Source organism: Cynara cardunculus, unplaced genomic scaffold (assembly GCF_001531365.2).
Source record: "Cynara cardunculus var. scolymus isolate 2C unplaced genomic scaffold, CcrdV1 Un_Scaffold_1524, whole genome shotgun sequence".
Lineage (NCBI taxonomy): Eukaryota > Viridiplantae > Streptophyta > Magnoliopsida > Asterales > Asteraceae > Cynara > Cynara cardunculus.
Genome location: NW_020200790.1, coordinates 11,583 through 83,671, shown reverse-complemented (window position 1 = coordinate 83,671; position 72,089 = coordinate 11,583). Strand labels below are relative to the sequence as shown.

Here is a 72,089-nt window from a genome sequence, read left to right as displayed (position 1 = left end):
AGTTTTACGTATCCATTTGACGTGATATTTTTCAAATCCTCTAATATATTCTTAAGAAATAAAATTCTAAAACTTCAGACCTAAACTCCCACTAAATCATAAATTCTCTTTAAACTAATAATTAAATATACTAAGCAAATAATTGGGCATATTAGAAATTGGATGTTATAATATGGTAGGGAACACATGTTGCATCACTTACCTCACTAGAAAGATCTTAAACCAATGTTTATTTTACTAATTTGATTTCGTACATACGCCCTTAGGCATATACTAGTCTTACCGAATCTCGGAGCTTTCTTTGACTTATTATCACTTAATTGACATCTTAGCGTCCCCTTTTTTGACACTCTAAAATAATTTTTCAAATTTTTTGTATATCTTATCCCTATCGGTATGTTCTAGGCACAAGGATTTACATAATTCTTATTACATTACTTTTCAGACCTACCATGATAGAGTCCATATTGTGCTCTAAAAGTTACATCTGAATTTACTAATAGCAACTCAAGGTGGTAAATCATTATTTATTTCTTAGCATTCTCTGATCAAAGTTTTGAACTCAATATGATGTCTATCCTTACAACTCGTAATTTGACCAATTCTTATCTTTCTTTTCTTGGACGATAATGAATCTCACCGTCATAATTATTTAATAAAGCTAAACAAGATCTCTAGCCAAAGTTTCCCTTTTCTAATTAAACATGGGTTTGTAACTATTGTGATATGTGTACAAAATAAAATTTGAGCCATGGTGGTAATATTTATGAAACTTAGGTGCAATTAGCCAATTACTATGCTACTAACTCCCAATCTGTCGGATTAACATTCTCATGTTCATATAGTTGACTTAACGTGTAAGCAACAAACTTGCCTCGTTGCATCAATACTAAGTCTAATTCTATAAAAGTGTAACACCCCCAGATCCATACATTGCATATAACACATATTTCATATATATAGAATACATGTTTTCCCCACTTATGTCCATAATACAAGAGTCTATAATGTGAAATACACAATTCAGAAATTCCAAAAGTACATGTTCTTGAATCCTAGCATCTATACTCCAAAACATGGCTAATCAAGATCTTCACACAGCTAAGCACATAGGGAAGTAATTCATGTAATGCTCTTTCCCTTATTATCATTACCTTCACACATATTTTTGAAAACACAAAAAATGAGGTTTAGACATGAATGTCTAGTGAGGTTCCCTTTTATGTAATGCAAGGTGAATATCACCAAAATATTTATTTCAAACAATTCATTTCATGTAGCAAAGGCTAAAAAAATCATATTCTATTTCAGTCCATCGGGCCTCTGGTTCCAACACCATACTTGGAATATATTTCAATAAGCAGGACCATAGCCCCTCTGGTCTCTCGACCAAAGCTTCTAGTTCCTCGACCAGAGCCTCTGGTTGTACTAACCAGAGCTTCTGGCTCATATAATTTCTTATAATGTTCTTTAGTTAAGCTTCCAACCAATAAAATAACATTTTTCATAAAAAGAACAGTTAATAATCCTTGTACTAGTGGGACCTATGTGGTGTAATTTATATTTCTTTTATATGAAATATATGTTATATGCAAAGTTGGAGTATAGGGTGTTACAGAAGGTGGTATCAGAGCCTGAGTTTAAAAGATTTAGGTATTCAAAACATGATGCCTAGACTTAAATTGTTATTTGCATATTAAGGGGTCCCAGACATAAATAGTATCACTGGGAATGAATATAAAGGGTTAAAGAGGGCAGTATGTAAGGTAAATTCGAATTACAAATGGCCAATGTAATTATGAATTTACAGGTATATATCTATACTCAGACACCTTATTATATTTGGGAATGTGAATACGTGATATTTAATATTAAAATATCTGCAGATAGCTAGTCGATCAAGAAGGTCTGAAAGGATCGCCCGCTCCAATCCAAAAGAAAGAGAATAATCTATTGTTAATGCTCCAACTAATATTTATGGGAGTCGAGGCAGGGAAAGAACCCGGGGTAGAGGCCGAGGGAAGTCAGGCTCAAGGAAGAAGTCAAACGGAGGTTTGTCCCGATCAAGGGGAATCCATTTCGGGAAATATTAATCAAGAGCATGGGCCTCAACTAGAACATATAACCAGGGATGTTCTAGCTGAAGTAATGGGCAAACTATGAGAAACTCCGGTATCTATTATTGGGATTATTAGCCAGAGTGGAAACTGAACGAGTTGGAATTAATTCTCCAGCTCCATCAATAAGTAGTAATAGAGGGGGGATATAAAAATGTTTCTAACATGTAAACCCCCAACATTTTCAGGAGAGAGAGATCTGGTGAAGGCAATGTGCTGGATAAAGGAAATCGAATCGGTGTTTAACACCAGTAGATGTTCTGAGGAGGATAAGGTTAGATTTGCAGTATCTATGTTAAAACATAATGCCTTATATTAGTGGGATGTGGAATCAACAGCTCAGCCAAATATTCTGCAAACTATGTCTTGGGAGAAATTTGTACTCAGATTTAAAAACCAATTCTGTCTTAAAACTGCGGTGAGGCAAATGGAGAAAGATTTCTTAAAGCTGGAGCAAGGCAACAGGTCGGTGCGGGATTACACTGAAAAGTTTATCGAATATTCCCGGTTTGTAGAACATTATGTTTCTTCTAAATCCAGAAAGGTAGAAAGATAAATCTGGGGCTTGAAACCTTCTATCAGGGAATTTGTAATTGCTATGGATCCTACTACTTTTTCTCTAGTTGTGAATGCCACCGAGGTAACGGAGAGAAACAAGAACCGGCAGGGTGAAGAAAAAATAGTAGAGAAACGAAGGTGGGAGAGGTCTTCAACCAGTTCCCGAAGACCCAAATTCATAAAAACAGATAACCGACCTCCTCAACAATCATCTCATGTCTGCGATGTTAACAAGTGCATCATGGAAATTGCCAACCTGACCTGAAGAAGTGTTATTGATGTGGCGAGTCAGGTCATCTATCGAGGGATTGTGCAATAACTAAAAGATGTTTTTAGTGCAATTCACCCGATTATATACTAACAAACTGTCCTCAGTTGAGAGGTCCTCGATTAACCATGGGAGGAAATACCCCAAGTAACCATAGGAAGCCTAGGCACTAAGGGGAGGATAGAGTGGGGTGCGGGGCCGATCATTTCAGATGACGAATAGTGAGGCCGAAACGATGCCGGATGTGGTAACATGTACTTTTCTTGTTAATTCTATATATGCTAAACTGCTATTTGATTCTGGTGCGAATTATTCATTCGTATCACCATCATTTTCTAATTGTGCATATATGAATTATGTGCCCTTAATGATTAGTGGTTGATACCGGTAATAGTTGTGTATTTGTTACCTATGTGTTTATTGATTGTATAATTGAAATTGATGGTGTGGGCTGCCGATCCTTTTATTTCCTATGCCGATGAAAGAATTCGACGTTGTAGTGGGAATGGATTAGTTAGCAGAAAATCGGGCCAGTATTTTGTATAACAAGAAAATGACCAGTAATGATTTGCCGGAAAAGGGACCAATTTTTATGCCGATCACCATACCAACTTGTTATCGGTTCTGAAGCCCGAAAATGTATTCAGAAAAGATGTTAGGGTTATTTGGCTTATGTGATAGATTCAAATAAAGAAAAAGGTAAGCAAGAGTCAATTCCGGTTGTCTATGACTATCCAGAAGTCTTTCCGAAATATTTGACTGGTCTACCGCCTGATAGATCTATTGAGTTCAAAATTAATCAGGTACCCAAAGCAGCACTAGTGGCATGTGCGTCGTATCGGTTAGCGACTTCATAATTGAAAGAGTTGGTTACTCAGTTGAAGAATCTTCCTGACAAGGATTTCATCAGACCGAGTACTTCACCTTGGGGTGCTCCAGTTTTGTTTGTCAAGAAGAAAGACGGATCAATGCAGATGTGTATTGATTATCGAGAATTGAGCAAGCTAATAATTAAGAATAATTATCCTCTACCAAGAATCGATGATTTATTTAATCAACTGGTGGGAGCCAGTGAGTTACTTTTCAAAAATCGATTTGCGGTCAGGATATCATCAGTTAAAAATCAGACAAAAAGATGTTGCTAAGACTGCTTTTCGAACTCGGTATGGGCATCATGAATTTTTGGTTATGCCTTTTGGTCTAACCAATGCTCCTGCAGCTTTTATGGATCTGAAGAACCAAGTATGTAGTGAATATCTCGATAAATTTGTTATTGTGTTTATCGATGATATTCTTATATACTCGAAATATGAAGAAGAGCATGTTGAACACCTTCGTCTGATTCTTGAACTTTTAAAGTAAAAGTTGTATGGAAAATTGTACACATGTAAGTTCAAGACAAGAGAAGTTCAATTTTTGGGTCATGTCATATCTGAAGCAGGAATGAAAGTTGATCTACTAAGATTGAAGCGGTAGAAAAATGGGATGCACCGAGAACTCCTTATGAAGTCCGTAGTTTTCTGGGGTTAGCAGGTTACTACCGGAAGTTTATTCAGGATTTCCCTAGAATTGTAGTACCATTGACAAGGTTAACTCGGAAAAATATTAAGTTTCAGTGGGAAGAAGATCAACAAAAAGCTTTCCAATTGTTAAAAGATCGTCTATGCAGTACTCAGGTTTTGTCTTTGCCAGAGGGATCAGAAGATTTCGTGGTTTAAAGTGATGCTTCAAAATTGGGTTTGGGTTGTGTATTGATGTAGAGAGGAAAAATTATTTTTTACGCGTCCAAACAATTGAAGGATCATGAAAAACAATATCCAACGCACGATATGGAGCTTGCAGCCGTAGTTTTTGCTCTGAAGATTTGGAGGCATTATTTGCTGGGAATAAAATGTCAAATCTTTACAGATCACAAAAGCCTTCAACATTTGTTTTGTCAAAAAGAGTTAAACATGCAGCAGTAACGATAGATTGAACTGGTAAATGATTATGACTGTGAAATTCTCTACCACCCTGGGAAACCCAATGTGGTAGCAGACGCTTTAAGCAGAAAGGAGAAGAGTGGTACGATCAGGGCTCTAGCACTGAGAATGAATCTATTGCCAGATCTCCACCGTGATATTGCAAAGTGTCAGGGGGAAGCTGTTAAAGAAGATAATTTCAAATTTGAAAGATTGGGTAAATTGATTTCCACCCTATAAAAGAATGACAAAGAAATTTTGTGTTTTCAGGGATGGATGTGGATACCGCGCTATGGGAATACCTGGGAAATTCTAAATGAAAGCCACAAATCCCGATAATCTATTCATCTTGACACCAATAAAATGTATAAAGATTTAAAACTATTTTATTGGTGGCCTGGATTGAAGAAAGACATAACGAAGTATATGGATCGATGTCTAACATGTCTGCAAGTGAAATTTGAACATCAAAGACCATATGGGAGTCTGCAGTCCATAGAGATTCCTATATGAAAATAGGACCATATTACGATGGATTTCATTATCAAAATTACCTCGAACTCCAAAAGGATATCATGTCATATGGGTAATTGTGGACCGTTTATCGAAATCTGTGCATTTTCTTCCGATAAAAGAGAATTACCCGTTGGAAAGATTAGCAAAGATTTACATTAAAGAAATTGTGATCAGACATGGGGTACCGTTATCTATCATCTCAGACAGGGATAGTCGATTTACATCAAAATTTTGGGGAAGTTTTCAAAAAAATTTGGGTTCTCAGAGTCGGCTGAGTATGGCATATCATCCACAAACTGATAGGCAGAGTGAAAGAATAATTCAAACTCTCGAAGATATGTTAAGGGCTTGTGTTATAGACTTTGGAGGATCGTGGGAAGATCATCAACCACTAATTGAATTTGCCTACAACAATAGCTATCACTCCAACATCCAAGCGGCACCGTATGAAGTTTTGTATGGTCGTAAGTGTAGAACGCCTTTATGTTGGAATGAAGTGTGTGAAAGACGATTAACAGGGCCAAAAATTATTCAAGTCACTTCTGAGAAAATTGAGCAGATTAGAGAGAAAATTAAATCAGCTCAGGACCGTTAGAAGAGCTATGTTGATAGACGTCGTAAACCAACAGAATTCTTTGTGGGAGATTATGTGATGCTGAAAGTCTCTCCATGGAAAGGGGTAGTCAGATTCAGTAAGAGAGGTAAGCTCAGTCCAAAATATATTGGGCCATTCAGAATCTGTAAGCGAGTCAGAATGGTTGCATATCAGTTAGAGCTACCAGAAGAGATTAGTTCGATCCATAACACTTTCCATGTGTATAATCTTTGGAAGTGTTTTGTGGATCCGAGTCTGGCAGTGCCGCTACCATAAGTAAGACTAAACAGTAGGCTGAACTTTGTGGAAACACCAGAAGCAATAACTGATCGGAAAACCAAGGTACTGCGAAATAAGGAAATCAGTCTGGTAAAAGTTCAGTGGATTTTTCACAAAGGTTTTGGGCAACCTGGGTATTGGAATCTGAAATGAGAACCTAATATTTGTGGTTATTTGTTGAATGAATTCGGGGACGGAATCCTTTTGAAAGACCAACCGATGCCCACCCGACTAGAGGGACTGAAAGCTTACATGAGATCAAAATGTGAGTATGTGTATGTCCACGTACATGAAGATGTATGAAGTTTTATATGAATACATGTGTGGGTGCATGTGTTTATGTAGGTATGCATGTTTTATGTGCATGCATGTCTATGCATGAAAGTATATGAAATTTATGTGGTATGTGTGTGCATGAATTTATATGCATGCATGAAGGTTTATGCATGTGGCTATATGTATGTATCCGGTTAAGTAATTTCGCGAATTAGTGATCGTATGCCTGACCGATTAAGCTTGTGTCCAGACACGATGTTGTCCGGAGAGGGTGTATCCGGATAAGCTGTTTGCTTAATTAGTCATGTATCGTCCGCATAAGAGTGTCCAGCTGAGAATGTTCGGATCTGTCTTGTCCGGACAAGTATTGTCCGGATGAGAGTTGGCTAATGAAGTTGTTGATAAACTTGGGTTTTTGATAATGGGATTTTCACAATTAACATTTAATCGGTTTTAAAATTGTTATATTGTGGAAAGGGTATGTTTTATATCTTTTAATATATTGGAGAAGATATTAAATGTTTCTTCCAAACGTGGTGACGTAAGTCTGTTCTGGTTTGAAACTATATTTAGGAAAATGTGTCTTCCAGACGTGGTGACGTAAGTCTGTTGTGATGTTTGGTTTTATTAATTATTTGGTCAAATACTAAAATATGGTTATATAGTCTTGTGTGGGTATATGTATATATGGATTATTTTATTAATGGAAAGGGGCGGCGATGTACTTTCTATTTATAGCAAGTATAAGTGAAGGGGGGAAGGTTTTTGATTGTTTTGAGGAGCACATCTTTACTTTCTTTGGAAGATCAAAAAAAAGAAATAGAAGCTAGTCTTCAAATCAAAGGTGAGTGTTTCAAACATCTTATACATAAGTTTTATCTTTGGTTTATAGTTGCTATATTGCTACATGATTCCTTGGATACGTTCCTAGTCCGGTTATAGCGTCGTCCGGATACATTCCTAGTCCGGTTATAGCGCCGTCCGGAAACGTTCAAGTCCAGCTATAGTGTCGTCCGGATACGTCTTAGTCCGGTTATAATGCCGTCCGGATACGTCTTAGTTCAGTTATAATGTCGTCCGGATATGTACCCATCCGGTTATAATGCCGTCCGGATACGTCTTAGTCTGGCTATTGTGCCGTCCGGAAACGTTTCCATCCGGCTACAAGGTCGTCCGGATTCCTTATCCGGCTAAAAAGAGTTGACCAGATTCTTAATTATCCGGATAAAGTGTTGGCAATTTTTATATCTTATCTGACTAAAGAGTTGTTCAGAGAAAATCTTTTTTTGTAAGGGTGTCCGGGCCAAAGCCCGACTAATCCCCAGTAAATTTGGAGGCTAAACATGGCCTCACTTAAATGTCGCCAACACTCCCTTCCCAGGGCTCGAACTCGGGTTCATGACTATGCCATGCCCAAGCCTTTACCACTAGGCTGGAAGGTCTTTGACTCAGAGAAAATCTTTAATGTTTGGAAAACTTTATATATGAACTGGCAGTGTAACCGCGATAGATGAGTGATGAAATGATATATTAAGATCCAAGTTTGTTATAATCTTGCATTTTGAAATATATATACTATTTGTATGAGAAAGATACACTCACTAGACCTTCTGGTCTAACGCTCAATTATTGGACTAATCTATTTTGCAGGTCATCTATCATCACAAGACAAAGACAAGGGGAAAATGTAATGAAGTGTTATTTAGATGTTTGTGCTGTAACTGACAAATTTTTTGTTAATCCATATTTTCTCTTGTTATGTAAACACATAATTTTGGGTTATACTACGACAACTATATTTTCATATGAGTGATTGTTGTGATGTATATCATAAATAGCATAGTGGGTTGATATAGTTGGTATCAGAGCCTTAGTTTAAGGGATTTGGGTACTTTCTTAATACTTAGACTTAAATTAGAGGTGTGAAATATGTGATAATAAGTTTCACTGGGACTATGAACATGTGAATATGTTATAGTTGAACTTATTATGGGGACAAGTATGATAAAGTTAGATTACATGTGATTGATGTAATCGTGAGTTACAAATGGTAGACCCATGGGTAAACATGTTATCATACCTTGATATGCGAATAATATGTATGTTTATTGTTACAGAAAGGACGTTTAAGTAATACGAATACTAAGAAAAGATGGCAGATAATCTTAATTGATCGGGAAGGACTTCTACTAGCCATGGAAGAGATTGGGGAAGAGGAATGATAAACAGAGAAGAGGACCCATAAAATGTTATGACTATCGAAACACGAAGTCGAGGTCGGGGTCAAGGAAGGGGAAGAAATACTCAACAAGAAATTCATATGGAACAAGAGTTATCAGCACAGGAGAGTTCTATGTCAGGTCGTGAAAGAGGTAGAGCAAGAGGTATAAGTAATGCTCCTGATCCTGGTTTTATTACTCAGGAAATGTTGGCTGCTGAATTGGGAAAATTTCAAGAAAGTTTGGTAAATTTGTTGGGACGTTCGGCACAAAATAATCCGGAAGAAGTAAGGGATCCAGATTATCAGGAAGAAGTCGGAGCTATTACACCGGCAATAGATACGTCCGTACCCCTTACTTCATCCTTAGTTCAAAAAGGAGGGGATACCAAGATGTTTCTTGCTTGTAAACCTCCTAAATTTTTCGGAGAACGTGATCCTGTTAAAGCCATGTGCTGGCTTAAAGAAGTTGAATTAAGTCTGCAAATCAGTAAAAGTGCAGCGGAAGATAAAGTCATGTTTGTTGTGTATCGACTGAGGTCAAGTGCTTTAGGAGATTTTGTCAAGTTCAGATCCAAATATTTTAAAGACTATGTTATGGGAGGAATTTGTGGTGAAATTTAAGATGCAATATTGTCCTGAAGCGACTGTTCGAAAGTTAGAAGATGATTTCTTTCGCTTGGAACAAGGAAACATGTCAGTTCGTCACTATACGAAAGTTTTCATGGAACATTCTCGGTTTGCTGAAGCATATATTGTATCTGAAAGCAGTAAAGTTAGAAAGTACATTTGGGGTTTTGAGTCTAAGTTCTGAAAATATGTGATATCTAAAAATCCAATAACATTTCAAGCAACAGTTAACGCTACAGAAATTCTGGAACAGGATATTAATCGCCAACCACAAGAAAGGGTTGGGGATAAAAGAAAAGGGGAAGTCGTAATGACTGATTTTCGTAGACCAAGGTTTACTGAAAATCTGAATCGACCAGTCCCAAGGTTTACTGATAAGGCATGTGCACGATGTCATAAAGTACATCAAGGAAACTGTAATACAAAGTCACAAGTATGTTTTAAATGTCAGGAATCAGGTCATATAGCTCGAGACTGTCGAATGGTGCGAAGATATTTTACCTGCAATTCCTCTCAACATGTGAATGTTGATTGTCCGCAAGCTAAAGGACGAGGATCTAGTTTTGTTGGGGGCCGAGGATCTAGGTATTTTGGGGGCCGAGGATCTGGTTATATTCCACCTAACCATGGGCCAGCAGTTAATCGTAATGTTCCGAGTGGTCGTGGGGAAATGAGATGTGGTGAGACGATTGCTAGAGGACGAGCCTTTCAGATGACGAAAGGCGAGGCAGAAGAACACCCTGAAGTGGTGACAGATACATTCTTTGTTAATTCAGTATGTGCCTAAGTTTTATTTGATTCTGGTGCAAATTGTTCTTTCGTATCGCCATCATTTGTTAATTGTGCGCACTTAGAATCTAAAACATTAAATGAGGTATTGATAGTGGAGACAACAAACGATAGTGAAGTGTCGGTTTAGGAGATGATTGATGATTATTCCATAAGTATAGAATGGTGTGAGATACCTATTCAGTTTTTTCCCATACCTTTGAGAGAATTTGATATAATCGTGGGCATGGTCTAGTTAGCTAAAAATCAAGCTAATATAGTCTGCAATGAAAAGATGATTCATATAGATTTACCGGAAAAAGGACCGGTTATAATCTATGGTGACAGGCGGGATCATTATTCCAGCCTTATCACTGTTTTAAAGGCTCGGAAGTGCGTACAAAAAGGATGTGTCAGTTTTTTTGCCTATGTCATTGACACAAAGAAAGAAAAGAAAAAGATGGAGGATATTCCAGTTGTAAGGGAATTTCCGAAAGTATTTCCGGAAGACTTAACAAGTTTACCTTTGGATCGATCGATAGAGTTTCAGAGCGCCAGTTGCACGTACACTGTATAGATTAGCTTCATCTGAACTAAAGGAGTTAATGTCACAATTGAGGGAATTGCTGGATAAAGGTTTTGTTCGACCAAGTACTTCTCCATGGGGTGCGCCAGTGTTATTCATAAAGAAGGATGGATCAATGAGAATGTGCTTTGATTACCAGGAATTGAATAAATTAACAATAAAAAATAAGTATCATCTTCCAAGAATTGATGATTTGTTTGATCAATTGGTTGGGGCTATTTATTTTTCAAATTTGATTTACGATCCGGTTATCATCAATTAAAGATTCGAGACGAAAATGTGTCGAAAACAGCATTTCGTACACGTTATGGTCACTATGAATTCTTGGTTATGCCGTTTGGACTCACAAACGCATCTGCAGCCTTTATGGATATGATGAATAGGGTGTGTCGCCCATATCTTGAAAAATTTGTGATTGTTTTCATTGATGATATTTTGATATACTCTCGGTTGAAAGAAGAGCATGCTCACCATTTAAGATTACTTTTGGAATTACTGAAACGAGAAAAATTGTATGCTAAGATGTCAAAATGTGAGTTTTGGTTGCGAGAGGTTCAGTTTTTTGGTCATGTTATTTCAGAAGTGGGCATCAAAGTAAATCCTCTTAAGATTGAAGCTATTGAAAGATGGGAAGCGCCAAAGACCCCAACCGAAATTAGAAATTTTCTTGGATTGACTGGATATTATCGCAAGTTTATACAAGACTTATCTCGTATAGCTACTCCATTAACTAAATTGACAAAGAAGAATGTAAAGTATGAGTGGGAAGAAGCGCAAGCTCAGGCTTTTCAAATGTTAAAGATAAGTTATTCAGTGCACAAATTCTATCTTTGCCAGACGGAATGGAAGATTTTGTAGTTTATAGTGACACATCGAAGATGGGCTTGGGTTGTGTATTAATGCAACGTGGGAAAGTAATCGCTTATGCTTCAAGACAGCTAAAAATCATGAAAACAGTATTCTACTCATGATATGGAGTTAGCAGCAGTAGTGTTCGCTTTAAAAATATGGAGACACTACTTATATGGGGCGAAATGTCAAATTTTCACAGATTATAAGAGTCTACAACATTTGTTCCATCAGAAAGATTTGAATATGCGCCAAATATGATGGTTAAAATTAGTTAGTGATTATGACTGTGAAATACTGTACCATCCGGGAAAAGCAAACATGGTGGCTGATACTTTAAGCCGTCAAGAGAAAAGTGGTACCATTAAAGCAATAGCTTTAAGAGTTGAGTTACTACCGAGTATCCAGGAAGAATTGCAGGAATTCCAATGTGAAGCTATGAAGGACAATAAAATTAAACAAGAAAGACTAGGTGGAATGGTATCTGAATTTGAAAAGAATGAAAGAGATTTTGGAGTTTTCAAAACAGAATTTAGGTACCGTGTATGGCAATCTTAAAGAACGTATCTTAAGTGAAGCTCACAAATCACATTTTGCTATTCACCCAGATACAAACAAAATGTATCGGGATTTGAAGTAATATTGTTGGTGGCCAGACATGAAGAAAGATATAACAAAACATGTGAAAAATGCATAACATGTCTACAGGTGAAGATATAACACCAACGTCCGTATGGTAAGTTGCAGTCTTTGAAAATTCCAGTCTAAAAATGGGATCACATCACTATGGATTTCATAACCAAATTGCCAAGAACATCGAAAGGTTATGATGCCATATGGGTGATTGTAGATCGGTTATCCACGTCTGCACATTTCTTACCGATGAAAGAATCATATTCAATGGAGAGATTGGAAAAATTATATATTGATGAGGTAGTGACACGTCATGGTGTTCCCCTATCAATAATTTCCGACAGAGACAGTCGATTCACTTCTATGTTCTGGAAAAGTTTCCAAAAAGATATGGGTTCACATATTAAATTAAGTACAACTTATCATCCCCAAACGGATGGACAAAGTGAACGAACTATCCAAACTCTAAAAGATATGCTTAGAGCTTGTGCTATTGATTTTGGAGGATCATGGGATAATCATTTGACTTTGGTGGAATTCGCTTACAATAACATCTATCATTCGAGTATTCAAGCTGCACCTTTTGAGGTTCTGTATGGACGAAAATTCGAACTCCTTTGGGTTGGAATGAGATAGGTGAGAAACAGTTAGCTGGGCCTGAGTTAATACAACAAACAACGGATAAAATTTGCCAAATCCGGGAACGAATGAAAATGACTCAAGATCGGCAAAGAAGTTATGCAGATAAACGTTGAAATTGAATTCCAAATTAGAGATAGAGTAATGTTAAAAGTATCACCTTGGAATGGGGTAGTATGCTTTGGAAATTAAGGAAAGTTGAGCCCAAGGTATATTAGACCCTTTCCTATCATTGAAAGAATTGGGGAAGTGGCTTACAAACTAGAACTTCCATTAAAGTTAAGTGGTATTCATAACACTTTTCATATATCAAATCTGAGGAAGTGTTTAGCAAATCTAGATATAGTTGTGCCCCTACCATACATTAAAATTGATGAAAAGTTATGTTCTGAAGAAACCGCTGAAGCTATTACTGACTTTAAGGTGAAGAAATTGCGGAATAAATAGATAGGATTAGTAAAAGTATAGTGGTGTTATCATAAAAGAGCAGACGCCACATGGGAATCAAAGGCAGAGATGCGAATGAAATATCCTTATTTATTAACCTAGTGGAATTCCGGGACGGAATTCTTCTGAGGGGATATTGTGATGTTTGGTTTTATTAGTATAGATTTGGTCAAATACTAAAATATGGTTATATAGTCTTGTGTAGGTATATGTATATATGGATTATTTTATTAATGGAAAGGGGCGGCGATGTACTTGCTATTTATAGCAAGTACAAGTGAAGGGGGAAGGTTTTTGACTGTTTTGAGGAGCACATCTTTACTTCTTTGGAAGATCAGGAAAAAAATTAGAAGCTAGTCTTCAAATCAAAGGTGAGTGTTTCAAACATCTTATACATATGTTTTATCTTTGGTTTATAGTTGCTATATTGCTACATGATTCCTTGGATACATTCCTAGTCCGGTTATAGCGTCATCCGGATACGTTCCTAGTCCGGTTATAGCACCGTCCAGATACGTCCTAGTCCCGTTATAGGCGCCGTCCGGAAACATCCTAGTCCGGCTATAATGTCGTCCGGGAACGTCCTAGTCCGGCTATAACGCCGTCCGGAAACATCCTAGTCCGGCTATAGTGCCATCTGGATACGTCTTATTCCGGTTATAATACCGTCTGGATACGTCTTAGTTCGGTTATAATGCCGTTCGGATACGTACCCATCCGATTATAATGTCGTCCGCATACGTCTTAGTCTGGGTATTGTGCCATCCGGATACGTTTCCATCCGGCTACAAGGTCGTCCGGATTCCTTATCCGGCTAAACAGAGTTGACCAAATTCTTAATTATCCGGATAAAGTGTTGGCAATTTTTATATCTTATTTGACTAAAGAGTTGTTCAGAGAAAATTTTTAATGTTTGGAAAACTTTATAGATGAACTGGCGGTGTAACCGCGATAGATGAAATGACGGTGTAACCACGATAGATGAGTGATGAAATGATATATTAAGATCCAAGTTTGTTATAATCTTGGATTTTGAAATATATATTGTTTATATGAGAAAGATACACTCACTAGATATTTTGGTCTAACGCTCAATATTGGACTAATTTGTTTGCAGGTCATCTATCATCACAAGACAAATGCAAGGGAAAAATGTAATGAAATGTTATTTAGATGTTTGTGCTGTAACTGACAAAGTTTTTGTTAATCCATATTTTCTCTTGTTATGTAAACACAGAATTTTGGGTTATACTACGACAATTATATTTTAATATGAGTGTTTATTGTGATTTATATCATAAATAGCATAGTGGGTTGTTACATCTGTTCTGGTTTGAAACTCTGCTTTGAAATGTTTATTCCAGACATGGTGACATAAGTCTGTTCTGGAATGAAATTTTGTTTTAAATAGTTCTCTCAGACGTGGTGACATTTGTCTGTTCTGGCTTGGAACTGGGTAGTGGGTACTTCCAGACGTAGTGACGTAAGTCTGTTCTGGCAAGGAACCCTATTTTAAAGAAGAAATAAGGGTGACATATCAAGGAGAGGTGTATTTATGGATATGAGAGTGGCAATTACAGGTGTGGGTAATATTATAACCCTTGTTATTATCACTATTAGATACAATAATTGTAAATCAACATTTCTTTGTAGCTTGATGATTCAGAGGTATTGTTCTCTTTAGAAATAATAACTTTGATGTTATTGAGAATGGAAAAATGATTTATAACAAGAGGCATTAATTGTAAATGATTTCTATCAAGTTTAAACATATGTGAGAATGATGCAGAGGGGCTCTGGTTGGTCTTTTAGAAGGACCGGAGGACCTCTGGTCATATGGAAAGACTTTAAAATGTTTTGGAATTTTTATGAACCAGAAGCTTTGTATGTATTATACAGAAGCTCTGTATCTGGTCTCTGTATCGGAGCTCTGTCTTTTAAAATCAAATATTTTCTTCAAATATTTTTATAAATAAATAAAGAGTCAGAGGAGCTCTGATTCTAGTTTATCTATCTTTTAAGTTAAGGTAAGTCCTTTATGGACCAGAGACTCTGTTGGTCCAGAGGGTTATTGGTTGAATGTTGGTTCATTTGAGTGCAGAGGCTTTGCTCAATAGAGCCAAAGAATCTGGTTAGCAAGGGTAGAGGAGCTCTGGACCATTGAGCCAAAAGAGTTCTATGTCAATTATATGAAAGGATTTTGGGTTCCGAGAAATTGCTTTTGTGTTGTATATGAAGTAATATGTTGATTCATATATTTTAGCTAATAAACAGATTTCGAATGTTGTTGCTAAAATATATTATCTTTATATAAAAGATGTTTTATCAGGTTTTGGTGATCTTCACCTTGCATTTGCAAAGAAGAGATTTCTCACTAGACCGTACGGTCTAACCCTCATTTTTGTATTTTGAAAATGTGTATTGCAGGAATTGCGGGGTCTTGAGATAATAAGGAAAAGAGGAAAATATAATTATTTTCCTTATGTGTTATCTGCTTTATGAAGATCAATCTGATGCCTTATATTTTGAAGATACATGTTGCTATACATGTGATAGTGCAGGGATATTCTTTTGGAATTTTTCATATGTAAATTCTGTACATATAGATCCTATGTACTAGTGGGACCTATGCGGATATCGTCAAGCCTTGGCCGATTTCCTAGGAAATCGCTCATGCCTTAAGCGATATAAACGAATATCGCCCATGCTTTAGGCAATATTTATCATCTTCAAAATATCTCCCAAGTCTTCGAAAACTTGTAAAACACAGAAACACACATATTTATCAATTAAGTATCCTTTAATCTCACACAAATCAAGTAAAACTTACCCCCCCCCCCCTTAGATAATGATCACACAAAATAGTATTCCCCCTAAAATCAGTAATTCACATTAAAAGCTTTAGATCAGAAGAAACAAATACACTGAAATGAACTTTGAAAGTACATAAATTTGAAAAAGACGGAATTAAAAATAAACTAAGTTCAATATTGATGAAAATTAAAAATTTATCAGAAAATAAAATTGACTGAAAATTTTAAAATTGTCAACTTATTGAACAGACTTTATCAAAAATTCAGATTTTGAAATTTAACATGCCTAACTTGAATATCAGAAAGTTAAAGCGTTTTTCATCTAAAGCTTTTCTAAACAAGTCAACTAATTGAAATTTTGTACTAACAAAATACAGTTTAATTGTACCTTTTTCAACGTGATCTTTAATAAAGTGATACCGGGTATCGATATGTTTGGTCTTTGTATGTTGCACAAGATTGCAGGATATAGCAATTGCGCTATTCGAGTCACAATAGATCGAAATCTTATTGTATGACAACTATAGTCTTGAGTTGGGTGCGTATCCATATAACTTAAGAACAACAACTAGCAGCAGCAACATACTCTGCTTCAATTGTAGATGTGGACACATAGTCCTGCTTCTTCGAAGCGCAACTGACTAATTTGTCTCCCAGAAACTGTATGTGACCTGAAGTGCTTTTCGTGTCAAGCATACAACCATCATGATCTGCATCTGAATATGCCGTTAGTTCAAAGCCAGTGTCTTTTGGATATCAAAGCCCAAGGTCAGTAGTATTTTTTTAAGTAACGAAAGATTCGTTTTACAACACTTAAATAGAATTATTCAGGATTGGCCTGATATCTGGAACAAAGATGTGTTGAAAACATTATATTTAGCTTACAAAAAGTCAAATACATTAAAGAACCTATCATCCCACGATATGTCTTTTGATCAACAGTTTTTCCCGAAGGATCAGCATGAACTTTTGAACCCGGAGCCATAGGTGTTTTAATAGATGACAATTTTCTATTTTAAACTTCCTCAAAATATCATAAATATATTTTGACTGACTTATAAGAATACCCGAGGAAAGTTGTTTTACTTGTAAGCCTAAGAAAAAATTCATCTCATCTATCATGTTCATTTTGAATCTTGACACCATTAGGGCAGAAAAGTTCTTACAATATTTGGGATTTGTAGATCCAAATATTATATCGTCTACATAAATTTGTATCAAAATAATATCAAGATTTTTTTTCTTTATGAACAGAGTTGTGTCGATTTTACCTTTCGAGAAACCTGATTTTACCAAAAATTCTGATAGAATATCATACCAGATTCTCAGGGCTTGTTTCAGACCATATAGAGCTCTGTTAATGATGTATATGGCCATGGTTTGAATCGTCAACAAAACCTTCCAGTTGTGAGACATAGACTTCTTCTTTCAGAAGTCCATACAGAATAGCTGTTTTAACGTCCATATGATACACAATGAAATTCTTGTGTGCAACATACGCCAAAAACATTCTGATTGCCTCTATTCTTGCTACCGGAGTGAAGGTTTCATCATAATCCATGCCCTCTTGTTGTTACAACCAAAGTGAAGGTTTCATCATAATCCGAGCTTTAGTTCTAACAACAACTCCGTCTTCATCTTTCTTGTTTTTGAACACCCATTTTGTACCAATAATAGTTCTATCTTTAGGACGAGGTACTAATCTCCAAACTTTTAGGCTTTCGAACTGGTTGAGTTATTCTTGCATGGCTATTATCCGGTCCGGATCAGATGAGGCTTCAAATACCTTAGTCAGTTCAATTTTGCTAAAAAATGTGGCATACATGCATTCGTTAGCAGTAGCAGACCTTGTACGTACAGATGACGTTGGATCACAAAAGTGATTAATTAGTTTATTTCATCATTGAAATATTGAATTGAATTAACATACTGGATGAGTCCAATTCCATAGGATCATCCACTGGGTATCCGATGAATATCCAATAAAGATATCAATAAGAATATCCAATGGATGAAACCAAAATAATCCAATCCATTGGATTGAATTTAATAGGTTGTCTAATATTAATCGGATCGGATCAGTTAACAAAATTAAATCCAGTTGATGATTGGATCAGTTCAGTCCCTCTCACATCCGATTGATGTCAACCAATGAACACGCCAATCGTTTATAATGAAATTTGGTGAAAGTGAAGGGTGCAAGGTGTAAATATCCTTTTTGAACGGTATCTAAAGTTTGAAACGGAGCAGACTACCGCGTGGGCATTCAAAATTCAAAAATTGTCTTCTAGATGACGTGCCACACAATCAACGACTAGTAACAAACAAAACTGATCCGACGGTGGACAATAACGCGTCAGGTTAAAGCTAACTTGAGAGAAGAAAAATGGTGAAATATATAAACCCTCACAAACTACACTTAACTCCGCCTTCATCATCTCGCCGCTCACAGCTTTCATAATGGTATGTCTCGTTCTCTCTCGGATCTTCATTCTTCTTTTCCTTCAATCGATCTTTATTCGGCTTTGCATTATTTTCGATGAAAAGCCTCCGATTCATGTTCTATACGTGGGTTGGAGATATTTTTCATGATATACCTGGGATTCATGTTTTGATTTCTCTGGGTTTGGTTTGATTTTTGTGGATTTCCTTTTTTTCAATGAAATACCTTGGGTTGATGCCTAACATGTATGTGTTACTGTTCTAATTTTGTGAGATTTTTTGTTTCAGGCTTTGCCGAATCAGCAAACTGTTGATTACCCTAGTTTCAAGCTTGTAATTGTTGGCGATGGTGGCACTGGCAAGTCTATGATTTCTTTCGTTTCTTTGTCATTTGGTTCTGTGTGGAACTTGTTCGTATCATTTCATTTTATTAATTCGTTTAACCTTATTTTTCGCTATGATATCTGATTGGCCAAAAGTGTTATACGTCGTAAACTATTAAAGAGTATTTGATACAGGATGCTTTTGCCCCTTGTATCTGTGCGTATGTGTGTTTGCATTTTAGTTTCATTTAGGGTTCATACGCCTTAGTTTGATTATCTAAATGCAACAAACTTTCATTTATCTTTTGTTATCCCGATTTGGAGACTGTTTTGGCCCTGAATTTGTGTTTGATGTTTGGCTTGTTTAGGAAAAACTACATTCGTAAAGAGACATTTGACTGGAGAATTTGAGAAGAAATACGAACGTAAGGACTTGTAATAAATCGTTTTTGCATGATTTTTAGTTTAATCGAGGTTGATAATGATGGTGGTTATGTCTTTGATTGTAATTAGCAACCATTGGTGTGGAAGTACATCCCCTGGATTTCTTCACCAACTGTGGAAAGATCCGATTTTACTGCTGGGATACAGCTGGTCAGGAGAAATTTGGTGGTCTTCGAGATGGATATTAGTAAGTGCTTTTTAGCATGAAGTTGCTCCTTTGTAATTTTCATTGTTGTTGGTTCAAGATTAAAGCTTCTATGTGAAATGTTGAGCAGCCTTGGTGCACCTGGGCTGCTATTTCTGTAACTTTCACATGTATTTTATGGATACTGAGCCTTTTCTTGTTAGCTATGATACCATTGGATGTAATGTGTTAAGAGTCTCATATCAGCTAGATCAAAACATGTAATAAAAGCTCTTTTAGAAAGAGATTCAAAAGGGTTTCATATATTATCATGTAATTGGTGTTGCAATTGTTGTTTACATCTTGGGAAGATTCTTAACCGTGCTCCATCTCTGTTGTGTCATTTGCAGCATCCATGGTCAATGTGCAATCATCATGTTTGATGTAACTGCAAGGTTGACGTACAAAAATGTTCCAACATGGCATCGTGATCTTTGCAGGTTTGTATTATAGACCAACTTTAACTAAAATTAGCATCATCTTACCCTTTCATTCCAACCACACTAAAATTTTCACTGACATACAAATACGATAAAAAATATTACTTAAAAACAAATTCCACAAGCAAATTACAGTTCGGTGAATAGATCTCACCAAATATGGCGGTTCACTATTCATCAACACCAAAATCTTGTGTTATTATATTGTTCAGTTACATGCAAAACACAATGTTTTTGTGTTATACTGTTTGGTTGGAGAAGACCTTAGAAAATGGTTTCCAGTTTGTATATAATTTAAAATTTCATTTATGGGTGGTTGTCTGTAGGGTCTGTGAGAACATCCCGATCGTTCTTTGTGGTAACAAGGTTGATGTGAAGAACCGTCAAGTGAAGGCAAAGCAAGTGACTTTCCACAGAAAGAAGAACCTACAGTATTATGAAATATCTGCCAAGAGTAATTACAATTTTGAGAAGCCCTTCCTCTATCTTGCTAGGAAACTTGCCGGGTAACATATCTTTTTGATCTTTGGCATCTATGATTTTTAATCGGTGAATTCAGAATCTGAAAGTATCATGTGATTTGGGTGGTTAGGGATGCTAATTTGCATTTTGTGGAGTCTCCTGCACTTGCTCCTCCAGAAGTGCAAATTGACATGGCTGCTCAACAACAGTAAGTTTTAGTTTGTTTATATATCGTTTTTCTCTTTTCATTTTGTGCGGTCATATATACAATTATATGCTTATGAAGTAAACTTCACCATATAGTAGGGGTGTTCACCGAGTTCATCGGTTCACAGCCAATCCAGTTATCCATTGGATGCTGAATTTTAACCAATAACAAAACAAGTCTCGTATACCAAAATACCAAATATGAATATTATGTAAAATAAATCTTTCATTCTTGATACTTGGTTGGTAATTGAATTTGGATATCGAGATTGGGGATCAAATTACAATCGGGTGGGTAATCAAGTTTGATTGGTTGGTTATAATTGGATCATATAATTTGTATCCTTTTACGCTCTAGACATATGATGAGAAAAATAATGGTGAAGAGCGTTGAATCTAAGCTTACATGTGTGTGTGTGTGTGTGTAGGCATGAGGCAGAGCTTCTTCAAGCAGCAAGCCAGCCTCTTCCAGATGATGATGATGATACTTTTGAGTAAAAGAATATGTATGGTGTCATGGTTTCTTTGTGTTGGGAGGGAGAGATTGAAAAAACTTGTAGGGTTTTGATGAATTTTAGCATCTTATTTGATTGAGAACATGAAAGGGGTTTTTTTTGCATATTGTGTTCATTGTGGATGTAGAGGTGAAGGAAGGAATGTACGTGTGATGGCATTGCATCTTCATGATTCAGCCTCTACTTTTGCATTTTGCTTCCAAAAACCTAATGGAATCACTGTTTTTTTAACAAATCTATTGTTATCAGCAAATCATTTCAGATTTTGACCATCTTTGTTTAATATTCGTCATCTTTTTTACTTTTGTCAACCAAGCCACGCTCATAAAGGGCTGTTTTGGTTGATTAATGGTATTGTATCAAGTTCTTTTTTTTTTTTTCATATAGTATCTATCAACTAATTATAATTGGTACATTTAATTTTATTAGAAGGGTACTTATGCAATGCATCGAGACATATTTTGATTTCAATGTTTTGTTTTGTTTTTTATTTATGTCGATATAATATAATTTTATGTGGTTTTAAAAAAGCGATAATGTTTTTATTTTTGAACAAAATATAAATTTAAAAATATTATATAAAATTTGTAAAATAATATATTAATATTAGTATTAAATTAACTATTTAAAAGTTTTTATTTGTGTATTTTTTTTAATTCAAAACTTTTATTATAATTTAATTGAAGTAACTTAATTTAGTTTTAATAATATTTTTTTTATAGGGCAAATTGCATGAAAAAGTAACGTATTTTAACTTGATTCCTATTTTGGGTAATGTACTTTCAAAACTTTTATTTTGGTATCTAAGATTTAAGTTGTAAACATTTAAGTACCCGGGTAACCCGGAAAGACTAATTTTAGATTTTAAAAAATCCATGTCACTGACCACGTCAGCAAATAATACTGAGTTTGATACCACATCACTCGCCATATCAGCATGATAATCGGTTATTCAACCAGTTACCCGAGTACTTAAATGTTTAAAATTTTACATTTTGGGTACCAAAATAAAAATTTTGAAAGTACGTTACCCAAAATAGGAATCAAGTTAAAGTATGTTACTTTTTCATGCAATTTGCTCTATCAATAGGTACCAAAATGAAAATTTTGAAAGTACGTTACCCAAAATAGGAATCAAGTTAAAGTACGTTACTTTTTCATGCAATTTGCCCTTTTTTATAAAATTACTAATAAAGTATTTTGTTAGAATTCAATAATTATTCTAATTATATTTCTTAGTCAACCGATAGGGGGGGGGGGGGGATTCCCTTTATCGGGATGGGGGGAATTGCTTAATTGGCATTTCTAATTCGTCGATACGAGAATTTAGATTTTTTATATTTTAAAATGTGATGTTTATCCTCTATTTGATTATGTTTATCCGCAGTTAGTTACACGAATTCAAACATAGAGCTTTAATAAGTTGTACTTATGCACAATTTACTTGTAATCTTGAATTTTAAGTAATATGCATCAATAAACAATATTTCATGTATAAAAAATGGTTTTTAAGAGTTTTTGTTAAATACTTTATAATATAGTATAGATATTATGTGTCAATCAATTGTATTCGGTACCAATTTTTTCGTTAGGTATATAATACGATTTTGTATTAACCTCGTAAAGTTTGAAGTTACACATGATTTATATCGACATCTTTGTAAACCAGATCTAGATCCAGTAACTCCATCGAACATTCAAATAACATGTAGACACGTGTTGTATAACTCATCTCTATCTATACAAACATTCGAATAACTTTCATATTATACAAGCCTTTATTAGTGATTTAATACAAACGTTATTACTGCGGTACACAACTTCTAATACCATGTATCAACTAAATTTAAATAGTTCGTATGATACTGCCAAATAATTAAATTGGTATCAATCTAATTGCTACCAATTTAATTGGTATGATTGATATGAGAATTAGTTAATTTGTATTGGTACAAAATTAACACCCTAGTTTTTTGAATCGGTATGACGGGACTAGCTTCGACATGACATAGTTAATTCTCTATATAATGATGTATAAGAATAGTGGTAGAGGTGGACAAACTCGTTAACTGATTAGCCTTGATCCTTATTGGTCCTTAGTTGTCTTAAGAGCGTTTAATTCTCAATTTATGCTCAAGTAAAACGACAAAATTAGAGGTGATTATTTGTGGGTCTGGACTGGGCCTAACTTGTTTTCTTTATCCAACAGGTCTAATATTGTAAACCCAAGCCCTTTTTGGTAGGCTTGAAAACTTGTCATTGTCCGTCCTGTAAACGGGTTGGGCTTGCCCATGGGTTTACGGGCCTAAAAAGTGTAACTCTTATAAATTCATAAACTTGATCACTAACAATTAATTAACAAATGTGAAACCAAAAATTAAAGAAAAAACACCGACGCAATTAAAATTTTAAGCAACTAAAGTGACAAATGGATCTCAACAAGTATAATCAAAGAGTCTCATCCTATAACTTTAATAATTTAATTTTAAAATACACAAGTATAATTTTAATTAATGGTAAAAAAATTGATTATAAAATATAAACAGGCTAGGCAAAGCCTGTCCATATTTATTTTTACATTGTTCATGTCCGCCCGTTAATTTTAACGAACAAACTCGAACCCGTCCATTTTCTTGATAATGTATTTCTAGCGGGCCGGATGGGCCGGTCTAACGGATCGTTCCTCCCATGAGCAACTCTAGATAAAATACATATATCTATTAAAGAAGAAACCATATGCAATGACGTAGCTTCTTCTCAAAACTAGAAAGTATTTTATAATTTTTCCCTTTTCTCAAGCTTCTCTCACCTCAATATTTATTTTTGATTTTTGATTTTTGATATTCACATTTAAGACCCTGTCATCAGGTTACTTCAACCTACTCATGTTCTCTCTAACAATTGTTCTTTTAACGTTCATTAATTTTCTCTATTCGGTTATAATTTTTCATCTTCTTTTCATGGTACACCTCTATAATAATCTCTCTATTAATCTCTCAATTCCTCCTCTCTATTAAGTTATAATTTTGTGGAGGCGATTTGCATTTTTGTTGATTTGAGACGTCATTCAATAAGACAAATCATAGTATGGGTTTTTATTTATGTAAGTATAATATTTCGTCTTTTAGTCGGAGACATTCACACTAAAGTTGAAATTATGCAGACATATGAATATTTTTTTGTGTGTGAATAAAGTGACATATGAATCCTTGATGAAATAAGGTAACGTTTGTTTAAACATAATAATTTCTCAATTCTTCCTCTATATTCAGTTTTTGTAGAGATGCTTTGTGTTTTTGTTGATTTAAGACACCATTCAAGAAGACAAATATGATATGGTTTTTGCTGATGTAAGTATAGTATTTCGTCTTTTAATTGGAGATATTTTAAAAACTCCAACGTTACCCAACCCCATTCAAATCTAATATACGTCGGTATTGTGCGGTGTTTGTGCACAAGATAAAGTTTGAAAAACTAATATCTTTGCTAATACTAAGTTTCATTGTAGACATTGTCAAAAACGTAAAATAGGATTTCCTTCGTATACCTTACTTAGACCTAATATTCTTTTTCGATATTCTATGAATAGAAAATCCTTCATCGAGATTGGATTCTAATAAAAGTAACAAGACCGATATATTCTAAATCAAACAGATGCTAAAAGAAAAAAGAACAGGGGTATTACTGGCATAACATCTACGATTGGATTCAAAAAGGCATGTCTTGAGATGAAAATTCGAATTATGCAAGCATATGAATCTTTTTTTTGTGAGTGGATAAAGTGACATATGAATCATTGATGAAATAAGATAACATTTTTTAAGCATGTGTAGAATATAAAAAGATAAGTATCTTTTTGTTTTGTTAATCCATGAACTTAATAAACGTTATGCTAGAATATTTATGCATTGATGCTAGAAGAGTATATCAAGAAAGATGGATAATGATTTTTTTTCAGATCGATAATTTTTCATATGATTTTCAAGATATCGATGTTGATCAGTTTATTAGGATTTTTTTCCTTCTTTAGTATTGGGTTTGAAAATTATTTTCTAATATTTTCAATTCTTAATCTTACTCTATATTATTTTTATAAGAAGAGTATTACGAATGGAAAGGAAACTCTCACTTATATTTGCTAAGGATGTTACTTTTTCCTTCATCTACAAGTAGATGAACAACATTGTACATATCAGTAGATATCTAAATGGTATCAATTTAACTTAGCTCGCCAAAAAAGTATGCAGTCTCATCAATACTTATAGTTTGAGCTCGTTTTATTATAATACATATGTTTGCTCCTATTTTTGAGTTTTTTACCTAGAAAAAAGTTGCAACGAAAGAAGTAGTGAAATAATATCAGACAACAACTGGTAAGTAGTTCCAGAAGCCCACTTTGGACCCATACAACAATAGAAGCCAATTCTACTTGATGGATGCATGGTACGTCCTCCTATGTCGAATAGACATCAGACTATCTTTTAGTCTAAACATGTATAAAATTTATCTTTTAATCTTTTTTTATCAATCATGTCTACAACGGGCATTAAGGTAGATAATGAGAATATATCGGTTGTAATTTACACTCAATTATCACCAACTACTATTGGAACCATGTTTGTATTGATAACCGAACAAGAGTCAAGACTTTTGATGGCTTACACCTCCTAAAACATGTATTTACATGCATGCCATTACATTTATTAACATTTCACATTATCCTATAACCAATTATCAATACATATTACACATGTCTCTTCACATATAATAGTCGTATATTGTTGTCTTTTGGGTCACGCTTGCTTGAACAACTAACCATACTTAATGCTGATAAACATATGTAAGAACCGAGGTACATTATGGTTTACCATAATTTTTTTAAAAACATTCCTCCCCCTCCCCAAACAAACTCGCCTCAATACTTAACTTAAATTGACATTTTTAAGAGACATAAATGGAACGGGCCTTGTACACATTGCCCGTCACACTATGGGAGCTGGCCATGCTCAAAGTCGTTACCTTAACCGCAAGGAAGGGGATTCCTTTTCGGGAGCGATTCATCCTTCCCGAACACAGCATACAACTCTCCGTTGTACTGCGCTCTCCAAGTGTGCCTGTTCATAACATTGCTTGGTATATTTTGGTCTATGCTATAAACAATTTTATGTATATCACATTTTTTATTTAATTAACTAAATTTGATATGGTTGTTAATTATAAATTTCTATGTATCGTGGATTAGTTTTGCATGCACCCGTCATAATGCTTAATCATGTGTATGCACTTGCGATTAACCATTGTTGTACAAATTCAACTTCTAAATATATATTTTTCTCAAAAGTAAAAAAAACATATGACAATTCTAAATTTTTTAACCCAATTAAACTCCACCAGTCAAAAGTACTCCGGAGGTTTAAGAATTATGGTAATTCTAGCAAATATATGTAAACGTTGTGAACAATAAATGATAAGAACAAAATTAAACTTGCAAAAGATTTGTGGTCTTTTTGGTTCGAAAAAGTATATAATGTTGATCAATAAAAAATATTTACTTTTAAAACACTCTTAGGGGCCGTTTACCAAGCGCTTACCAAGTCATTTTACCTTACCGGATGAATATAGTAAGGATAAAAAATTACCCGGTAAGAGCGAGACAAGGACCAAAAGTCTTACCCGGTAAGTGAGAGCGACGACTCTTACCACGGTAAGCGCTTACCGGGTAAATTGTTGCATACAATACCATTTTGGTGGACTAAAATCTTATCCGGTAAGTAAATGGTAGTGTTAAATTTACCGGTAAGCGCTTACCGAGTAAGTGTTTGGTAAACTGCCTCTTAGTACGTTCATTGTTTTACATTTTATTTCAGTAGTTGTTGATTGACAAATTGTGTTTTATCTTAAGTTAATATTTTCTAACAAAATTTTTTTGTCACCGTGCAACATACGGTGTCAGACACTAGTTGTCCTAAAAGACATACCATATGAATAAGACGAAAAAGGTAACAAAGATGAGTTATGGTAATTGGTTACGTAACCAATCCGACTTCATAAAAATGTAATTGGCTATAACCTATCAAGCTTTTATTAACATGTATCCGGCCTTTTATAACTTGTTGCAACCGGTCTTGAGCTTTAGGGCCTTGACAAGACGAGACAAAAAGTTATCATGGCAAGATTCACCTGAGAAACCAAAGGGCCTTCGGCCTAGCGGGTCGTAGTCCTTGGCTTCCTAGGAGGTCAAGGGTTCAAACCTCACCAAAGGTGAGGAGGGTGTGTGAGTTTATTTGTTGCATTTGCCGTATATAAATATTATATACTTCAAAAAAAATATTCACCTGAGAAATAATAAGATGCATTAATACCTTCGTCAATCATATTAATGATTAATCACAAAAATGAACATTATTCAACATATAAAAAAGCGTCGGAGTAGTTTTTAATCCACTCATCTCCCGGTGAAAATTCCCAATATGGAAATAGGATAACTATAGACAAATCGATAAAACCATCAGATGTTTCGCTGGACGGACCTATAGTGGTGCCAATGGTGGCACATGCCACCGTATTATTTTTTTCCGTCGAAGAAGAAAAAATTTAGGTTCGTGAAAGGTGCAATCGTATTAATTTGTTGTGTGCCACCGTATGTATTTTGAAACTACAATGAGAACACGTTCTCTTTGATAGAGTTGATTTGGAAAGTTTTTATTTGAGTTTGAATCTTATTAATGTCATTTTTTAGTCAAATGGTACCACTGTTTGAAATTTTTTCCCTATATTTGTTTCTTATATTCAAATGGTGTCACCGTTCGAAAAAATTTATGGGTCCGTCCCGGGGGTGTTGTGACAATTGTCTGTGATACAAATGTCTTTTTAGATCTCGTATTAGAGAATTTTCTGCAAGAGATATGATCGTTTATAAACCTGAGGGGGGCCAGTGAGGCCTCTGGGTCAAAGTTCGGACGTTAGAGAATATGCAACGGCCAATAAGCATGTATATTGACTTTGTGAGATATCAGGAAAATCATTTACTATTAATGGAGTTTGCTATATTAAAGTATACCATGTCAACCTTCAAGTCGTATGCTAGATGATGTAAAACTTCGATACGAGACTTTATATGCTAAATAATCGTTATGCTAGAATGAAATAGGGGTAATACAATTGGTTGGATCATAGGAGATTGTACATCAGACCATTGATAAAATATGATGGATTAAACACGGACCGAAGGTAATACATAGCAAAAAAAAAAAAAATAACTATGGCGATAAACGACAAAACTTGATAGATTTCCCTGTATATGATAAAGTGTTAGTGATTTGTATCACTAATATCATTTAAGTGTAATGAGATTAATTTGTTGACCAATGTAATTATGATAAATATTGAACAAGTAAGGAAGATGCAGAGTGCACACTTATTTGAGTTTATTTTGATTTAGGGGCGAAGCCCCTAAGGCAGGGACCAAGGGGCGGCAACCCCTGGCATGGTCTAAGGGACAGAGCCCCTGGCTGGGGTCGAGCTGCCAGCCAAATTTGAAAAATGCTTCGGGTAAATATTGCTTTTGTGAAAAATGCTTCAAAAATTTGAGTTTGAAATTTTAAACCCGGTTTTGACTCTGTTTTAAAAAACCCGGTTTTTTTAACTGCCGTATGGCAGTTTTCGACCGTTTGAGGCAAAAGCTACGATTTGATCATTTGATTTTCGACACACAGATTTCATAACACGAAAAACCCTCTATTCGGGAAAACCACTAAATTTTATCCGATTGAAATTTCGATTGTACCATCGAAATACTTCAATCTGAAAGTGATACACAACTTTAAGTGGAATCCAAGCAATCGAAAACCAGAATTTCTAACATAAAGTAATGCTCAAAATATCTTCATGAAAGGGTGTGGTCGGCTATGGTATAGGAAAAGTTACACCTGTATTTATTGTGTTGTGTACTATGAAAGATACAGTAATTTAAAACTTGGACTTGCAGATGCATATTTTATGTGTCAAATGGTGCCATTGCTTGAATTACCGTGAAAATACAATTATATGTTTAAGCTTGTAAAGTAAAAAAGTTGATTGGATTTTGGTTTTGAAACTGAATCAAGAAGAAATCTTTCTGCAACAACTGGTTTTTAGAAGAATGTAGAACCCCGAACTTAAACTAAGGGTGCATTTGGTTTGCGGGATTGGAATGGAATTGGGGGGATTTGGATTTGAAATCCATTCCWATCCAGTGTTTGGTTTGCTGGATTGTGAGAAATTGAAATCCGTCGCTTCCTTTGAAATCCCATGAACAATGGATTTAAGAATCCTTCCCATATACATRGGATTTTAGAATCCATTCCTTTTTGCCCTAACCTACCCGTCTCCATCTTCTCCTCCATCGCATCGCTCACCTCCGTCGCTCTCTCCCGGTCGTCTCCGTCGCCGTCGCTTCCCCCCCCCGGTCGTCTCTGTCGCCGTCGCTTCCCCCCGAGGTCGTCTCCGTCGCCGTCGCTTCCCCCCGAGGTCGTCTCTGTCGCCGTCGCATCGCCCCGAGGTCGTCGCCGTCGCTTTCCCTCGAGGTCGTCTCCATCGCCGTGGCTTTCTCCCACCGTCGTCTCCGTCGCCGTCGCTGACCATCTCCTCCAGCCTCCATTTTCATCCTCCATTCGCATCCTCCAGGTAATTTCTACTTAACAATACGATTAATGTTCCGATTTGTACTTCGATTTCTGCATATTTTGTGACGATTTGTACTTCATATGCTGTTCTGATTAATGTTGTTCTGATTAATGTTTCGATTTGTACTTCATATGCTGTTAAAAAAATCCAAATCCTGCAAACCAAACACATGAATGGATTTTAAATCCAATCCAATCCAATCCAAATCCCTCCTGGGAATCCAAATCCCTCAGAAACATTCCTGCAAACCAAACGCACCCTAAAAGAATATGGTTTGTAGATATGGGGTGGAAAGTGGAATTGAGGGAAGTTTGGTGTTCAAAATGTAAATCACATAAAGCAAAAGGGAGTGGGTTTCAACGGTTACCGAGGGGGAGGGAGAAAAGGGTTGCGAGAGAGATGGATGATCATCAGAAAAGATTCGTGTAATATGTGGAGAATGAAACGAAATAAAATCAAAGAGAATCATGAATTTAGGGTTTTGATTGTTGAGGCAGAAGAAAATGACGATCTTGAAAGGATCATGGGTTGGGGGAGCAAGATTTGGAGGAGGAAGCGGTGGAGGCGTCGCAGATGATTCCGATGAATTTGATTCTATTTCGAGAGATGAGCGTATGTCTTCCGTCCACAGCATCCGCAGCAGTATTCTCCCTTCCCTCGGTGCTCAGTCTACTCGGAACGTCAAGCTTCGTCCCTTTACTATCAACCCCTTACATCATCGTTACAGGTTTTCTCCTTTTCCTATGCTGTAATTGTTATTTGATTGTTTCTAATCAGGGTTATGAACCGTAACATGGAGTTACTTAGGTGAATTGCAGGATTTGGCAGGGATTTCTAGTAGTTCTTGTGTTTTACACGGCATGGGTTTCTCCATTTGAGTTTGGATTTCTAGATTCGCCGGCACGTGCTTTGTCAATCATCGATAATGTTGTCAACGGATTTTTTGCAATTGACATCGTCTTAACCTTCTTTGTTGCCTATCTGGATAAATTGAGTTTCCTTCTTATTGATGATCGTCGACAGATTGCTAAGAGGTATATTAAAACGTGGTTCTTTTTTGATGTTGTATCCACATTCCCTTCTGAAATTGCTCGGCGAATGTTGCCTGATTCCCTCAAACCATATGGCTACTTCAATATGCTTCGACTTTGGCGTCTTCGAAGAGTCGGTCAAATGTTTGCAAGGTAAAGTTATCAAGTATTTGTTGTCGTTCATGATAATTTTAATGGTGAATCTATTATATAGGTGTGTGGATCATTTTCTTTTGCCGCTCCATGATTGTTTCCTTTTTTAATATACTGAATACTGTATGTATTGCACTTCCCCATTTTGCTGCTGTTCCCATATTCCACAAACCAAACGAAATAAACCCAGAGTATAGCACTCGTAAAAGTAGGGTATGGGGAAGGTGGGACTAACACAAACCTTACCTCTACCCCAAATGGTAGACAGTTCTTTAATAGGGGTAAAAAGAAAGCTTGAAAGGAATTTTTTCAAAGGTTTAGAAAATTCTGGTAAGATTGTAAGGAGCTTGAGACTGAAATATTTTTAGTGGCATAAAAAAGCATGCAAAAAGCAAGAGAAGAGAGTGTAAAAGGTAAAAGAGGCAGGATAGAGCAAATGTTCTCACTTCTCATATTTATATTCATGATTGTGGCATGCAATTTTCTAGTAGTGCATATAGAAAGTTTTGAGTCTGTAATCATAGCTCATAAATTCATAATTTCATCATGGACATTCCAAAGACAGATTCTTCGAGTGATCAATAGAATTACTCTTTTGGTAAACTTAGTAGCATTTTATGTTATCTGTTCACTCACACAAAGAATTGCGCAAGTACAATGAAGCCATGAAGGTACTTTTTAGAGACTATTCTTTTATGACGTGAAGGTCATTCGTTCAAGTAATGGGAAATTCTCTTGGAAGTTCAAAAGGGAAAGGCTAGCGTCCCTTGCCAACCCTCTCAAACCGAGGAAAATTGGTGCTCTATGACACCTTTTTGGTATTGATAAACGTGCTATCAGGTTTCCTTATGTGAGAAAGGGGAGAAAATAAAGTATAGGATGTCCTAATAGTAAATATTGTAATAAGAGTATGGTTTTTTTTTGATAAAGTAATAAGAGTATAGTTGAGGCTATTTCGAAGGAAAGAGTGAGAAATTGGGATTTGATTTCTACGAAATTGGTGATCTCGAATTGTCGGAATCATTGTAATCTTTCAAGTTCGCTATCAAGTAGAAATGTTATTGATAAACGAGGATGTTCAACATTTGATGAAACAAATGGAATAAATGATTAACTTTCAAGAAGAGTCCTTACGGAATTTTTTGGGAGTAACGAATTCTAGACCAACGGTCAGGTGTGGGACAATGAGGGAATCTCGAAATCTAATCTCGGTGGACTCAAATTTCGTAACTCGTAAGGTAGAATTGCCAAGTTTTTATAGGATCGACCCAGATGGGTAGGTTTTGTGGCCAAGTGCTATTTTGTGTTACACTGCCTTGCGGAGCCACACAACACGAACCTCTTATATCCCATGCAACATGTATGGTCCAATGAGACGGGGCACATAGCCCACTATTTTACAGCTACCATAGTCCAATGTCCTGAGGCGTTTTATAAAAGGTCAATGTCCTCAGAAATATCTAAGCCTACCATGTCCCTCCTCAACTGTTCTTTTCTCATTCTTCTCCTTACCCCTTGACTATCATACTTTTGGTTCTTCTCACTGGTGTCATCTGTCTCCTATGTACGTGTCCAGACCACCCAAGTCTTCCCTTCCTCAGTTTATTCATGATAGACGCAATTCTCAACTTTGCCTAAAAGGCCTCATTTAGTATATTGTTAATATGGTCCAACCACACGTCCACCTTAGTATTCTCGTTTTTGCATCTTCCATCTTCCTTTAATGGCCTTCCTCATTGCCCAACACTCTGACCGGTACAACATAGCTAGTGTGATGGCCACCATGTAGAATTTCCCTTTGTCTTAGGCGGTACTATTTTCTTGCACAACACTTCCGTGGCAACTCTCCACTTTAACCACATTTCACTAATCCTCTGTGTTACATCATCCTCGACCTCTCCATCCTTTTGAATCATAGAACCTAGATATTTTGAATGTGTCTGTCTGGGGTATCCTTTGATCCCTGATGTTGACTTCTACCTTCACGTCTTTCCGTACGTTCTCTGTTGAAGTTGCACCATAGGTGCTTGGTCTTGGAACATCAAATATGCAACCCTTATGTTTCAAATGCCACCCTACATGGTTCTAGTCTCTAGTTCACTTCTACCCTCGACTCTGCTAGCAACGCAATGTCATAAGCAAATAACATGCACCATGGGACACTTCCTTGGAGTTTTAGTGAATGCATTTCAGGGAGAAGCTTTGTTGTGGTTTCAATAGAAAAATCGACACCGATCCCTTTTGCATTTGGAATAACTAAAGAGATGAGCAAAGAGGTTACATAAAAGATTACTCTTCGATCTCTTTGAAACCATGAATACAAACAATTTATAGACCAGCTGCTACCTAATAAAAGGAAAGATTGAGAAAATCACTCTTGATATCAATCAGTGATTTCCTCATTAAAAAGATATTCACACATATTTATAGCTAGATATAATCAATTCCTAATATACTTTCCAGCACTCCTTCACAAGCTGCGGAACGATATCAGTCATTCCCAGCTTGCCAACTAAAACTTCGAATTCTGGTTTGGTGCTTTGATCGAACATGAGAGATAAGAATTGTCCTTAAACCAGTTTCATCTTTTATAAAACCTTCATCAATTCTCACATACTTTATTTGCCATGTTGGACAGGATTGTGAACTATACTGATTGCTGATTTTTTGTCACTGTATAGCTTCATAGGACCATTTATAGGGACCTTTAGGGGTTTGTGAACTCACCTAAAGGTTCCTATAAATGGTGAGTTCACAAACCCCTTGAGCAATTGCCGGTACAACAGTGCTTCTTACAGATTGCTTTTTTGCTTCGCCAAAATGACTAGATTTCCCCACCCTTTTTTGCAATAGCCTATTGTGGATTTATTGTCTTAAACATCTCGTTCCTTTTCATTTTAAAACGAAATTCCTTTGTCTGGAGTTTCTTTGAGGTACTTTAAGATTCTGTTGGTTGCTTCCAAATGTCTTTTAGTAGGACAATGCATAAACTAACTTATTACACCCAACTGTGGGTAAGATCGGGCCTTGTGAGTGTGAGATATATTAGTTCTCCCACCAATCTCTGGTTTCTGCCTCGATCTACTAGAGAGTCATCGTTGATGACCATTTGCTTCTAATTTCTTTCCAATGGTGAAAGAGTAGGCTTGCAAACACTTTTTCCAGTTTCTCGTAGCAAATCAAGGTTAGAACCAGAAGCCCTGGATTTTGGCAGAATACTGAGGGAGCTCTGAGACGGTTGGGAAGATCTGTTAAATGGAAAGGCTTGGCAGATTTGAAACATCTTGGGAAGAGATCATTATGTGCTACAACAGTTCCCAAGTTTCACAAGGTGAGACTTTTAGGGAGGGGTATTGATCAACCTGCTATCAGATTTACTTACATGAGAAAGAGGAGAAAATAAAGGGTGGGGGAGAGTATAGTTGAGGGTAGTAAAAGTGAAGTTCAGTATACTCAGTTAGAAATGTGAGGAAAACGTGAAAACTGCCAGATCCCTAGAGAGAACCAGCCTCTTGATTTGTGGAAGTCGTAATTATTCAATTTGGCTAAGGAAGTAAGAAATTTCAGTATCATGCATCGTGTTACCTTAGGAGAATCAATGCTAAATTACTTTAAGATGAACTTATTATAAACACTAGTAAAAAGGCTTCAACAGCCTATCTGTTAGAGGAGGTATCGATTATAATCACTTTTTTTTTTATTTTCCGCCAAGGAATGGTTTGATGGGTCAGAGAACAAGTTGTGTTGTTGTGAGATACCAAAGGGCCTTTGGCCTAGCGGTATGTGAGTCTTTGGCCTCCTAGGAGGTCAAGGGTTCAAACCTCACCAAATGTGAGGAGGGTGTGTGAGTTTATTTGTTCTATTTGCCGTATATAAATATTATATACTTCAAAAAAAAAAAAAAAAGTTGTGAGAGTAGCAACATTGGTTTTTTACTCAATATGTTAATTTAGTGCGAGTGATGTTGAATACTGAATTCTTATTTTTTGGTTTGTGCGCTGCATAATTATTAAAAGATTGGAGAAAGATCGCAACTACAACTATGTCTGGATTCGATGTGCAAAGCTTGTTTCCGTAAGTTTACGTATGTATTGTGTTCTTTGTATGCAGTGCATTGAACAAAAGTTTCCTGATCAAGGTTTTGTTGTTTTTTCTAGGTTTCACTCTTTACAGTTCACTTGTCTGCCTGCATATTGTATCTTATTGCCCACCGCTACAAGGATCAAACAAATACATGGTTGGCAGCTTCCTCTACTGACACAAATAAAGAAAGTCTGGCAATACTTTATATAAAATCAATTTATTGGACTACCACCACAATGACTACTACTGGCTATGGTGATATCCATGCTGTCAATTGGAAGGAAATGATATTTTGCAGCTTCTTCATGTTGTTCAATATGGGCTTGAGTGCATATTTCATTGGCAACATGACCACACTAATTGTTGAAAGGACTGGTCGAACAAGGAAGTTTGTAAGTGATTTTCTCCAACATATAACTGAGCCACAAAACGTGTTATGTACTCCCTTCGTCCCAAAATAAGTGTGCATATTTCTATTTTTGTTTGTCCCAAAATAAGTGTTCACTTTCAAAAGTAAGTACACACCTTCCAATTCTACTCTTAATTATGAGATGGAGAAATTCATCACTCACTCTATTATTAAGGACAATTTTTATTTAGTAAATTAAAAGGTGTTTATTTTTGGACGGAGAGTAGCTTTTTATCACACTTACTGACTTCCAAAATACAAACTTCAGTTTGTTTGTGACAAAATAGTCATATTTCGATACACACTGATGATCAAATGCTAAATTTCTATTAGAATCAAGTGAACCGGATGATTACAGAAGGTATCGAGTGAACTTCTCACCTTTCTAGAGCCCAAGTACTCTCCTAAGGCTTTCACTCAAAACACACAAAAAATGGAACCATACCCACTCTCCTCGGAGGCCTTATTTATGCTAGGTAACTGTCGGAGCCCCCTTATTTATGCTAGGTAACTGACTAGTGCCTTGCTCTACCTACTTGTGCCACAGCAGTAAGCACTTGTACATTTCTAGTACAACCTACCATATTTGACTTGGTTGAAGTGAATACCCCAACCACAGCCACCTATATTGTGACCTTTTGACTTGACTACCACACTAACATCTTTCTGTGTCATATTTCTTTTGTTATTACACACAGATTAGTTATTACGTTTTAATAGCTGACTGGAGCTCTTTTTGGCAATTGGTTGTTTTTTTGTATGTTATATTGAGACTGAGGTGTGGATATGTGTATCTTTGTAGAGAGAGACGATTCAAGCCGCATCAGGCTTTGCACAAAGGAACCACCTACCTGCCCGCCTGCAAGATCAGATGCTTGCTCACTTATGCTTGAAGTACCGAGCCGACTCAGAATGGGTGCAGCAACAAGAAATTATTGATCTGCTCCCGAAAGCCATTCAATCAAGTATTTCAAATTTCCTCTTCTATCGCTACGTTGATGAAGTTTACTTGTTTAATGGAGTGTCAAATGATATGCTGTTTCAACTGGTACGGACTACTATTAGCCTTTTATCCCTTCATGTGTTTTTCTTTTTGGGACTGAGCTTCAGTAAATGATTTAAATTTTCACTCCCTTTTTTATAATGAATCCCTTATTTTGATTGCATCTTCTTGTAGGTCTCGGAGATGAGAGCTGAGTATTTTCCACCCAAAGAAGATGTGATCTTGCAAAATGAAGCTCCCACAGACTTCTACATTTTGGTGTCTGGTGCTGTGGTAATCTTCTTTCCTTGAAAACATTCAATACATGAGGAAATAAAAATAAAATAAATAAATAAATAAATAAAACTACTTACATAAGGTAAATAGGCTTTAAGGCTAATCCAATTCTTGTTTGGTATTCATATTCAAACATTTTTACTTAAAAATAACTTCTGAATTGGATTTTTGAAACAGGAACTAATTTATAAGAGAAGTGGAGTTGAACAGGTAGTTTACAAATTGACATGTGTATATTTTGCGTATCTCAATTCATTTTTAATTTTATTTATCTTTGTGTAAAAGCTTGGCCTAAAATAATGGAATTTCTGTGCAAGAATGTTTCTAGGTTGTTAGAGAGTTAAAGAGTGGAGATGTCTGTGGTGAAATCGGTGTGCTTTGTTATAGGCCACAAGTTTTTACTGTTCGCACAAAACGATTGAGCCAGCTGCTAAGAATGAATCGCACTCAATTTCGGAACATTATCCAAACAAATGTTGCAGATGGCACTATAATCATCAACAATCTTCTTCAGGTATCATTTCCCTGCTATAAATGATTTTAGTGGTTCTTGTTTTAATGACAAGATAAGAATATGCATGCTGGCCTTGTCCAAGTTGTTGGAACTTGTTCAGGATAGTGTATGCCGGTAGGGGTCCAGAGTTTAAAACCTAATCTGGTAGGTGTATGCCAGTGGGCGGGTGGCAAAAGCTTCACCACCTTTACTCATTGACAGAATGCAAATACAAGTGAATATATTCATCAATGAATATATAGTATATATTTGTTGATGAATATACTCATTGATAGTTTTATATAGTGTATTATTTATCAATGAGTATACACTCTAGAATCAGTTCCTTGGTTCTCAAGTTATGTGTGGTTCTCACATGAATCCTCCCATATATATATATATATAGGCTCTGGTCCATGTGAGCACAGCAGAAATTTGGGAACCATGAGAACATGTATATTCATTGAATATTATAAAGCATTTGACAAAAACTCTTAAAAACCATTTTTTATACATGAAGTACAGTTTATTGATGCATATTACTTAAAATTCAAGATTACAAGTAAATTGTGTATAAGTACAACTTATTAAAGCTCCATGCTTGAATTCGTGTAACTAACTGCAGATAAACATAATCAAATACAGGATAAACATTTCATTTTAAATATAAAGTATAATTAGGATAATCATTGAGTTCTAACAGAATACTTAATTATCATCCTTATAAAAAATATATTATTAAATCAAAAATAAATTACTTCGTTATTAAATCTAAATTAAATATTAATAAAAAAATTGAATTAAAGGAATTACACAAAAAACAAGAAATTTTAAATAGTTAGTTTGATACTAATATTGATATATTTATTTTTAAAATTTTATGATATCTTCCATATTATATCTTATTTAAAAATACAAAATTATCCCTTTCTCAAAACCACATAAACACCGTATTAAAACATCTACAGAGACGGAATAAAACAAAACATTAAAATCGATATATTTTTCACTGCATTGCACGAGTGTTCTTCTAGTATTCATTGATGCAAATATACTATCAAATATGTATTATGTATGCAAGTATATATGCATTGGTGCATATACTCACTGAAATTCATTAGTATATATGTATCAATGAATAGACAGGTTCTCACAATTATCAATTTTTTTGTGGTTGTCACATGAACCGACCCCTATATTTATAGCAAATTGGATGCAAATGCAATGTACTTTGGTCTAATTCTTATTTTTTGTAACATACTATCAAAATCTTATATTGGTATCTCAAATATGACATCTTAAACATTTAGGTACCTTGTTTACATATGAGAATTGCATGAAAATGCAACGTACTTTAGTCTGATTCCTAGTTTGTGTAATGTATTTTGATCTAAATGTTTGAGACATCACATATGAGGTACCAAAATGAAGGTTCTGAAATTACATTATACAAAATAGGAATCAGACCAAGGACGTTGCATTTTCATGCAATTTGGCTATATTTATGTTAAATTTAATTTTGAACAACCTTGATACCAATGCCAGTGTGATTATTTTTTAGTTGTTAAGGTTTTTGGTGATATTATGCAGCATTTGAAAGAGAAAACAGACCCAATAATGGAAGCAATATTTGTAGAAACAGAGAATATGTTGACTCAAGGGAGGATGGATGTGCCTCTGAGTTTATGTTTTGCAGTATCAAGAGGTGATGATGTGTTGCTACATAAATTGCTTAGACGAGGTGGCCTTGACGCTAATGAGATGGACAGTGCTGGACGCACAGTTTTGGTATTATGCAATTTCTTCTCTTTTTCCAGACTCTCACACTTGTCTAAACGAAAATAGATTTTCATCTTTTTCTGTTTATTTTTACAGAATCTTGCAGCGGCCAAAGGAAGTTTAGAATGTGTGCTTTTACTCTTAGATCATGGAGCAGATGCAAATAGAAGAGGTATCTTATAACACATCTTATCGTTACTTCACTCTACAAAACTTACCTTTAACGATGTCCCATGAAAATAGAAGCATTTCCAAGACAAAAACAAACTAACTTAAAATGAAATCAGCCTATTTGAACCAGAATTTGCATAGTTTGGGCTGCTATGTGCCAAGCAAAATTAATGATGGGCTGAAAAGGTTGATAGTTTGGGTGCGAATCTACGACCAAACCTATTATCCTTCTATTAATATTTGTTTCATTTTTTATACTTGTTTTGTGTCAAAAACCCTTTTTTTTCTTGCGATACAAGATAAATATGGATGGGAAAAAGGAAGTAGAAAAGAAGGTGTTTGGACCCAACCTAACTCGATCAGTTTGGGCCTTGATCTCATTTGGCTCATTATTCAATCTGATGCAACCTGCCCTTTTTGCTACTTTACCTTTTGGTAATTTTATTTTTCTAATCTAAATAACTTGTTGAAATATTATTGATGAGTCCTTAAGATTCACTTATTTTGTCATCGTTGAAGGAAGTTGAAGATATTTGGTTGATAGACCTTCTCTCAAATTATGTGTCCGGTCAAATGTTGCAATTCTCATGGGACATGGATATCACACATAACATCTTGTAACACCAACATATGTTTCAATGATCTTCAACTTACATTATACAACCATGCAATCATAGTTATTAGTATTGTGGTGTTGCAGACTCCGAAGGAAATGTTCCCCTGTGGAGTGCAATTGTGGGGCGAAATGAATCTGTAATTAAATTGCTTGTAGACAATGGTGCAAAGTTAACATCAGGGGATGTGGGTGAGTTTGCTTCTTATGCAGTTGAACAAAACAGCATAGATTTGCTTAAAGATATAATCAAACATGGTGGGGATATTACACTCCGGAACAGTATGGGAACTACAGCACTGCACAAGGCCATTTCTGAAGAGAAAACAGATATAGTCGAGTTTCTAATCAATAATGGAGCCAGCATTGACACGCCTGATGTGCATGGGTGGACTCCACGGGATTTGGCAAACCATCAGGCACATGAAGATATTCTAGAATTGTTTGCCAAGTTGCCTGCACCTAAAGACAAACCTGCTGGCGTCAAAACCAAGCTTGATGGTGCATCATATCTTAAGAAGTACCAGAGTGAGCCGAGGATGCCTCTTCCTTTTCCCACTGAAACACCAAGGATCTCATCTGCCGGCCCGCAAGATAGCAGGAGACGTCCCGCCGATGACTTCAGTAATTCTGTTTTTGGAATCGTGTCATTTGCTAGTAGGAAACAAAATGCAGGTATGCATTTTCTCAAAACATCCCTACAATTGTCTCACTTTATGTTCATAGCGGTTTTTTAATTGTTGATCTTATACGATGCTTATATATAATCCTTACACGAACCACCTACACAAATTTGAATTTGAACCCAAAGGTGTCAATAGGTAATCCATGTGATATATGAAGACCGAGCACAATTTGATGATAAAGGACATGATTAAAGTCAAGAACTGAAATTGAATGCTTGATTGAACGACAATGGACACTACAACCACTCCAAACTCAACCCCAGCATTTGAGAGGCTGGTCTTGCCCTCAAAGACCTCACAGGTGTGTTTTTAGAACAATTCTCATGTCCCTACCAGCTTCCCCTCCCCACGTATTTGTACCCAACATAACCTACTCCGCTACTTATGAGGAAAATTACAAAAACATCCCTACGCATCTTGACTTATACAACACATTTCCAATGTTTGGAAAATACTAGACTCATCAATACTCACCTGCCACAGATTCACCTTGTCCTCAAGTTCAAAAGATGTAGCTTCAAACAAAGGCAACCCTTTCCACTTGCTCAACACTTCCAACACACCCTCTATTTTTTGAAAGGCCGATTGCAACACCTCCTCAGGTTCCATCATCACCATCTCCAAATTGGCACTTAGTTGAGGTGGCAGATTGGTTGAAGAAGAACAATTCCCTATAGCCTGTTGTAGTTGAGATACATGAGAAACCGAGTGAATCTTTGCCTACGGGGGTAGCTCAAACCTGTATGCCACTTGCCCCATCCTTGCCAACACCTTATAAGGACCATAAAAATGAGCCGCCAACTTATGATTATGCCCGAGAGGTCTTAGTTTGAGGTAAACCATATCCCCGACCTCAAAGTGTACCTTCTTTCGATGTTGATCCGTATAAAGTTTCATCTTGTTGAGCTTTTAGCAGATAATCCTCAAATCATCCATAATATCATCCATTTCACGTAAAAATTGTTCCACCACTCGTACCATCGTAGATTACTCCATAAATGTAACAAAGGATGGGGTATCTGGTCCATATAATGCCTTAAAGGGAGAACACTTGATCAAGCTATTGGTAGTGTTAAACCAATACTCGGCCTAAGATAAAATCTTCATCCATTGCTTTGGTTAATCTGACATAAACTCAACACAACCATTCACCATCTCAAACTGCTGCACGTGGTGAATGTCAATGTGGCCTCTTGCAGTGTTAAAATTTACCTTAGATTGCAAGGTGGATATGCCGAATATGTAACTACACAAATGATTTCTATGGTCCCAAAGCTAGTAGAAACAACCCAACAACAAATGATCCAGATGATGCAAACTAGCTCAAGTGAAGAGATACTAACCACAATGTAAATATCAACTAGATATGCAACATCCAAGCATATACACATGTTCACAACCATGTAACACGAGTATTTAACGTGGTTTCACTATCGATGTGATAGTAAGCATCCATAATACACACTAGGAAAATTAGGTTAAAGAAATCGAATGGTTTGATAGAAGATATAGACAATGGTTACAGAATTGCTGGCTTTCGAGACAGTATTCTCCCAAGGCTCTCGCCTGAACTAAACACACAAATCAGAATGAATCCCCCTCACTCTCACACCCCTTATTTATGCTTAATACCACCGACTTACTACCCAAGCATTGTCCTCTTGTACCAGAGCACTAATTGCTTGTACTTTCCTACCACAAACCTATTAATCTTGACCCTTTGACACAGCCTACCACTACTATTGCCTATTTGACTATTTAACAATTTAACTGGGTATGACAATACCCGCCCCCGAACTTTCACCTTGTCCTCAAGGTGGAAGAAAATGAAAATGTCGATTCCAAAGGCTACTGTTTGTGGTCGTGGTGGTTATGGTTGATTGAGCATTGACTTTAATCCGTCAAATGGATTATAGATGATCATTTGCGTACTGAAGGATCGTCCAACATTTGCTTTATAACCCATAGCAACAAGCTTAGCCACGACCATGTGGTTAGTGGTCAAAGTACAGACGTACCAAACACTACCTTAGCGATCATTTGGGAAATAGTTAGCGGTCTGCAAATAGCGGCTTGGAACCGCTATTTCAGATCATAGCGTTATTTCTTTCGTGATCATTTTTTTGTTTTTGGGCTATTTTGAGTGGGCTGTTTAGGCAATGACATGATCTTTAACCCTGTCCGGAGGCGGCTCCTTAGGCAAAAGGAACACTATTTCCTCTCCCTCCTGCTCCCACATAGTCATAAAGCCAAACTTCCCCAACACTCCATTTCCTTCTTGTTTCATGGTTCTCCCTTCACTTTCAAATCTACTAAAGTTTTTACATCAACAATCATTGGTGATTTCTCCTTCCAATTTAGACCCCGATAAGTAAATGATCAACTTATCACCCTTCCTTTCAGAGGAATTCAAAAATGCTATGATGACTCCGTTGCTTTATTTATTATATTTTTTTATCTGTGATTCAACAATCTCAAAGTTGCTTTTTTATTTGATCAAATAAACGAAGGGAAAAAGAATCTTGTTTTTTTCGCTCTATAAATATTGTTATGAGACCTCTGGTGTGACAAAAAGTTTGTGAAATAGCACCTATACATAACAAGATTAAGTGAATATCTAAAATTGTGGTCATTTTATTTCTATCTTTCCATACACAATCGAAGAATGGAACAATAGTTTGGATAGTGTGTACCTGGCGTTTGATGTCGATCTATCGCCAATTTTGAATATTCCATCGACCTTCGATCAATTAATGACCGGAATAACAAAGCGGTGAGAAGCGAGTTAGGAACACACGCTTACAACCAATTTGGTATATTGAGTCCATTAGGCCAATGACGTCCTCGACTATTGCCACTTGTGGGCTGGATCAGTCCTGATTCCCATTTACGCCATCGATTTTCATAGATTCCCTAATCGACTTGGGAAAGAATTCCTAATCGAGATATATTCATCCACCGTATTGTTGAGAAATTAGAGAAAGCTATGTAGAGAGAATTGAAGGAATCTTATTTACGAAATTAAGACTAGCTTTGCAAATGAGGATAACCCAACTATTTATAGGTAACAGTCAAGATACGCAAAATAGAAAAAAATAAAACTAACTATTTCAATTAAAGCTACATCTAACAAATCTCCACCTTGGCTTTAATTCTAGTACAAAAATTTTACTTCCAGCTATCAATGTTTAAGAGATCTAGACAATGCCTAAACTTATTCAAAGAAACTGGTTTCGTCAGTGCATCAGCTGTATTGTCATCAGTCTTCACTTTTCGAACGTATAAAATGATAACGAACATCTATATGTTTCGTTCTCTCATGATGCACCTGGTCTTTTGCAAGACAAAGAGCACTCAGGCTGTCACAAAAAACTACAATCTGATCTTGATGAAACCCAAGATCTCCAAGCAAACCTTTAAGCCAAATCCCTTCTTTTGCAGCCTTCATAAGAGCCATGTATTTAGCCTCTGTTGTAGACAAAGGAACAAACGGCTGTAACGTTGCTTTTCAGCTCACTAAGGCATCTCCAACAGTGAACACGTATCCCGTTAATGATCACCGTGTGTCAAGGTCAACTGCTTAATCAGAATCTGAAAATCCAGCCACAATAGAATCTCTTTCTCGTCCATAAATATGAGACCTACATCAGCTGTGCCTTTTAGATAACGAAAAATACGTTTCACGGCAACCCAATGTTCTTTCCCCGGATTAGCCATGTAACCTGAAACAACACTAACAGCATGAGCCATGTCAGGTCTAGTGCAGACCATGACATACATAAGACTTCCTACATCATTAGAATAAGGAACTTTGCTCATATACTCCACCTCAGCCTCGGTTTGAGGTGCCAAAGCCACTGATAATATGAAATTTGCCAATGAATGTGTGCTCATAGACTTTGCAGAAGCCATACCAAATCGAGAAAGTATCTTCAAAATGTAACTTTTCTGTGACAATAAAATTTTACGTCTAGATCTATCTCGGATAATCTCCATATTGAGAATCTATCGAGCAACCCCTAAATCTTTCATGTCAAACTTAGAATTAAGGAGTCTTTTTAACTTCTTAATTTCAGTCATATCACGAGCCGCTACTAACATATCGTCCAAATAAAGTAGCATATACACATATGACCCATCAACACCTTTCTTATGATATATACAACTATCATCAGGGCTTCTAGTAAAATCATGACTCATCGTAAAGTTGTCAAAACGTTTATACCACTGTCTCGGAGATTGCTTTAACCTATAAAGAGATTTATTGAGCTTACAAACATAGTTTTCTTTACCTTGAGCTACAAAACCCTCCGGTTGACTCGTATAGATTTCCTCTTCAAGCTCACCATGTAAGAAAGCCGTTTTGACGTCCAATTGTTCCAACTCCAAATTTGGTTGTGCTATTAATGCCAACAACACCTGAATGGATGTATGACGCACCACCGGCGAGAATTTCATTATAATCAACCCCTTGCTCTTGGCTATAACCTCTAGCCGCCAAACGAGCCTTGTATCTCACACTTTCAGCTCCCGGCAGCCCCGTTTTTCGCTTAAAGATCCACTTACTTGTGAAAGGATTCCCTTCACTCATGGCTGTTATCCATAGATCAACCTCCTTCGTTGTGATTGCTTCTTTGTTAATAGATGGCTCAAAGAACTCCATTTCTTCAGCAACTTGCAGAGCATAGGCCACCATGTCATCGAAACCATATCGAACTGGTCTACCAACTTGTCTTCGAAGCTTACCTAATGCTATAGAGCGAATATCTGCAAGTTGGTGCCGATTTTAATGTACAACAAGTTCTGTTTAAGGCGAGTTACTGCATTGTTCAACAGTATTCTCGCCTTCATCGGGACCATTTAACTCGTACTCCACCTGTTCGGACACACTCTCCTCTTGAACACTTGGAGTAGATGAACACCTCACCCCACATAACATACACTCCTCATCAAACACTATGTCACGGCTGAGAATCACCTTTCTTTTATCAAGAGACCAAATTTTGTAGCCCTTTACTCAATTCCGTATCCCATAAACAGCCTCGTCTTTGATCTTGGTTCCAATTTTCCTTTACTAACATGGTAGTATGAAGGACAACCAAATATTCTTAAGCCAGTGTAATCAGCCGACTTACCGAACCATACCTCAATAGGAGTTCTACAATCAATTTCCGTTGTCGGGGATCTATTTACCAAGTAGCAAACCGTGTTTAACGCTTCTGTCCAAAAACTTCTATTCAACCCTGCATTTGATAGCATACATCTCACTCTTTCCAGCAACGCTTTATTTATCCTTTCGGCTACTCCATTCTACTGTGGAGTGTGCCTAACCGTTCGATGCCTTGCAATTCCTTCATCTTTACAAAACCGGTCAAACTCACTTGAACAAAACTCCAATCCGTTGTCCATTTGCAGCTGCTTTATCTTCTTCCCAACTTGATTTTCAATGAGAACTTTCCGATCTTTAAACTTCTCAAATGACTCACTCTTATGCTTCATGACGAATACCTAAGTCATCCTAGAGTAGTTGCCAATAATCAAGGGGAAGTAACGACCACCACCAAGTGAAGGAACTTGCGAGGGACCCCAACAATCGAGTGTAGGTAATCTAAAGTCGACTTGGTTGTATCGACAACTTTTGAGAAACTCACTCTCCTTTGTTTTCCAAATATGCAATGCTCACAAAAGCCCAATTCAGCAACTCTATGACCTCCAAGAAATCCTTTCTTGCTAAGAATTACCATGCCTTTCTCACTAACATGCCCTAGCCTCATGTGCCACAGATGTGTCAAATTTGACTCATTCTTTACAGAATTAATGGGCTGGTGCTGCTGATCCAACAATCGTGCTACCTTCTAGCACATACAAGGTACCTCTCTTGACTTCTTTCATCATTACTAATGCACCCTTAGTGACCCGAATTACTTCACCCTCACCGGTGTACTTGAAGCCTTTTGAGTCGAACACTTCCAAAGAGATTAAATTTTTCTTCAACCCGGGTACATGACGAACATCTGTTAGAGTTCTCACTGTCCCATCATGCATTTTAATGCTCACCAATTGCAAGCTTATCATAAGTGTTATACCAATCCTTATGTAGTGTCATGTGAAATGAACATGCAGAATCAAGAATCCGTACCTCTGACTGTCTTTTGCAATCAACCACCGAGAGCACCAAATCAGCCTCCGAACCTGAATCATCTTTTGCTACAGCAGCGGATCCTTTTGACTTTAGTTTTGCACACTCATTTTTCCAATGACTCGATTCTTTAGGACAGTGGCAACTATCCCTTGGGTTTCCACTTGGACCTCTAGTCTTCGATCTTGATCGGCCTCTAATTTTCCACTTCCTTTTCCTCTAGTCTCGATTTACCACCGACAAGCCAACCGATTGAATTTCGGAACTACTTCCTGAAGCTTTATGTCGCAACTCGTGAGTGCAAACTTGAACGAACTTCTTCCATTGTAACTGTGTCTCTACCAATAACGAACGAGTTGACAAAATTCTCATATGAAGTGGGCAACAAAAACAATAAGATGAGGGTGACATCCTCATCTTCAAGCTTGACTTCATCATTCTTCAAATCCATAAGAATGGAGTTTAACTCGTTAAGATGTTTCTTCAAAGGCATTCCCTCCTCATGATGAGAATAACCTTTGCTTTAACAACTTGTTCGTTAAAGACTTGGTCATGTAGAGACTCTCTAGTTTCTGCCATAAAGACGCATCAATCTCCTCATCAGCAGCTTCATAAATCACCTCATCTGCTGAAGACAACATCATGGTAGAGTGAACCTTCTCGTCTTGTTGTGCAAACTCAAATTCAGCCTTTCACAAGCCTTGTTGTTTTAGGAGAGCTCTCATCTTTATTCTTCATAAGCTGAAGTTATTCTTTCCTGTAAACTTGTCTATCTTGATCATTTGTGGATGCATTTTCTGGAAATCTTGAAAGAACTATGGTACAAGATTCAATGTTGAGCAATCAAGAACAAAGATCCAGACTAATCTTCAAAAGAGTTGACAATTTCTTAGTTGGCTGTTAAAAATGGGTAATCCAAAAATTGATCCCCAAAAAACGACCATTCAAGAAATCAAAACATCAAGGTTGACTACTGGACACAAGTCGATACCAACAAATGAAACACTCAACGACGAAATTGATTGAAGAAGAATAAATTTAGACCGATGAATTTTAGAGATTTGACTGTTGATGTCGTTTTCCTCAAATTGACTGCTGAAAATGGTCAATTCACACCATCGATTTCAGAATTGTGATAAATTCCACCTTGACTCGAACACCAAAATAGACCCAATCGATTGCCCACAGAAGGACGATTAACGAAAGCGATGAAGCGACTGAAGGGTTTAGCGATCATCGAATAAAAGGAACCCTAGGCTCTGATACCAGTTTGTTGAGAAAATTAGAGAAAGCTATGTAGAGAGAATGGAAGGAATCTTATTTACGAAATTGAGACTAGCTTTGCAAATAAGGATAACCCAACTATTTATAGGTAACAGCCAAGATACGCAAAACAGAAAATAATAAAACTAACTATTGAATTTCAATTAAAGCCACATCTTACACGTAGCAATCCGAAACGACAGAGTGTACATGTCAGGACAGGCGTATTTGGATCTGAAAGCGAGTAGGTCTTCTCCCGTTCTCTCGTTCTGGTCTATTGGCCGGTGGAATTGTTGCTGATTTTTCGTTGTTGATGTTGAACAAATTACTAGATGCTCCAACCCGTATAAGTTATCGCTATAATTCCTTATTATCCTTGTCTTCATCTCCATAAATCTCATCTTCTTCATAATCTTCCGTCTTCTCTTTCTTCATGATCCGCAATTCGTGTTTTAACGAACTCATCGTTGATTGCATTGAACCGAGGGTTTCCAACATCTTTTTGGTTGTTAATAGCACATTCTTCAAGATCTTCTGCTCTGATACCATTTTGATACACATTACAGTTCAAGAAATCGAATGGTTTGATAGAAGATATAAAGAATGGTTACAAAATTGCTGGCTTTCAAAAGGCGAGTACTCTCTCACCCCTTATTTATACTTAATACCACCGACTTACTAACCAAGCATTGCCCACTTGTACCATAGCACTAATTGCTTGTACTTTGCTACCACAACCTATTAATTTTGACCCTTTGACACAACCTACCACTATTGGCTATAACAACCCACCAAATTTTACTACCACCAAGGAGATTACAATACAAAGACCTTTAGATTCAAGATCAACCAAAGCTTCAAAATATAGCCAAGAACACATTCACCCTCATCTATACTATACTATACTATAAAATAAAAGGAAATATCTAAACCACAAGGGTGGTGTCTGATTGGTTTGACCTTGGGCTCCAAAGGTCAAAAGTGCCTGGAGGTCCTAGGTTCAAATCCAAGGAGGAATAAAAATCCCCTTGTGGCCATGGAGGTTCAAATGCGGTGACTCCGGGCTACCTGCTTACTTTGCAGGTGGTCACCCTGAGATTAGTCGACTCACATAACGGGTTGGATATCCACGTTCATAAAAAAAAAGAAATATCTAGAGAGAGTGAAAGTGATATAGTGTGTTGAGGAAGCTAGCAAAACAGAACAAATTGGAGTGGGAGAGGGACTTCCTGATACATTTTTACCAAGACAAAATATAAAATTTCACAATCATATATGGTATTAAAAGTCTTGTAAATTAAAACAACAAAAATATCTTAAAATGACAAACTAACATACAAAATCCACTTAAATGGAATCATTCTTCTCTGACATTGTTCGAAACAAACTCTTCAACAGGTTCTTCACAATCAACTTTCTCCAATAACTCATTAAATTGAAAGCTATGCTGTTATATCGGTCAGAATACGAAATATCGGTYAGGACCGATATTCGATATATCGGTGATATATCGGTGATATATCGGAAATAGCGGTTAACATAATATTTCTTAGAATTATATATATAATATGCATTAATTAGAGTTTAGAAATATAGTTTCAAAATTAAAATAAAACATCACATCATCTAAAGTGTTCAAAAACAAGCTAATCGCAAGCAATAGGTTCGGCATCCGAGTCAATATCATTCAATACATTCACTTCTTCATTTAGGTTAGCTTCCCAATCTTCCTCTTCTTCCCCTTCATCTCCAACATGATGATGATGATCATCATCTCTATAGCGCTCCCTTTTACTTCTTGTATTTGGTCCAACTTCTTCATTACCTCCCATTGCTTCTCGTACATCCGACCAAAGGAGGCCATCTCTTGCATCCACAAACTCTTGGAGCTCAACATCGGTTGGAACCACCCAATCATCATTTTCTTCAACATCTCTCAAGAAAATAGGATTTGAAGACTTGCTATCCTTAAGAGATTTGTAGCGCCTCTCCAATATCGCTAAAAATCGCCTCAAAATATCGCTAAAAATCGCTAAATATCGGAAAATATCGCCGATAATATCGTTCCCGATATTTGAGTTCCGATATTTTTTCTAGGAGCGATATCCGATATATCGCGATATTAACAGCATAGATTGAAAGATTAGCATATAGGAGAAGTTTACTGGTTGTTGTTTACCTCGAGTTCCCAAGAAACCCTAGCTCCCTCAACTCTCAACTTTTCTGTGTGTTGTAGTGCCATAAACAATGAGAATTTGTATCATGACGAACGATGTCAATCCAAATGCATGCGAGGTTGATCGTCGAACAAGAGAGAGAGAGAAATGGAGAGCCATAATGAGGAAGATCATTAAACAAGGTCGTGCTTGGTGATTCAATCATAAAATTAATCATTGGGAAACCAAATATGAATGGGACTAGCATACTAGTAGAACTCGATCTTCAAATCAAAGAACTAAGAAGGAATTGCAGAATTTGCAGCCATAATTATGAATCGACGAATCGGCAAATTTGGTAGAAGAGGGAAGGGATTGGGACATTGGGCTAAATTGATAAAACATTATAATTGTCCAAATGGGCTAAGATAAAGGGAGAATGCCGAAGGAATTGAACTATGGGCTAAAAATCAAAATATATATAATTGGGCTCCAAAAAAATTCCGAGGCCCCAAAAATTCTGGGGGACCTGTTCGGAATCTCACATTGGTATACCCTCCGTCCTGGCTCTATTGGGCGCCCAAAAGTTGCCAGCTGAAAAGGGCACATACGACCTAGTTTAGGCAGACTTGCACGGAATGGGCACAAGTGAAGGTGCGGGAGTCACTGTCGAAACGCTAGAGCGATTTTGGCGCTGGCACTATTCCCAGCTCTAGCCGTCCAACCCCAAAAAATACTTATTTTTCTTTTGTTATTTTTGTAGAACATCATATAACTGATCTGTTAATATCACAACATGATTCATTTGTGGAAGCCCTTTTCCCGACACCAAACGTCCCAAATATGCTAAGGGGCTGTTTATCAAAAAAAATTATTAAGTTCTGTATGGATAAATTTGTCTGTCTGGATAAACGGGTGTTGTTTATTTTTTTTTATCTGAACCAACAGTCTGAATAACATAAATGACCGATTTACCCCCAATATTAATTATTTGAACATCAAAACAAAAAATCATAAAGAGGCCGAAGATGGAGTGTCTCATATGGGAAGGAGGCGGTGCTTTAAATAAGGTAGGGGTGTCATTTTTGTTTCTGAATGGGGACAACAAACCATTTCTATCTGTGCGATTAAGCCGTAAGTAAACAACCCAAATGAGCTGTGCGAATAAGCCAGATAAACCAATAAGCCTAATTAAGCCGCAAGTAAACAACCCCTAACTCTTGCCGACCAAACTCACATTTTTTGAAGTTGGCATACAATTGGTTGTCTCGCAAAACCGCCAATACCACTTCCAAATGACGCTTTGTGCTCGTGTTCTTATTCATCTCTACTACACACCAATATGTCATGAAAACAACACCAATTCAAACTTTCGAAAAAAGGTGTTAATATTCGATTCATCAATGCTCAAGTGGCCGGAGCTTTCGCATCACCATCTCTGCAGAAAGCCGTCTTATGAATATATGTGTCTGCCATTCGAATCTAATGATAAAACGACTTATATCAAAACTTGGAGAAGATAAATTCCCCATATAACTCATCTAATAGCTCTTTTGATTACCGAAATGGGAAATTTATCTGGAACCATTCCAATAACTTAGGTCCTTTACTAGCAATGCCGGACTAGAAAATGAAATCTGGCTATGCAAAATAATTTTGGTTGCCATTCGGCCTTCTCATGTGCAACCATCGCAGAGCATCCGTCATCTTCAAAGGAAATCAGCCATTCCTCAACCTTCCTCTTCATGTTTGTGGTGATTTATGTCAAAATATCTCTTTGCTTGTAGAATCCATTCATCCATTGACTCGTCTACCCCTCGTCATATATTAGGTGAAAGATGTAGTAATAGTCTAACGTTCTCAGGTCTCGACATTATAGGACACGCTTGGATTGTATTAAGGAATAGAAATGCTTCAGTACCCAATATTTGGTAAATGGCTCATTCCATTAAAAGAGACCTAGCATCCCCAATTTTTTTTTATTAACCTGGATATCCAACCCGCTATGCGAGCCCACTAATTTCAGGACGACTACCTGCTTTGCAGATAATTCGGAGTCACTGCATTTGAACCTCCGTGGCCACAAGGGGATTTTTATTTCTCATTGGATTTGAACTGGGACCTCCTGGTACTTTTGACTTTTGGAGCCAAACTCAAACCAATCAGGCATTCCCTAAATTTTGAGTAAACATAAAAGTAAATGATTATGTTTCAATCACAAAACTTTATTAAAAAGAGACACCATTACAGAATTCCTTAGTAACTTATGATGGCCCAATTGTTTCTTTCTAAAGCTGTATCTGAATTTTGAGCACAGATCAATAATCTTCTTTCTTTCTTTCTTTCTTTAGCTTCTGCTGTGTGTCTAATAGATTACATTATGTGATTATGCAGCTGAAATGGGGTATATGCCATCACCACCGCCTCCATATGCTGCGTTGGAACGAATGCCTCAAATCGTCAGAGTAACACTTTGTTGTCCGGAGAAAAATGACGAAGCTGGGAAACTCATACGTCTTCCTGAAACCCTCCAAGAGCTACTGGATATCGGCTCCAAGAAATTTTCTATTTCTGCTACAAAAGTTATAACTAAAAACGGAGCTCTTGTTGAAGATATAAAACTCATCAGGGATGGCGATCATCTCATCGTTGCTACTGACGATTGGTTCTTTACCAAAACTTAGCCAAGCTGTATGTATGTATATCATGGTAAGAGTTATTATTCTTATCCTCTTACTTTTCGTTAGTAGTTTTAAATGACCGACCACATACATACATACCACAACGTTAGAAACAGATACGGATTCGTTATAGGAAGTAGAGTATAGCAGCAGCAGCAGCAGCAGCAGCATTGTTAAGATGTATTTATCTAATCTAGCCATAGATATATAGATAGATATCTAGCTTTGTTTCTCCATTTCAAATTCTTCTGTTTAGAGGATTTTATCTATTATGTACTTGTACAAACAGACAACCAGAATAGATATTATCAGATGAAGAGAAGAATCTTGTATGTTGTAATTATTATTACTAAAGCATCTCTCTATTCTAAATAGATAAGCATTATGTTGTATATCATGAGATCAAAAGTGTTGGTTACCTCTCCATAAATTAGAAGAAAAAATCAAAAATGTATCTTGCTTTGATAAAAGGTTTCTTGTAATTGCTGCTAATTTATGTTTAAAATGGTGTGCTTCCAACCTGGTTAACTTACTTTGACCAAAGAATCGTGGGTAGACGTACTACGAGTTAAAATCGGCTGCAACTTCTCTACGCCGGTGAACCGTTTTGTCGGTGAACCTGAAACAGTGTCACAGTTGCATTAGTTAGAGAGGTTAGGGTTCAGGAGCTAAAATATAAGGCAGCAGAGTTCTACGATAGATGGTTGTTAATCTTGGTCCTTTTTGCTCACACTTCTGCATAAGTTGGGGTTCTTTTTCCCTTCTGAGTAGAAGACAGGTCTACTCAAACCCTACTTTTAGGGTGGGATATATTGGTTTGGTTTGTATATGTTTTGAGAGAATGGAAGGTATTTTACTAACATGAAGCATCCTATCGTTGAAGCTTGCTCTTAGCTTCAACTCCCCTCTGTGTGTCGTCATTTCCTCCGTATTTACATGAAACTGCCTATCGTTGAAGCTGGATCTCAGCCTCAATTCGCCTCTGCGGGTTGTCAGTTCATCGGAACCAACATGAAATTGCCTGTCGTTGAAGCTTGATCTTAGCTTCAACTCGCCTCTGCGTGTCGTCATTTCGTCCAATATCTCGGCTGAGTCCATTTCGAAGTCATTCTCCATGCTTTCATCACATCCTTCCCTCTGTTCATCCAAACATACAAACATCAATACCTTTTAGTCTCAGATAAAAGCGTATATAATATATTTTGATATTATTAATATTAAATGGTTAAATGTGGAAGATGATGGTGTTAGGAAGATTCACATTCACCGAGGATGAAATAGGCGTACCCGGGAAAGACTCATGCTTTGAACTGGACGCCCCATGTATTCTTCGTACTCAGATGCATCTAGTTCCTGGAGATGTTCACCTGGAAACAACTTGGGAAGAACATGCTCTCGAATGGGTATGAGCAAGAAGAATGGCAGAGGAAACAATATCCCGCCTGTCGGTATCCATGTGATTCCATAACAAATCAAGAAATACACGAGTTGGAAGACCGTGAACTTTGTTATGTATTTGAATGGCACCGACTCCACGTACGATGCATGAAGCGATTCTAAGACTCTGCTCACACAACCCACAATAATATCAGTTTATAGGAACAAAACTTAACGAACCCAATATATCTCAAACAGAGGTAAAGGTATTAGGAGGTAGGATGTATGGTTGTATACAGAATTTAACTTTACACCCCCCCTCCCCCAAAGGGGTAGAGAGGCTACTTCTTGAATACCTCGGTTTGCAAAACAAGAATTAATAGGAAACAAGTGCGGTAAGTAGCAGAGAAATGTATGCAAACAAGCAACAAGTACCGTGTGATAAAACAAACTACTAAAGTGGGAGGAAAACTACGTTTGATGAACAATAAAAGCAAGTGGGGTGTGCACTGAGTAATCCGATCCAATTAGAACCAACCGACCAGAGTTTGATATCAAGTTGTAATTTGATCGGATCGGATCCAAAGTTTCAACTTCTAAATTGGATAAGTCGGTTCTTGTATTACATTCTAGAGTCCAACAAAACCGATCCAATCCAACTATCATCCATTAAATCACCATTATAATAAAATAAATATATATAATGAATAATATTTAACGGCGCCCTCTTCGAGTTTTTTATTTGTATGTAGTGTTTTTTAAGAAATTATGAAAATATAGTAGTTGGTTGGTGGATTAATTGGTTGAAACTGGATGGATCCAATCGGATCCGATAGATAACCGACTTTAATGTCCAATGGATGGTACTAATCCTATCTAATAATCCATTAGATTGATTTGTCCGTTGTCTACTCATTGGATTGGATCATGCAAATACCAACACTCAATGGACGATTGGATTGTATCAGATTCACCTAAATCAATTGGATTTCAACCTGTAACTCCCCTAAAAAGCAAGTAGAACTAAGGTTGGCATACAGTAAAAAACATGAAATACTAAGGCTGACAAACAATAATGGATCCCACAAGTAGATGCACAAATAAGATGTGGAAGATAAAAAAAACTAACACCGCCCTCTGTCTAACATAGGACTCTTGGTAACCTAAAACATGATATTCAACTTACCATAAGATTTCATTTTTGGAGTGCAGAGATATTTCAACTTACTTGTAACGTCGGCCAGCAGGGATGAAAAAGAGCAACAATCTCTCCCAGAACTGATTGCCAGGAAGACTATCAATGGACATGTAGGCAAAGTATCCCCACAGAACCGAGGTGGGTATCATTCTGATAGCAGGAATAGCAAAAACTGCAAGCCCCACAAGCATGGATTGCAGCAGATTCGTCACTCGTTGCTCGTTAACTCGGACAGGCAAATAAGCCTCTATATGCTTATCGGGATCAAACTTCCCTTTTGCATCTCCTCCATCATCACGATTCATTACAGCTTCCTTTAAGTTCTCCAATTCCTTATCCACAACACTCTGCAAACAAACAAACTCAGCTTTAATAAAAGACTAGGAACATGTTTTGTACCCTGCGAGTGAGTAAATTCCAAAAATTATACTCTAAATCCCATAGAAATGATCACAAAATTGTCTACAAAGAGAAGATACATTTGGATGAGGTTCCATTTCAACGAAAACGGCATGCATCCTCCCAAAGATTTCTGAGTTGCTTGCTTCCAGCTTTATGCCTTCCTTGGCACACTTCACCATCTTATTTCGCATCATCTATCATGACATTTAAGAATAAAAACCAACATTCATTCAATTGGATGAAATTATTTCGTTAAAAGAAATAGGAAGTTTGGTTTTGCATGTCTAACCTGTCTTTTGAGAACCGAAAGACTCCTTGTATGCATGGGTGATTGTGGGAGAACCCCGTTTGAAGGGGGGACGCCAATCAAACCACACATCAAAGTCTGAAATAACAAAGTGGCGGATAAGGCATACAATATTAGCAAACAAAACAGCTGCAATACCTAGGGTATAAAACTGAAATCAATGGGAGATGAACATGATTTAAACAAAATACCATGATCCCAAGCAAAAAGACATCGTAATGGTAAGCAGATGGGTTTTTAAGATTAAATTCCTTCTGTTGCGCCATTTGTGCAGCTACACTATGATCAAAAAAGTACAAGGCCGCTATCATCACAGCTGGTATTATGGCAGTAAAAACATGAACTGCTGGAACTTTTGCCATATCCTGCAGTAATACTATCATTCAATTTTCGATTGCTACCCCATTCAGATAGGGGAAATATAGTGTATTCAAAATGTGGAAGCCTATGTATCGTTGATTCGTTTCAACATTGTTTTCCTTGCCATTTTTTTACCTTGATGACCGTCCAATGTGATAAAGATCCAGCTTCCCATGGAAGAGGACAGACGAGCCTCCTTGGAACATCATGAGGAAGGTCTGCAGGCTTGGCATAAGATACTGCTGTCCACACCACGACCATGAGTGGAACCCCATAGTCTGCTATAAAACTTCGAAGCCACCCTGTACCAGAACAGTAAAAACTACATCAGATACCAAACAATAAAAATGGCACAAGAACCATTATGTTATTGCAACTCCCCATTTTGAGGCTGGCCCAGTAACCTTCAAATCAACTTAAAACCATGCTGACAATTTTGGTAGCCACAATTTTGAGATCACAAGGAGCTTACAAGTCTAATTTTCGACGGATTGTTATAGTTATCATTTACCTGTACCATAACGCCAAGACCTAGCACCTCTACTCTTCATGGCAGTAATGAGAATACCAAAGGAGAAAATGACCGCAAGTAGACCATTTGTATAAAGCCAATGAAACTGGTACTGCTCTGCTGTACCGTTTTCTCCCTTTGGGACACCAAATTCACTGATTACTCCCTACATTTCCAACATAAACCAAGTTGAAGGAAACAATCCCAGGCTAACCACACCCCACATAAGTAGCAGCTTTGAGAAAAGGGAAAACAAATGCATTTGCATACCCGAACAGCCTCTTGCATAAAAAGCACGGAGATCAGCATGCCAAAAAGCTCCCCCGCAACCCTTGTAAATCTTGTGATGAGCGTGCATGCATTTAGTATAGCAAGAATGCACAGCATAACAGCAGTCCATACACAGACCCTAACACAAATATAACAAAGATATCACCACAAATGTGATGGGAAAAGAACCCAATGCTTATTAGACTTAAAAGAATATAAGCTCAGGCTATGCATACCAGCCTGCCCATGCTAGAAACAGTTCCTTCCCCAATTCTGGTCTTCCTTTGGCAAAACCATACAAGTAATTGTACATTATTACGGTAGGTTCGGCAACTCCTAATATCAAAAGAGGCTGCCCACCAAAAATCGCGTGGATAATTCCACAGATAGCAGTAGAAGTGAGAGTTTCGACTGAACTTAAGGTTCCATCTGCCCTCAAAGAAAAAACTCAGGGTGAGATTGAGAGATCCCTGATCTTGAAACCAGATCAAACTAGACAACGGAAGACCACAAAAAAAAGAAGAACATCTGTTTAAACTGTAATGATAAAGCAGGTACCTGTATCCCTATTCAGCTGCTCACCGAATGCAATGACCGGAAGAGCGGAAGCAAAGAAGATATATGCTGTTGGAGCTAATATTCTGGAGGATTAGCAAAACAAATCAAATGACATAAAGCTGTGCAAGTACTCAATTCTCATATGCATTGCATTGTAAGTTGAAACCAAAGATAAGTAGACGAACAAGAGACCTCATTCCTGAACAGAGTGCCCCGATCCATTCTTGCTTGTAACACTGCAATCTCCCTTGAAAATCCTTCTTAATCCCGCTAAAGGGTTTTTTGTGGCGATCCATTGAACAGTGTTGGAACCAACTGCACCAGCGCTATATGAGAAGTGCAAAGAGACTTCTTTTCATGAAACCTAATAATAAAAAGTAAGTACGAATTTCTTTGCCAATCTGCCAACATTATAACAAAACCAATTGCTTTACAAGTTCCAGGAAGAAGACAACTGGGAAAAACCCAAAAGGACAAGGGTGTGTTTGGTGGAGACGTTAAAAATGTTATGATCCAATATAACAGAACAAAGTAAAATGATCAAATTTATTTTTAATGAATTATTTATTTTATATAATTTATTAAATTATTATAAAATAAATATTTTTTTTATAACAAAGTATATCATTTAAAAGTTTTCGTCAAAACAATTAAAATAACTACAAATAAAATTTTTATGTAGTTTTAAATTTTTATTTTTATTTTTTTATTAATATATAATAAATTATATAAAATAATAAAAATATAGAAACCGTTAAAGATAATATCTTGAAGACAGTAAAATGAAGGTTTAAGAAACATAAAATACAATAAATAAAATTTAAAAAATAATAAAATGTAATAAGAAGACATATTTGATATTTTAGAAGAGAATTAAGTTTTATTTTGAGGTTATATTGGTAAAATATAAGTTTGTTCCACCATGTCCATGAGATAGGGATAAAACAGGCATGTTTTACTTTGTTCTAGTCTATTTCATATAAAAACTAGTTGTGTACCCGTGCAATGCGGCGGGAGCTATGAATTTTAACGATTTTGAAGTTTCACTGGTTTTATAAGATAAGATTTAACGATGATATATGTTACACTTGGTCTTTACATATTAATACAATTTGAATAAATAAGAGCTATGGTTCCAATTACAAACTATCAATGAAAAAAATTTGTATGAAAATTTAAAATCCAATATATTTAAAATCCAACATATTTAAACGACTCCACAAATGTATTCGATTTACACCAAGAGCAAAGAACCAAGAAACTTGAGTTTTAAGATAAACACTCAAAACCAATAAAGAAAACTACAAATTTGACAGATCGTAATAAGCCATGAAAAGACAAAAAAAAATGGGTTTTAGACTGAAATTTCAACTGCTTACCATCTTTCTTGTCTAGAAACTTAGATTAAGGCTGAATTAATACATGTATATATATATTTAAAAAAGAACCCAAGAACATTTTTTCACAGTATATATAATATATAATAATATAATTAAGTCAAAAACTATTCAATATTGGACTCATTTCGAAGGTATTAACGTGGCGATTATAATGGTGTAACATGTTAAAATAAAAATATATTTTTTACATGTTTTAATTGATATACGATTATGTATGTTAATTTGATAAATGTTTAAAATGAAACATTTAAAAGTAAAAGACGTAAAGTAAATTAATTAATTAATTATAGAGGTATAAAGTGTAAATTTAAAATTATAATTTTAAAAAATTGTGAGAAGGTGAATGTATGTGAGGAGAGGAGGGGGTGAAAAAGTAAAAAAATGAGTATAAAAAGTATTTTGATCATTTAAAATTTTAAGACTTTTATTAAATTTGTTTAATAAGATAATATAGATTATTGAAACTCTCTATTGGATTCCACGGTGTTGATAAAAGGACAATAAAGGAGGGGGGACACCATACCGCGTTTGGTGGCTCAATTTCCACAAATAGTTAAGATGACAGTAAAGATGATAACAATAATAATTATTTATTATTGTTTTTTTAATATATAATTTTTATATAAATAAATAAACTTTTATACTCTCCTATTTTTGGTGTGATTTGTATCTCTGACTTCTTAAAAGATCAAAAACTTACATATCGCTAGATTAAAGACCCTTTGATTATTGTTGTTAACATGTTAAAAGATAATTACATATTACAGATGAATGGATCAAAATTACCAAACGACCGAGGCGTTGTTTGGGATTGCTCGTTTAAAACAACTTATGTGATGTCAAACTCGAGTCTTATAAAAAGATTTAGATTAGTTTATAATGGTATCAAAACATAATAAGTTAATAAGTTGTTTTCAGTGTTTAGTAAATTTTTATTCATATAAATTTAAAAAAAAAATACATTTTTCATAAATTTTGCTTATTCATATAAATTTAAAAAAATACATTTTTCCATATTATTTACTTATTTATTTTTTAAACGTATAACAGTTTATTGTAAGCCCAAGAATGACATTCTTCCCCAATTTTCCCCACCGTTTATAGACAATCATCATCGATAGAAAGCACATTCCTCCTCCACGCTTTCCCTATGCAGCCAAAGAGTTTCACAATTCCGAGATCCACGATTTCGAGCAAAACCAGTAGCCTCAACAGCAAATGATCGTTAGTATTTTCTCGAAGTAATAACACAAACAGTCGAAACAGTAGAAGTAACAGTAGTTGCAGCAGCGCTCGAACAAGCACTAGAGAAGGATCGTGTCGAAGGAAATTATCCTCGATCAATCAAGCCAGATCTGTTGCGATCAAATCGAAGAGCAACACGAGTGGTAGATCTTCGAAAAAGGAAGGTTAATTAGTGTTGTAACAATTATGGACATTCTCAAATATGGCAGTTTATTGCAGCGGTTCCGGTGTTGAATCGCCGGAGGTAACGGAAAGCAAGACGGTGGCGTGAGGAAAGGGATTTGACGGAGGTTTTTAGGGTTAAATAAAAAGGTAAAAAAAGTAATTTGGTTTTAAAGGTGATAAGTTATTTCATATAAGTTAGAAATGGAGTAACTTATCAAAAACTCCTTATTATAGGTTTGGTATCGATATAAGCATTCTTTTTTTTTTCCGTCCAAACACTAAAACTGCTTATTATCGGTACCACATCAAAATAATAAATAAAGAATTTAAAAGGCGAATGAGAAATTGACAAATGCAATTGAATATTCATGAAAAAATCAAACATATATTCTGAATGACAACCAAAATCATGTTTTTATCAATGATGAAAGAATGTGTTCTTTATGGAAACGCCCAAAACATAATAATGCAGTGCACATGCAAAACATTGGTCATACTAACAAACAATTTTTCTAGCTAAAGGACAAGAAAAACAATTCATGTCAGGTATTTTGTAACATCTGAAATTTTCGAGGACAGTGAACAAAAATGATGCATCGAGAGAGGATTTTTTTTTGTGAAAAATGATCTACATCTCCATCGCAGTTTTATGTCAATCAACATCGAAAATTGATTTCTATGCGTTAATTGTTCGTCAAATCAACAATTTAGGACAACACACACAAAGTATGTATGTACATGTGTGTGTGTGCATGCACATGAGTGCACGAGCAGCAACAAACATACGCAGTATAACACCCTAAAAAAAATAAAAGATGAATTGAACCGAAATATTTAACGAGAACCAGAACTTGATATAAAAATTCACCCAACAAAAGGGGTAATAGAATAGCGTTTACAATTCAGGTACTGGGAAGATAATTAACAACCTACTAATCTAGATTATTCTATAACTAGATTAAAGACGGGTGTTTCTATCAATCTCTAAAAAAAATACCATATCATAAAAAACGCAACGCTCAAAAGTAACAAAGGCTATAACTACAAAAGAGCCTTTCCACGAGCCAACGCTCCTCTCAACACTTTGAAGCCTCGCCGCAAAAGGAACCTGATATACAAGCCATATCAAGAAGAAGTGTTAGGCTTACGCCTAGTGAGTTCAAACGGTGAGATAAATAAGTCTATAAAAACCATTATATGTAAATATGCACGTAACGTAACTTTGAACAATACAAGGTGAACAATTTAATCCTAAATAACTTGAGATGGAGCGAAGACATCCGAAGATGACGGGGGAGACCCGATTTACCATTGATTATGACGGAACACGAAGTAAGTCATAGATCAACGCTATAGAGCATCACTTACCGGTATAAAACCATCGACATCAACCTAAACCAGTCATATAATCGGTCGTGATCATGAGCTCTTTATCTCGGTAATTACATAATAATCACAATGCCTATTACCGAGTGCAAGTGAGAAGATGATTTGGTGATTACATAATAATCTCAATGCCTATTACCAACTTACTCCATCATTCTCACGAATAAAATAAAACGACATTCACGTCTATAATTTCATTACATTCTAGTGACATATCCAAAACGTAACGTCTTTAGCATATACATATTTATACTTACTAAGACTATGCACCGACCCTTAGTGCAATGAAGTACTCACACCCGACCATACGAATTCAAATGTAGAGCATAAAGGTGTTAAGTGTCTTAAGACCAACAACACTTGAAATGGGTATTTTAACAAGTGATATATATATATATATATATATCTTCCCAAATTCGTTTTTCCAATATAGGCGGGATCTCTAATTTCGCCCTTTACCTAAAGAAATTTCCATTTCCAAACAACCAAGAATTTTCACCTATTTTAAGTTCGAGGTAAAGTGTAATGCATTCCTTTCAATGATTATAAAGTTCCTAATTTAGAATAGAATGAACTCACCTTGCTGCTGCCGTTGCTTCGGTCCTCTCTGCTGCGCGCGTCAAACAGTAGCTAGGACTGCCTCTGTTTTTCGTCTGCTGTGTGCGTCCAACAGCAGCTACGGCTGCTGCGTGTTCGGCCTTCTGCGCGCGTCTAACAGCAGCTAAGGCTGCTGCGTTTTCGGTACGTCGAGTGCTCCAAATAGCAGGTTGGTTTACTGCTTCGACTCCCGTCTACTGCATGCGCCAAACAGCAGCTAAGCTACTCCGAATCCCGCCTGCTGCATGCACCAAACAGCAGCTCGTTTGTTGCCTCGGTTCTCGCCTGATGCTTCGTCGAACAGCAGCTAGGCTGCTTTGATTCTGACTGCCAACGACCCAACAACAGCTACTGTTTCCTTCTTCAACCAGCAGCCCACGGTGTTTTGTTTGCGCCCAAAACAGCAACGACAGCTATTTGTTCAAGCCCGACAGCAGCTACGGTTGTTTTTCGCCAACCAGCAATCTTGCTGCTTCGATTTCCCCTGATACGCACGCCAAACAGCAGCTTGCTGCTTCGTTTTAGGTCTGCTGCACCATCAAACAGCAGCTTGCTGTTTCGTTTTGGGTCTGCTACACGATCAAACAGCACCTTGCTGTTTTGTCTTCTAACCAGCAGCTACGCTGCTTCTTCCTTGAACCAGCAGTTACAGCTGCTTCTTCTTCAATCCAACAGCAGTCGTGTTGTCTCGTTTTTTCTTCAAACCAACAGTTGTTGTGCTGTTTCGTGACGATCGAGAACGGCAGCAAGCAACGGGCCAACCAGCAGCCTGCTGTGTGCGACAAACAGCGGCTACGGCCACCTCTCAACTTTCCCAAACCAACCGCTTCGGCTGACTGCTCCCTCCTCAAAACCGGTAGCCCCGGCTGCTGCTGTCTGTTTCTTCCAACTAGCTGCCGCCTAAGCCAACAACAGATTGAACAGCTGCTGTGTTCCAATCTGTTACGAGTGCAAACAGCAGCTAGACTGCGTTCCTTTTTTAGCATGTGGTCCTCGCCAAAACAGTCTTGGACAGTTGCTCGATCTTGCCTGATACGCACGCTAACAGTAGTTGGACAGCTTCTAAACCGTCGGCCAAAGTAGTAACTGCGGTGTGTTGTTCGAGCCCAACCAGTAGGTCCTTGCTTCGGTTCTTGCTTCCCTGCAACCAGAAGATGTTTCCCCCGATCTTCCTTCTTCTCTTCTTTCTTTCTTTTCCGATTCTTCAAGCTACTCCAATGATTTTCTCCTCTTCTCAAGGTGGAGGAGGAACCTTCCAAGCTTTCTTCCTTTATCTAATCTTTTTTTTATATAAAAGGTACAAGAGGGTAGGACTAGGGTAAGGATGTGAGATGACAACTACTTCCCCCCCACCTTTCAAATCATGATTTCCTTTTAAGCAAGGACCAAAAGATAATAAAATTTAAATATATAAAAATAAAGTTTTAAATTTTCTTTTCTAGAATGAAAAGAAAACATCTACGACATTAAACGGGATGGTAAACATTGACGAGTACGAAACAGGGAACATGAGGAAATTTTGGGGTGTTAAAATCCTTCCCACCTTGGATTCAATTTCGTCCTCGAAATTTTAGCTTACAAGAAAAGGTGTGGGTAACGTCTCTTCAAGTCCTCTTCCGCTTTCCATGTTACGTTAGACCCTTGGTGATGCTTCCATTGAACTATAACGATGACAATTTCTTTGTGCCTCAACACCTTGGTCTTTCTTTCCAAGATGGCTTCTGGTTCTTCAACACACCGGTTGTTCCCATCCACATAAATTTCCGAAAGTGGAATAACACTTTCTTCTTTCGCTAAGCACCTACGAAGGTAACATACATGGAATGTGTTATGGATTCCGGCCATTTCTGATGGTAATTATAATTTGTAAGCCTGAAGTCCCAGCCTACCCAAGACTTTAAATGGTCCAAGGAAACGGGGCTTAGTTTTCCTCGTTTTTCAAAACGGATAATACCTCTCAAAGGGGACACTTTTAGCATTACACGGTCGCCCACTTGGAATTCCATAGGTCGGCTCCTCTTGTCTGCATAACTCTTTTGTCGATCCTACGCCGCCTTTAAGCGCTCTCGTATACACTTCACCTTGTCGGCCGTTTCTTGCACGATTTCAGGGCCGGCGAATTGTTTCTCACCTGCTTCAAGCCAACACACATAAGTCCTACATTTTCGCCCATACAATGCTTCAAAAGGTGCCATCTCGATACTAGAATGATAACTATTGTTGTAGGCAAACTCCACGAGAGGTAGGTGAGAATCTCAATTTCCGCCAAAGTCGATAAGACACGATCTAAGCATGCCTTCAAGGGTTTGAATGGTCCGCTTGCTCTGACCATCGGTTTGAGGATGGTATGCCGTACTCAACTTTACTCTCGTGCCTAGACCATTTTGCAGGCGCCCCAAAAATGGGAGGTGAATCGACTATCTCGATCTGACACTATTGACAACGGAATACCGTGCCTCGAGACTACTTCATCAATGTATAACTTGGCAAGCTTGACTATTGGCAACGATTCCCGCATTGCCAAGAAATGAGCACTCTTTGTCAGACGATCAACCACTACCCATATCGCATCATGCCCTTTAAAGTCTTCGGTAGTTTGGTCACGAAATCCATCGTGACATGCTCCCATTTCCACTTGGGGATCTCCAAGGGTTGAAGGCTACCATAAGGTCGTTGGTGCTCTGCTTTCACTTGTAAACAAGTCACGCACCTCTCTACATAACGAGCCACATCTAGCTTCATAACCGGCCACCAATATGTCAGTTTCAACTCCCGATACATCTTGGTGCTACCCGGATGAATGGAGTATTTAGACTTCTACGCATCTTCTAATAACAGTTCATGATTTCCTCCAACCTTGGGTACCCATATACGTCCTTGAAACAACTTTAAGCCACGGCCGTCCTCCGTAAGAAGTAAGTGTTGCTTTAACATTACTTCATTCTTGAGGTTTTCTTCCAAAAGGGCTTCAGAGTGTGCCACTTTGATCTGATCGATTAAACTGGACATTACATCGATTCTAGTGAGCACGACTTTCGTCCCACTACCGTACTCCTTTCGGCTCAAAGCATCCGCCACTACATTAGCCTTACCCGGGTGATATAGAAATTCACAATCATAGTCTTTGAGCAGTTCGAGCCAACGTCGTTGCCTCATGTTTAACTCTTTCTGATCGAAAATGTACTTCAAACTCTTGTGATCAGTGAAAAGCGTGCACTTGGTACCATAAAGGTAGTGTCGCCAAAGCTTTAAGGCGAACACCACTGCCGCTAACTCCAAATCATGGGTGGGATAATTCTTCTCGTAAACTTTGAGTTGTCTTGTTGCGTATGCTATCACCTTTCCCTTTTGCATCAGGACGTAACTGATATGTGTTGAGAATTCAACACATAATGCATCCGTTTTACGTCTTTTTAGTTAAAATTAGTTTCCTTTCATTCCCACTTTGAGTCGTTTTGATATATTTCTTTATACTTTTATTATGGAGCTAGAATATTGTGGTTAAACTTGTTGGCACGCAAAGATACAAGCTAACGGAGAATTTTTGCTAAAACAGCCTGATACTACAGCATTGCAGCAGCAACCACCTGTTACGTGCACGGTTTGGCGAGAGCTTAACGATTAAGCTGCTGACTTTTGGATGCTGAATGGAGGACAGCTAGAAGATTTTTTAAATCAGGGATTTTTGAATTAAGATGTCATCTTGTACTTAAGATTCCCTTTTATTAACTTTTGGACATTACTTAGTGGTTAATACCTTTGTTGTTTAGTGCAAGACTTTGGTTATAAATAGGGGGCTTAGCCATATGTTTTAGACACACCTTATAACATATATGCAAGATCAAAATCAGCTAGTTAGGGCTGATTTTGAAAGAATCTTTTGGAGAAATTTCAAGTTCTTGAGTTTTTAAGCTTTCTTCTTTAATTTCTCGTCTTTTATTTTCCGCTCTTTATTTTACGTTCCTTTACGATTATTGTCATTTACATTCCGTCATTTACTTTCCGCAATTTACATTTTCGTTATTTATTTTCTCGTCATTTACATTCCCGTCATTTACTTTCTCGTCATTTATTTTCTCGTTATTTACTTTACGCAATTTACGTTTATGTTTTTACTTTTCATCATTTATTTTTTACTTTCCGTTATGAGTAGCTAAGCTTTTATAGCTTGAGTGTGAGACGAAAATGTGAGATTTTCAAACCAAACAAAAGTAGCTAAGTGTTTTCGTAAACAACGTTTCATTGTTTCATTCGAGTTTTTATAAAAACCAAGCACACTTCTTGACGGGTTGATCACTTCGAAAGTGTTAAAGTGCAATGGACTTAGAGATAAGCCATTAATAAGCACGTCAACTTGAATGACAGAAGAGGTAGACTTGAGAAAGTTGCCGACAAGGAGACTTGTCATTTATGTTTTTCAAAACTTAACTCCCGACGGGTTGGTCACTCTTCAAAAGTGTCAAAGTGTGATAGAGTCAGAGATGAACTATCAAGAACACGCCAGCTCGAATGATATGGGAATCTACTCGAGATAGTGATTTTTAAAGAGATTTGTTTATCCATATATTTTGAAAACACCATCGTGTCACTATCCCCGGTCCGGACACCACATAGAGATATGGGTGGAAAGCTATAARATAGTGCAATGGTGAAGTCCGAGAGGAATGCCTTCAAAATAGATGGTGGAACTTATTTTCGAAACACTGCTTGCTATAGCGTTCCTATAGCATTGGCTGCTGGAATTTGTGTTTGGGTATCAGCTAAAGTCTCACACCCTTGCTTCTTTTATATATTCTGTATTCTGTTTTAATTCATCTTACAATCAAACAAAAGTCTTCAAAATCGTCATCTGAAATCATCTCTTTCATTGGACTCTAATTTAACTTTGGCTACAATCTCTGTGGACGATAATCCGATACTTGTACCACTTTATTATTTGGAAAAACGACGTTGGACCGTATTGTATACTTGCTTTGTGGCCCAATTTCATTAAGTCTAAAGGTGTGAAATATAACCGACCAAGTTTTTGGCGCCGCTGCCGGGGATTGGCAAGCTAAAAGTTTTATTTTGAGTAAAGTAAAAGATTTGATTTTTCTAGTACCGTTTGAATCGTTTTTAAAAGTGGTGTATGCCACGGTCACATCGCGGGGAATTTTTCGAATTTGATCATGATATAGAGAGAACGTTTCACCATAAGAGGAGGGCTCAAATAGCATTTTTTGCTCTACTCCCTCCAAACATGGCGTTACCTCCCCCAATTATTCCGGAAATACCGCATTTGGAAAACCAACAGCCGGGTTTTGAACCAATTCCACCATTCCCCAACTTTCAACAAGGACATCCACATCATGATAATGATAATAATTTGGATACGGAATCGGACCATAATGAACAACAAAGAGCACAAACTCCAAACATTATTAATTTGGCAAATTCCAAAAATGGGAGGATCATGGATTATGCGATTCCGGATTTTGAGTAGTTGAATTCCGGGATAGTTAAACCACATATGACCGCTCTCCATTTCGAACTCAAACCGATAATGTTTCACATGTTGCAAACGAATGGCCAATTTGCCAGATTACCTTCGGAGGACCCACATTCGCATTTAAAATCTTTTATGGAAATCACAGATGCTTTCCTGATCCCGGGAGTGTCAAATGACGCTCTAAGACTCACTTTATTTCCATTTTCATTGAGGGATCGGGCAAAAGCATGGTTTAACTCTTTAACTCCGGGTTCTGTGCCTTCGTGGAGTAACATGGCGGAAAATTTTTAGCGAAAATATTTTCCACCAACAAGGAACGCTAAGTCCAGAAACGAGATATGTCTTTTCAAACAAATGGACGATGAGGCTGTTCCTGACGCGTGGGAAAGGTTCAAAGAGTTGTTGAGGAAATGCCCACACCATGGCATTCCGTACTGTATTCAACTCGAGACGTTTTACAGTGGGTTAAATCCCATGGCAAAACAAATGCTCGATGCGACTGCAGGCGGAGCCTTCACAGACATGACCTATAATGAAGGATATGAAATCCTGGAAAAGATATCAGCAAACAATGGGCATTGGGCCGACCCACGTGCTCAATCACAGAAAAAGACTGCTGGAATACTTGATGTAGATGCATACACTGCATTAACAGCTCAGCTCACCTCCATGACCAACATGCTGAAAAATCTAACTTCTGGTCAGGGAGTGCAGCAAGCTGCTAATACACCTGTTCCAACAGTCCTCTCTGTGCAATGTGTGTGTTGTGGTGGGRAACACTCGTATGAACATTGTCCTCATAATTCTGAATCCATAAACTTTGTTCATAATGGATCTGGTCCCTATACCAACAATTACAATGCAAGTTGGAAACAACACCCAAATTTTTCTTGGAACAGTCCATGTTTAAATCCACCCGCACCTAAGCAACAAGGAACTTCTAATTTTCAACCACAGCATCATGGAAACAGTTCTAACTCTCACCAACAAAGTTTTCAGAATTCCCAACCACCTTTTTAAAACAAGCCACCTCCACAGGCTGATTTATCATCTTCTTTGGAAGCAATGATAAAAGGGTTATTTGCGCATGCTCAAGCTCAAAATCAAGCTTTGATAACCCAACAAAACTCTCAAAATCAATCTCTTTTTAATCAGCAAAGTGCGGCTATCAAAAATCTGGAAACCCAAGTCAGTCAATTTGCACTCAATCAGACCAATAGAGTCATTGGTACTTTGCCTAGTAACACAGAAGTCCCGAGAGCCTTAGGAAAGGAACATGTGAAAGCGGTGACACTTAGGAGTGGGAAGCAGTTGACTGAAAAAGTACAAAAAGATAGTACACCCATTTTGACAGAAGCTGATGCTACAACATTGGTTCCTGCCTAAGAAAGACCGGTCCGACCCTTAGAGAAGAAGGCATCCGAGACCACCACTTATGTCCCCCCTAGATCAGACTTTCCATTACTTTTTCCTGAGGATGCTTTAAAGAAGTCAAAAGAGACTGAGGTTTTAGAGACCCCTAAACTTGATGCTAAAATTTTATCTGAACCTCCAGAGGGCACCACTAAGACCCAAGGCATTCAAGACCCATCTTGCTCAACACATCCAAGCAAGAATGTCATAAAACCAGTTCCTCCTTATGTTCCTTACCCCCAAAGGTTGAGGAACCAGAAAGAGGAATTGCATTTTAAGAAGTTATTGGGTGTGTTCAAAGAATTGCACATCAACATACCACTTGTTGAGGCAATTGAGCAAATGCCTAGTTATGCTAAGTTCCTCAAGGACATCTTAAGTAAGAAGAAGAAGCTGACTGAGTATGAAACCGTAGCTCTTACTGAAGGATGTAGTGCACTTCCGACCAACAAGATACCTCCTAAGCTTAAAGACCCGGGGAGTTTTACTATTCCTTGTTCTATAGGTGGGAAAGAGATTGGGAAAGCTTTGTGTGACTTAGGTGCTAGTATCAACCTCATGCCTTTATCCGTTTTCAATACCTTATGCATAGGTGAGGCTAGACCTACCACGGTTACACTCCAATTGGCAAACAAATCCATTGCATACCCTAAGGGAAAGATTGAGGATGTGTTGGTGCAAGTTGACAAGTTCATTTTTTTGGCAGATTTTATCATCTTAGACTTTGAGGCTGTTAAGGACATTCCTATCATTTTAGGGAGACCATTCCTAGCCACCGGAAGAACTTTGATAGATGTCTAGAAAGGAGAGTTGACTATGAGACTTCAGGAGCAAAAAGTCACATTTAATGTCTTCAACTCTCTAAAGTACCCTGATTACTTAGAAGAGTGTTCAAGAATATCTGAGATAGAAGAGATGTGCTTTGAAGAAGGAATTCAGAAGAACTTTAAGTTGGAAGAAGAGTGTGATGAGGAAATAGAAGAAGATGTTGAGGAAATAGGAAATGATTTTGTCCCAGTGAATGCTGTAGCATCTGAGCTGTTGGAAAATGGTGAGCAGAAAGACTTCACCCCATCGTTTGTATCACCACTTGACTTAGAATTGAAACAACTCTCACCTCACATAGATTCTGAGAATGATGCACTCTTGCACACGGCCTCTGAGGCATATTTGGTTGAGATCATGACTTTCCTTGGAATGTCTGAGACTGATTGGAAGCCTTACACTTATTTCATGTTGAAAACCTTTAAGGCTGCCAATTTGTCCTCTGATAAAAATGTTTGGATAAGCTTTATTAGACATTATTTATCATCGACTAATCAGAACAGCTCCATTTTTGTAGAAAGGTTGGTGCTTTTGTTTAGTCTCATAACAGGTGAGAAGATCAACTTTCGTGAAAACATTCTGAAGGCCATCAAGGTGAATAATAAGAGTCTATTTGAAGAGAATGAGAAGTTGAAGAAGGAGATGGCAGTCCGGAGCACACAGCCTACTCCTACGGAGTAGGACAGGTTCTACCACCGTACTTTAGCTCCATATTTTATTTCTTTGAGTCCGGAATAGTCTTAATAGTTTTTAGTCTTATTTTTTTATGCATGATCACTTAAGTTGAGGTATGTTGTATATGAGATCATAGCCTCAATAATTCTACGGATTACTTGTCATTCAACCAAATCACTTTGTTCAAAACTAGAACTAGCAAACCACTTTTTGGGAAACACTTTGATCACACAATTCACAATAGGAAATGATTTAKGCCTTCTTTTCTATACTCATATTAAGCCACTTGCACCCTTTCAAACACCATCTACCCCATAAAGCGCCAATGAGGACATTGTCAAATTTAAGTTTGGGGGAGGAGTTTATATAAGGACATAAAGTCAATATGAAAGAGCAAAGCTCTAATTTGACTCCTTATCATAAAAAGGTTTAGAAAAACACAATAAAAGTTCCATAGGGGCTATGTGTTCAAAATAGCACAATAAAAAGTTTCATAGGGACTATGTGCACTCCAAACAAAAGAGGTCAAAATGCCCAAAAATTTGAAAAAATTCATATGTGGAGTATAAAAGGAAAAAGGCAATGGGAGAAAAGAAACGCCAAAAAGAGTAAACCCTTTTAAGCCCTATTGATCCTAATTATGTGAGTGTGTTTGAGCTAACAAAGAAAAGGGAATGCTAGTCTATGGTTCACATAAAATGATTTGGTCCTGAATAACTCATCTTGGATTTATGAAAGGCTATGAACCTCATGTTGGGTATAACTCTCTTTGAGTAGGCACTTAATGCCTTGATCATGCATTTTTGTTTAAAGTGAGTCTTTGTATTTGTCTTTTGGTTGCTTGGGGACAAACAATGGTTTAAGTTTGGGGGTGTGATATGTGTTGAGAATTCAACACATAATGCATCCGTTTTACGTCTTTTTAGTTAAAATTAGTTTCCTTTCATTCCCACTTTGAGTCGTTTTGATTTATTTCTTTATACTTTTATTATGGAGCAAGAATATTGTGGTTAAACTTGCTGGGACGCAAAGATACAAGCTAACGGAGAATTTTTGCTAAAACAGCCTGATGCTACAGCATTGCAGCAGCAACCACCTGTTACGTGCACGGTTTTGCGAGAGCTTAACGATTAAGCTGCTGA

The 72,089-nt window shown here is 36.9% G+C and overlaps 4 protein-coding genes and 1 non-coding gene across 7 annotated transcripts; 3 read left to right on the top strand and 2 right to left on the bottom strand.

The window, feature by feature from the left end:
- Positions 1-18,584: 18,584 nt before the first annotated feature.
- LOC112502516 (GTP-binding nuclear protein Ran-3) lies at positions 18,585-21,405 on the top strand. Its single transcript, XM_025106461.1, has 8 exons — positions 18,585-18,616; positions 18,884-18,953; positions 19,287-19,343; positions 19,432-19,549; positions 19,897-19,986; positions 20,313-20,492; positions 20,579-20,656; positions 21,084-21,405. The coding sequence occupies exons 1-8, from the start codon at positions 18,614-18,616 to the stop codon at positions 21,151-21,153; spliced, it is 666 nt and encodes a 221-aa protein (XP_024962229.1). The 5' UTR covers positions 18,585-18,613; the 3' UTR covers positions 21,154-21,405.
- Positions 21,406-30,237: 8,832 nt separating this feature from the next.
- LOC112502510 (potassium channel AKT1-like) lies at positions 30,238-52,774 on the top strand. Of its 3 annotated transcripts, XM_025106457.1 has the most exons (13): positions 30,238-30,561; positions 30,653-30,761; positions 30,858-31,018; positions 35,035-35,092; positions 35,176-35,493; positions 36,313-36,558; positions 36,688-36,786; positions 36,967-36,999; positions 37,118-37,303; positions 38,852-39,070; positions 39,158-39,233; positions 39,933-40,520; positions 52,484-52,774. In XM_025106457.1, exons 1-13 carry the CDS (start codon positions 30,338-30,340, stop codon positions 52,771-52,773), a joined length of 2,607 nt encoding a protein of 868 aa, XP_024962225.1. In that variant the 5' UTR covers positions 30,238-30,337; the 3' UTR covers position 52,774. The 3 variants fall into 3 exon arrangements, with proteins under 3 accessions (XP_024962225.1, XP_024962224.1, XP_024962223.1); XM_025106456.1 differs by having other exon boundaries at positions 30,653-31,018; positions 38,873-39,070; XM_025106455.1 differs by having other exon boundaries at positions 30,653-31,018.
- Positions 52,291-58,049, bottom strand: LOC112502511 (probable boron transporter 7). The gene is made up of 14 exons (XM_025106458.1): positions 57,946-58,049; positions 57,754-57,836; positions 57,432-57,624; positions 57,196-57,334; positions 56,926-57,091; positions 56,550-56,716; positions 56,246-56,419; positions 56,037-56,132; positions 55,825-55,941; positions 55,376-55,692; positions 54,058-54,334; positions 53,632-53,907; positions 53,304-53,389; positions 52,291-52,778 (listed from the first exon to the last, which is right to left on the bottom strand). The coding sequence occupies exons 1-13, from the start codon at positions 58,047-58,049 to the stop codon at positions 53,360-53,362; spliced, it is 2,139 nt and encodes a 712-aa protein (XP_024962226.1). The 3' UTR covers positions 52,291-52,778; positions 53,304-53,359.
- Positions 58,050-68,355: 10,306 nt separating this feature from the next.
- On the bottom strand, positions 68,356-68,462 carry LOC112502517. The gene has a single exon (XR_003067705.1). It is a non-coding gene; the product is annotated as a small nucleolar RNA R71 (small nucleolar RNA).
- Positions 68,463-69,789: 1,327 nt separating this feature from the next.
- On the top strand, positions 69,790-70,248 carry LOC112502512. The gene has a single exon (XM_025106459.1). The coding sequence runs from the start codon at positions 69,790-69,792 to the stop codon at positions 70,246-70,248; it is 459 nt and encodes a 152-aa protein (XP_024962227.1).
- Positions 70,249-72,089: the final 1,841 nt, after the last annotated feature.

Coding starts and splice junctions, on each gene's coding strand:
- LOC112502510 (XM_025106455.1), top strand. CDS start 30,338: ATGACGATCTTGAAAGGATCATGGGTTGGGGGAGCAAGATTTGGAGGA. Junction 30,562..30,652: donor CCCTTACATCATCGTTACAG/GTTTTCTCCTTT, acceptor GGTGAATTGCAG/GATTTGGCAGGGATTTCTAG. Junction 36,559..36,687: donor ATGATATGCTGTTTCAACTG/GTACGGACTACT, acceptor ATCTTCTTGTAG/GTCTCGGAGATGAGAGCTGA.
- LOC112502512 (XM_025106459.1), top strand. CDS start 69,790: ATGCCTAGTTATGCTAAGTTCCTCAAGGACATCTTAAGTAAGAAGAAG.
- LOC112502511 (XM_025106458.1), bottom strand. CDS start 58,049: ATGGATCGCCACAAAAAACCCTTTAGCGGGATTAAGAAGGATTTTCAA. Junction 56,717..56,925: donor GTCTTGGCGTTATGGTACAG/GTAAATGATAAC, acceptor GTTCTGGTACAG/GGTGGCTTCGAAGTTTTATA. Junction 56,133..56,245: donor TCTTTTTGCTTGGGATCATG/GTATTTTGTTTA, acceptor TTGTTATTTCAG/ACTTTGATGTGTGGTTTGAT.
- LOC112502516 (XM_025106461.1), top strand. Junction 18,954..19,286: donor TGTTGGCGATGGTGGCACTG/GCAAGTCTATGA, acceptor TGGCTTGTTTAG/GAAAAACTACATTCGTAAAG. Junction 19,987..20,312: donor TGGCATCGTGATCTTTGCAG/GTTTGTATTATA, acceptor GGTTGTCTGTAG/GGTCTGTGAGAACATCCCGA.